This window comes from Pongo pygmaeus, chromosome X, assembly GCF_028885625.2.
Source record: "Pongo pygmaeus isolate AG05252 chromosome X, NHGRI_mPonPyg2-v2.0_pri, whole genome shotgun sequence".
Classification (NCBI taxonomy): domain Eukaryota; kingdom Metazoa; phylum Chordata; class Mammalia; order Primates; family Hominidae; genus Pongo; species Pongo pygmaeus.
The window spans coordinates 6,763,576-6,835,664 of NC_072396.2; the positions used below are offsets into that span (position 1 = coordinate 6,763,576).

The 72,089-nt window shown below is 39.9% G+C and overlaps 1 pseudogene; it reads right to left on the reverse strand.

The window, feature by feature from the left end:
* Positions 1 to 49,178: 49,178 nt before the first annotated feature.
* On the reverse strand, positions 49,179 to 49,788 carry LOC129025423 (small ribosomal subunit protein uS7-like; annotated as a pseudogene).
* Between the last annotated feature and the right edge of the window lie 22,301 nt (positions 49,789 to 72,089).

The following is a 72,089-nucleotide window of genomic DNA, read 5'->3' on the forward strand; positions in this document are numbered from 1 at the left end:
TTCAGACTTGCTCCACTTCATTGCAAAGAAATTGGTCATGCATCTTTTGCCACAGAGTTTAATGATTTATCATCTTCTGGTACTTTGTCAAGATGACAGCAGGCATCACGTCGTTTATTTTTCTCTGTGGAATCCATATGAGGTTGAGTGGATGGAGCACTCTGCAATCTACCTATGCAACCTACGTCCAACCTACTGCATTGAACGATATCTATTGCTTCAGACATAAGAATGATTTTTGCAAGATGAATTTGGGATTGTTTGTATTTGAGCTGGCAAACAATAGAGAAGTGTCTCTGATGGAACTTGCATTTGTGCAGGGAGAGGTAACACATGCGACTGAGTCAGTGATCATAAGAGCAAATAGGTGAAATTCCACAGTCCCTACTGGAAACCTGGCTACACATCTTTTATCCTCTAAAATCCTTCTGAGGATTAAGTGGTATTATGAACTGCCTATTGTTTTTCTCTAAATCCTGTCTTGTAGAAGGCAATGTCAATAAAATAGCACGCAGAACTGCTGGGCCATCCTTCACTGCCAGCTGATCCCACAAAGCATTTTATGAACATCTCAGACAAAAGATGGTTCTATCCTCATGGAATTAAATCAAATTAGTCCCCTCCTTAAAGCTCCCAATGGAGATAGCACTTACAATGATGGTTGAAATGACGGAACTCACCTAAATCAAATAAGGTAATGCATGTGAAATGATTCTGTAAGCTTGAACAGGTAAATTTCAGTTATTTGGATTATTTTTAATAGTATTATTACTACTAAAATTACTATTCATAAGGCAACTTAGACCATTCTTGATACTTTCTGACAGAGGGCAGTAAACTATGACCCATGGGTTAAATCTGACCTGCTGCCATGTTTCTGTGTTTGGTACAGTTTTTTTAATGACTGGTGTGTTAGGAATGGTTCATATGTTCATTGCATCACTACTCACAATAGCAATGACATGGAATCAACCTAAATGCCCATCAATGACAGACTGCGTGAAGAAAATGTGGTACAGATACACCATGAAATACTATACGGACATAAAAAAGAACGAGATCATGTTTTTTTGCAGGGACATGGATGGATCTTCTGGAGGCTATTATCCTTAGCAAACTAACAGAAGAACAGAAAACCAAATGCCACATGTTCTCACTTATAAGTGGAAGCTAAATGACGAGAACACCTGGATACCTAGAGGAGAACAACACACATTGGGGCCTATCAGAGGGTGGCGGGTGGGAGGAGGGAGAGGATTGGGAAAAATAACTAATGAGAATACCTGGGTGATGAAATAATCTGCACAGCAAACCCCCATGACACACATTTACCAATGAAACAAACCTGCACATGTATCCCTGAATTCGAAAGTTGAAAAAAACTTAATTGGTTGTATATGTACTTACATAATCCTCTCAGCATTGCTTCTTGGGTGTACAGAGTGAAAAGTCAAAAATTTTATCTGGCTCTTGGGGAACAACAACAACAAAAGGGTTGCAGAACTCTGCCTTACAACCATGGCTTTATAAATGTATATTTAAATTCAAAAAGAGCTTCAAAGGATCTTCTGAAGAACCCTGAAGAGAGGGTGATATTGCAGCCTCCGTGTCAAAGATAATTTTAAAATGAGTCTGAGCTTTTGTTCAGTAAAGACGATGCCACTGAAAGCTGGGCTTCCGGACCTGAGGGTTCAGACTTGTTCCACTTCATTGCAAAGAAACGAGTCATGCATCTTCTGCCATAGTGTTTAATGATTTATCATCTACTGGTACTTTGTCGAGATGACAGCAGGCATCGTGTAGTTTATTTTTCTCTATGGAATCCATATGAGGCTGAGTGGATGGAGCACTCTGCAAAAGAGACTTCCAAGTTTGTGAGTGGTCTCTGTTCTAGAATATGTTAAAAGCATTTTGTAACGTAAAGAATTTCACCTCTGTTCAGCTCGTTGATAATTTCCCTCTTAAATAATTACTAGCAAAATGTTTCAGTGACACAGAAGTTAGTGTTCTCAAGGAAACAATTTAAATCGTTCTTTAATGCTATTTACAGAGTCCTTATTAAGGTATCAGCCTAATGCCTTTCTAAAGAGGGTGGTGGGTAGTGGGCCAGTCTCTCAGGAACATTTTAGTTCTCCTGTGCTTGAAAGTGTAGCTTTGCATTACTCAAGGGATTGTGGAGAAATCTGCCTTACAGTTCAGAGAATGCAATTTTCAAAGACTCGCGTCTGTCTTTAAACATCTTCTGTCACTCTAAACTTCCCAGGAGGAGCATGCATGCACAATGGCACAATGACTTAAACAATACATACATTTCTAGGAAAAGAACACATTTGGAAACTTGCATTTATAGCTGCCAGATTAATGCATTTGGCCAGTTTCACATGAGACCTGTATGAAAATGGTATAGATGAACATCAATAATCCACTAAATTATGTTTTTTTCCTTTTTATATATCCACTTTTTTTTTTTTAACTAAATGTGAGTGGCATTTTGATGTGAACTGTTAATTGTTACTATCAAGGCTGTTTATTCCGGATACTGTGTATCAGACACTGTGTTACAAACATAGACACATGAATTGAATGCTCATAGGAACCTCATAATACTAGGAGCACAGTGTAATAAAAAAGATAAGAAGTCAACATGAAAAGATCAAATTCTGGTTTTGTTCCTATCAGCATTCTCATCTATAAATGAGACAACAAGAAAGGGATGATAGTGGCAATAAAAATATCACCTAGTTTGACCTTAGAGAAGTATTATAAGAATAAAAGGCAACAATGTCTGTGAAAGCTTTGAAGTCTGAGTGATGCAATGGCTCTGAAACAGACAGAAGAGGATGTTGCAACGTGTAGTCCTAGGTTAGCCAAGACAGTGCACAACAAAACCACTCTGGAAAGGTTTAATACATACAATTCTTCATTCAGAGATGAAGAGAAATATATGCTTCATATACAAAAAAACCCCAGCTCTCTGTCTGTTTCTTTCTGTCTCTTTATCTCTGTCTCTTATCTCTTTCTTTCTCTGTTTTTGTCTCTCTCTGTCTGTGTCTCTTGGTCCCTCCCCCCCATACAAAATGGTTCAGCAGAGTTAACATTATGCATGTTGTCACTTATTTGTGGGAGCTAAAAATTAAAACAATTGAATTCATGGGAATAGAGTGTAGAGTGATGATTACCAAAGGCTGGGAAGGGTAGTGGGGGTGGTGGTGAGAGGGGAAGTAGAGATGGTTAATGGGTACAAAAAATAGTAGAAAAAATGAATAAGATTTAGTGTTTGATAGCACAAGAGGGTGACTATAGTCAATAATAATTTAACTATTATTTAAAAATAACTAAAAGAGTACCGTTGGATTGTTTGTAACACAAAGGATAAGTGCTTGAGGAGATAGATACCAAAGTTTACATGATATGACATTGTATGCCTGTATCAAAATATCCTACATACTCCATAAATATATACACCTACTGTATACCCATAAAAATTAAAAAGAAAATACCTTAGCCACCCATATGAGTCAGGGTTCTCAGAAAAACAGAACCAATAGGATATGGGTGTGTATATATATGTAGTGTATATATACTGTGCGTGTGCATATATACCATTTGTATGTATATATACATATACACATGCATGTATGTATGCAAACATACAGTATATACACATTACATATATACACATAATACACACACCCACATGTGTATATATACACATATATAGATGAATGTATATGTGTATATATAATATGTGTATATGTGTATATATACATATACACATGTATATATACATATACACACATATACATGTGCATATACATATATGTATATGTAGATATACATACACACACAGATACATGTATTAAATTGTTGCAAAAGTAATTACTTTTAATGGCAAAAACCGCAATTACTTTTGCACCAACCTATATATGCAGAGAAAGAGGAAAGACAGAGAGGGAGAAAGGTTTATTTGATTGTGCCAGAGGCTGGCAACAATGTGCAAAGCAGGCTGGCTTGCTGGAGACTGGGAAAACAGTGGATGATGCAGTCCTGTGTCTAACTGCTGGAAACCCAGGCTGAATTTCTATGTTGGAGTCTGGAAGCTGAATTTCTCCTTCTTTGGCAAACATTGGTCTTTGTGCTTGAGGCCTTGGACTGACTGAATGGGGTCCACCCATATTACGGAGGACAATGTGCTTTACTAAAACTCAACTGATAGTAAATGTTCACCACATCTCAAAAGAAAAATCCCTTCCCTTGGCTGGACTTGGTGGCTCAAGCCTGTAATCCCAGCACTTTGAGAGGCTGAGTCAGGAGGATGACTTGAAGTCAGAGCAACATAGTGAGACCCACCTGAGCAATGTAGCAAGACTCATATCTATAAAATTTTTAATACTTTAGCCAGGCCTTGGGGCTTGTGCCTGTAGTCCTAGCTACTCAGGAGGCTGAGGCAGGAGGATTGCTTAAGCCCAGAAGGTTGAGGCTGGAGTGAGTTGTATTATTTGCACCACTGCACTCCAGCCTAGGTGACAGAGCAAGACCCTGTCTCTAAAACAAACGAACAAAAAAGTTCCTTCCCAACAACATCTAGACTAAGTGTTCGGACAAACAACTGGTCACCGGTTTCTAGCCAAGCAGACACATAAAACTAACCATCACACCAACTATAGTTGTAGTAAGTTTTAAAACTATATATTTTTTATTTCAATAGCTTTTGGGGTACAAGTAATTTTTGCCTACATGGATTAATTGTTTAGTGGTGAGGTCTGAGATTTTAGTGCACCTGTCACTTGAGTAGTGTACATTGTACCCAGTATGTAGTTATTTATCCCTCACCTCCCTCCCACCCTCCCAACTTCTGAGTCTCCAGTGTCTATTTTACCACTCCGTATGCCTTTGTGTATTCATAGTTTAGCTCCCACTTATAAGTGAGAACCTACGGTATTTGGTTTTCCATTCCTGAGTTACTTCACTTAAAATAATGGCTTCCAGCCCCATCACAAAGATATTATTTCATTCATTTTTATGGCTGAGTAGTATTCTATGCTGTATATATACCATATTTTCTTTATATACTCATTGGTTGATGGGCACTTAGGTTGATTCCATATCTTGCACTTGTGAATTCTCCGGCAATAAACATATGCGTGCAGGCGTCCTTTTCATATAATGGCTTCTTTTCCTTTGGGTAGATGCCCAGTAGTGGGATTGCTGGATCAAATGGTAGGTCTACTTTTAGTTCTCTGAGAAATCTCCATACTGTTTTCCATAGACGTTGTACTAATTTAGATTCCCACCAGCAGTGTACAAGCATTCACTTTTTGCCATATCCACACCAACATTCATTGATTTTTGACTGTTTATTAATGGCCCTTCTTGCAGGGTAAGTTGGTATCTCGTTGTGGCTTTAATTTGCATTTCTCCGATGATTAGTGATGTTGAGCATTTGTTGTTTGTTGGCATGTGGAGCATGTTTGTTGGCCATTTGTATATCTTCCTTTGAGAAATGTCTATTGATGGCGTTTGCCCACTTTTTGATGGGGTTATATGAATTTTCTTTGCTCATTTGTTTGGGTAACTTTAAGAATCCAAGTGTCCGTTTAATCTGCCAGCCACAGTCATATACTTATTGAAGCAGACACCTCTTCCTCCCATGAAGGGGGCTGGGCCTGTACCCTTCCCAATCAATCAGCTAAGAAAACCCTCTCAGAAGGGTACAGTAGGCTGTCTTACAGCCCACACTGTAGAGACAGGCCAGCCCTGTGGAATCACATTGGTTTTTGAAAGGCACAAATGAAAAGATATATTGAGAAGCTTTGGAACACAAGGTACGTTTTATACTCCCTTTGCAGGGTCGTATTCAGCCAGAGTCGGCCACACTACAGACATAGAAGATTTTCAGGGTTTTCGTGGAATTCTTGCTGGAAGTAACTGGTGCGTTGTTTTTGAAGCTTCCTTTGATCTTGAATTGGGTCTATCAGGTAAACACACTGACCTGTCTTCTTAGCAGCCAGTTGCTGGTGACCTTTCCACAGCTTGTGGCCATCCAGGAGTTCAGCAAAAGCCTGGCCTTTCCTCCTGCTCTGAACCCAGCTCTCTACCAGCCGCTTTGAACCCTTGCCTGGATGGTACCTACTTCTCTGCAGAGGCAAATCAACACAGTAGTGTCATGAATCTGTGCTAGTTTATTAGTTTTAGTTTTCTAGGACCGCTGTAACAAATTATTACAAACTGGGTGGTTTAACATAATAAAAACTATATCCTCTCCCAGTTCTGGAGAACAGGAGCCTGAGAACAAGGTATGGGCAGAGTGGCATGCCCTCCAGAGGCTCTAGGGGAGGAAGCTTCCTGCGTCTCCCAGGTCGTGGGGGCTTCAGGTATCCCTAGGCTTGTGACCATATCACTTGTCTCTGCCTCTGTCTCCACGTGGCACGTGGCATTTTCCTCTGTGTCCATGTCTCCTTTTCTGTGTCTTAGAAGGACACTGGCCATTGAATTAAGGCCACCGTATGTCAGAATAATCTCATCTCCAGATCTGACTTTAATTACAAATCTGCAAAGACTATTTTTCTAAATAATGTCATATTCCAAGTTCTGGGCTTTATGATGTGGATTTATCTTTCTAGAGGCAACTGTTCAATCCACTACAATTGTATCCAGTTCTTCCCAGAGATGCTAGAGGAGGACCCTTCCTGCCTCTCCCAGCTCCTGGGGCTCTAGGCTTCCCTGGGCTTGTGGCCACATCACTGCACTCTCTACTTCCATCTCCACGTGGCCTTCTCCTCTGTGTATGTGTCTTATCTTTTCTGTCTCTTAGAAGGAATTTAAGATTACAACTGCTGCTAGATTTCCCTTATTGCTCTGGGTAAGGAGTCCGTGGAGTCTCCTGTAGTATGAAAGGTTTCGTTTTACATTGCAGCCCCTTACAAGGAGGGCTTAGGCCAATGTTTGTGCTGACTTCCCTTCTACATCTCTGGATTCTGTCTCACCGGCTCCCTGTCATTTCCCCAAAGATGTCCTGTGCTTCCTCACCTCCACCCACCTCATCCCACTCTTCATCCCTGCAACATCTGTCCTTTTTTTTTTTTTGAGACAAGGTCTTGCTCTGTCGCCCAAGCTGGAGTGCAGTGGTGCGATCATAACTCACTGAGGCCTTGATCTGAGTCCAAGCGACCCTCCCCCCTCAGCCTCCCAAGCAGCTGGGACTATAGGCGCTTGGCGATTTTTTGTTATTTTTTTGTAGAGATGGGAGTCTCCCTATGTTGCATAGGCTGGTCTCAAACTCCTGGGCTCCAGTGATCCTCCCACCTCAGCCTCCCAAAGTGCTGGGATTACAGGCGTGAACCACCGCACCCAGCCGACACATTTAAAGAAATGTTTTGACAACTTACCAAATACCCACAGATTGGATCTAATCATTTAAAAAACACAAACTTGGTTGTAGACTTTCTGTCCTTCTGAGGCCCCATGACTATGTTGTCCCAAACTATTCTCACCAATCACAAAGGAACATTCTGTTTAGGGCTACTTTTAGCTTTGCTTAGACCATCCCTGTATTCAATTAATGTTTGAAACATCATACAGTGGGGGAAACAGCCACACTATGGAGTGCACAATGTTTGTTAAGAATTAAACAACTACTCACCCCTCGTTGCCCCAGTGACCTTTTCTTATCTAATCTTTTTCTTGGCACCAGTAAAGACAACAGGCTTTCTTCACATAATCGCTCCATGGCTTCTCAACAGAACATAAACCAACTGCCTTGCTGAGGCGGCCTAAGATGACCAGGTCTTCCTATCTTTTGTGCAGAGCTCTTGTCATGCACAGGAGTTTGGGGAGATGCCCCTCACCGCCCCACAAAAGGTTTCCTATGGCTTTAAAATAAGAGGTAGTTCAGGAATATTAACTGTTCACTTTACATTTAAGATATGATCTCCTGGAGATGTTGATGTGCCAGCTGGTCTTGTTGAGAGGCAGTTACTGATCTAGCAGGTGTTTATAGATTTTACACCTGTCTTGTTCTTTTTTTAAAAAAAAAAAACAACCTGCAACTAACTAACTTTATTTCGTATGCTAATGAGACAGATGTGAAAGAACACAAAATCAAAATGCTTCCCAGGATTCACAGCTCTATTTTTCCTTGGCTTTATGGTTTGGAAGGAAAGCTGATTGATATAGGCAGAGGCTCTCTATATAGGTCCTTAGCTCCCCTGTCCTGTTGTTTTGGAATGTGAGCAGCACACAGTCAGATCTACTGTATGAATAGGACACCCTGCGCCCTGAAATTCCATCAGCTTCACAGATCTCTCGTGGATTCTCTCAGAGTGATGACTCCCTTTCCCTTTCTCCAGTGTCTGAACACTACGTGGTAAGGGACTTTCCACACACAACATTACTCTCAGCAGACAGAAGGTGCTTTCCTGGAGAAGAAAGCGGCAGTATCTTCCAGAGGCAATTGGAGTTTTCAAATGTTGGTGGAGTTATGGGGCTGAAGGCTCCAACTTTACTGGGTAGAGTCTCACGCCTCACAGTGCCCTTGCCCTGGGGCCCACTGGCTGTGTGTGGGTGCTTGTCCTCAAAACTGTAGCTTTCCAGTGCCCATGGAGAGCCACTTTACCCAGCATCACAATTAGGTGCTCTGCCAGCTCTGTGGCATGGAGAGGAATTGTCTGGTAAGAATGGAATGTTTTCCACTCTCTCCATCAAGAACTCGAAAGGCTGATTGACAGGTGCAAATGCAAATCTGGTCATCTAGGCTGAATTACAAGATGCCTGGTGGAAGTTAAGAGACTTCAGGAGGAATTAAGAGGGATGGAATACCTGGAATTCCTTGGGGGCCAGGAGAGTTGAGCCATCCTCAGTGATGTGTGCATACTGCAAACCTCGTTTAAGCCAGGGCACTGGTATTGTGAGAAGCCCAGTTAGGAATTAGAGGGATTCCAGAATTAAGATCAATAAAGCAGTCTGACACCCTTTGGGGTGCCAGATATTATCACTTAGATTGAGGACAGGGGAAAGGGGGTACACTCAACTCAATTGCTTCCTATAAAATCTAACAGACATCAATGATTCCCAGAGGATGGGGAGCTACAGTGTCACCTCAGATCATTTTCCAAGGGAAGGATAGATGACCCCATAACTCATTATCTCTAAGAGAGAATGAGATTCCACATGCAAGATAGAAATCAAAACCCTTTTCACCACCTTCATTGACTCAGTTATGCAAATGGCCCTAGCTCATAGCCTCTAAGCCCAGAGCAGACAGTGCATCCTGGTTGCTGATCGCATACCTCATGATGGGTTGTAACTGTGTGCTTTATGGAGGGCTAGTGTAGGTATTTTCATTGCAAAGCATCTTGCATGGATGAGCAGACACAGAGTGGCATTTGCCGGAGCTGAACACCCCTGACTTCAGAGATCACGTTTGGCAAAGTGATTTGTTGCACTACTTGGCATTTGAAGCATCCCGAATAGCTTTGTTTTATGGGGTGGGGGGCGGGGGCAAGGTGAAGAGAGTGGAGCTTTCTGTCTCCCTACATAGCAGGAGGGTCCTTGTTTGGGCTTTAGGCCCTTTACCTTGTTTTCTGGGCAGAGGAATTCCCCCTAGGAATCCTTTGAAGGCCCTGCCAGTTTCAGAGCTCCCTCATTTTCATCTCTCCACTTCAATGAGCTCATTCACAAAGGCTTTCCCATAGCCCAGGATCTGATTTGGGCGGGCCTGCTTGGGTTTTGTGTGCCTCTGTGCCAGGAAGAGAACAGGCACAGGGCTCTGCTTGGCTATTGCCGGCATTCCTGGGCTAGTGCATCACGGGGTCTCATGGTGACAGCATTCCACTGGAAACACAGAGTCCCAGAACCCAATTTTGAAAGGAATCCTCTCTAAAAATCTTTCAGAAGGGAGAAAACAGTGATTTCAGAGAGTTAACAGTGCTCCTCAAAACAGCGTTTGTTGAGGAAATTAGTAGCGACTTGTATGACACCCTCTTTCTCCTGTGATTTCACTTTCCTAAACGTTGATTGCTCCGGGGTGTGGGGCTTTTTTCTTCTATACCCAAAGCCACCTAGTAGAAGGGTTAAGTGCATAGACTTTTTCCAGGCGGTCTCTGTGTTCATAAAGAGAAGTGGGGAAAGGGCTCTAGCATTTCAAATGTAAAGTAACCATTGTTAGGAAAATGACTTATTCATTCTTTCATTCATTTACACAAATGTAAGGTCTGGCTATGCTTAGCTACTCAGGGGAAATCAGAGGTAACTGGGTCCTCTAGGGATGTTTAGCAATATCTGGACACGTTTTTTATTTGTCCTCGTTGGAAGGTTGTTACTGGCATCTAGCAGGCAGAGGCCCAGTGATACTACAGGGCACATGACAGCTTCCCATCATAAGAAATATCTCCTTCCAAATGTCAATAGTGGTGTTACCAGAAAGGGGTCTCTATCCAGACCCCAAGAGAGGGTTCTTGGATCTCGCACAAAAAAGAATTTGAGGTGAGTCCATAGAGTAAAGTGAAAGCAAGTTGATTAAGAAAGTAAAAAAAAAAAAAAAAAAAAAAAGAATTGTTACTCCGTTGAGCTGCTCCGCCGAGGATACTTATTATCACTCCTTCATTATATGCCAAACAAGGAGTGGATCATTCATGAGTTTTCCAGGAAAGGGGTGGGCTATTCCCGGAGCTGAGGATTCCTCCCTTTCTCAGACCATGTAGTGTAACTTCTGGATGTTGCCATGGCATTTGTAAACTGTCATGGCGCTGGCGGGAGTGTCTTTTAGCATGCTAATACGTTATAATTAGCGTATAATGAGCAGTGAGGATGACCAGAGGTCACTTTTGTTGCCATCTTGGTTTTGGTGAGTTTTGGTGGGCTTCTTTACTGCAACCAGTTTTATCAGCAAGGTCTTTATGACCTGTATCTTCTGCCGTCCTCCTATCTTATCCTGTAACTAAGAATGCCTAACCTCCTGGAAATGCAGCCCAGCAGGTCTCAGCCTTATTTTCCCCAGCCCCTATTCAAGATGGTGGAGTTGCTCTGGTTCAAATGCCTCTGACAGTGGGATGGTTGAGAAACTTGGGGGTAGACCAAGGGCAAGGCAGCAATCTCAGCCTATGGAAAACATTTTAGCAGATGCCATTGTAATGTCTAAAGTCATTCAATTATAATGTCAAACTCACTGCAAAACATGCATTACCTAAATATCTCTTACAGTTAGCTTTCTTTCTCTCTCTCTATTTTGCTCTCTCTAATTCCACATTTTAAAATCATATATGTACTGACCAATACGATGTTTGGCTGATCATTGGAAAGGCAATTGGAGAAACTTAGCAGCCCTGTTGAAATCCTTGACATATGCCATCTCCATGCAAATTCAGTACAAGGCACAATAGTAAAGTGTGGCTATGATATCATCAACTTTGAGGGGCCTCATTTCCCCACCTAAATCCCTAGTCTCAAAGCCTGACTCCACTTTCTTCTGCCAGCCAAGAAGCTTGTCAAAGCCTGAGGGCATCATTGCTCTTCCCCCATTTCTAGCAGATGGCCGTGTTGTGATACATTTAATCCACTGACTGAATCAGTTACAGTAATACCAGTGGCTTCTGCAGATCAGCCTCGAATAACAGTAGCTCAATGAATATAAATGGCATCAGAAAAATACAAGTAACTGAAGAAATTACAGGGGTTTATGTCTGCTCTTTCTTCGTTCAGAGAATGTTATTCTGTGGGCATTACTGAAAAGGGAGCTTTTGTTAATGGCTGATCTTAGAAACCAGACTTCTTCTACATTGCGGCTCTACTAACTTCAACGTGAGACATCTAAGAACAAGTTGGGGATTTTTTCCATTGCAGCCAGCAAGGAACAGAAAAGAGCATGAAGGTTTGCTTGTCGTAAGTAGCACACAGCACACAGCCGCCCCACCCAACCCCACTGGTGAGAACTGGGCTCCACAAAGACCTCTGGCACATGGAAGGTTTGGAAGTGCATGTAGCCTTGTATGCCTGGGATGAAGAAGACATGGGTTTGCTGAGCCAGCGTCTGATCTGCAAGGTGCTTCATCATTTCTTCACCATGTGACCTCTGCAAGTGACTTAACCTGTCTGGACCTCAGAATGCTCTTCCACATAATGAGACCTGCATGAGAGTGACTGTCAGGTCACATCTGGCTCCAGATCTCATAATTCTTTCTGTCTTCACTTTCATCCAGGCCCTTTACAGTCAACCAAGGACCATGGAGAGTTCCTTTGGCTGATTTTTGTTTCTCATAATCTGACTGTCTTCAATAACCGTATGAGGAGTCTTCAGAGAAATGCAATCAACAGGATAAACTTATCTGATTGATAGATATGTCTATTTATCTATAAATTAAATATAAATAATATAGATATAAATAGATGGATACATATATAGGTGGATACAGAAATAGATATAGATACAGAGAGAGGAGATTTATTATGGGAATTGGCTCATGATATGGCAAGATATGGAGACCTAGCAAAGCTCACTGTGTAATTTAATCCAAGACTGAAGTCCAGAAAACCATAAGAGCTGATGGTGTAAATCCTGGAGCCCCAAAACCTGGGAAACAGGGCCTTGATTTTGCAGGGCAGGAAAAGGTGAATGTCTCAGCTCAAGAAGAGAGAGAATGCACCCTTCCTCTCTCTGCCTTTTTGTTCTCATTAGGCCATCAAGGGATTTGACAGTGCCAGCCCACATTGTTGAGTGATCTTCTTTACTCAGTCCACTGATTCAAATGCTAATCTCTTCTGGAAACACTCTGGCAGACGTACTCAGAAATAATGTTTTATCAGCTGTCTGGGCATCCCTTAGGCCAGTCAAGTTGACACATACAATTAATCATCAGAGTAGAGTTTCTAGTAATGCTTTTGGTTCTTCTAACTATTTTTGAGGCCACAAAGAGTGAGAAAGACCACTCTTTGGAAACTAGCCACAGCCAACCACGCCAGCCAATTCTAAAGCCATCATGCGGGGAGAGTGAGCCCTACAGTTCCCAGGTGTTGGGTCCCCATCCCACCACTGGAGGCCACCAATAAAGCAGGTGATGGAAGGTGGATTCAGGGGCATCAACTGGAGTGACATTTGACCGGGACCAAGTCAGTTGAGGATGCATCATGTAGATTTGTAGTAACTAAAACGTGGCTACATATGTAAGGTGAGGGAAGCATCTTCTTTCTACTCAAATTCTCTCGTCCTTCTGCAAAAAGCAGAGCTACTTGAACCACATGAGGCCCAGTTTGTCACCTCATTCTGACATAATTTTTTCTGGTTTATTATTACAAAATTTTAATGAGAAGAAGGCCTCTAAGGCAAATGCCCTAAGAGGAACATGGAACATCCATCTTTATTATTCTTTTGGCTCCATTTGACCAAACTCCCTTTGTCTACTTAGCATATTCTTATGGTTTCTTGGATGCAAGTATTCTCTTTTTTTCTCTCTCTCTTCTTTGATTTTTGTCTGTTTTTTTTCCAACCTATACAACTGCCACTGAACATAGTGATGCATTAAGCATAATAAATCTATAATTAACTGATACCATTTCCTCTTCCAAAATTAGTCTTCCACCTTTTACATCTATTTCCAAATTTCTTATTTCTGTCTGCATAACAAAATGCATCTCTACCTTTTCCAACATATTTCTGAATTAGCACTAGGCAGCATGCTTTCTTTAAGGCAAATAGACAAATTTAAAATTATATATTAGAAAACACTTCATGTTCTCTTCCTTTCTGTAAACCACCTGAGTTGAACCTGCTTTAATTCTTCTCTGCTTTGTATCACTTCCTTGCTATTGCTCCATATCAATAATTAACCTGTTGACCTGTCACTCAAGACTGTAGGAAATCTTGCTAATACATTTGCGTCTGCTTTTATCACCTTTCACCTCTCAATGCACACACTCTGCTGAACTGAGATTGTGTTCTGGTCTCACAGACAGACAATTTTCACACAACTCTGTGTTAATATTGCAGGGTTTTTGTTTTCGTTTTTTTGAGACAGAATCTTGCTCTGTCACTCAGGCTGCAGTGCAATGGTGTGGTCTCGGCTCACTGAAACCTCTGCCTCCTGGTGCAAGCAATTATCTTGCCTCAGCCTCCCGAGTAGTTGGGATTGCAGGTGAGCACCACACACCTGGCTAACTTTTTGTATTTTAGTAGAGACAGGGTTTCGCCATGTTGGCCAGGTTGGTCTCAAACTCCTGGCCTCAAGTGATCTTCCTTCCTTGGCCCCCCAAAGTGCTGGGGTTACAGGTGTGAGCCACCGCGCCCAGTCCAACTCTATGTTAATATTTTCACCGACACAATGACCTCCCCATTTCATTCTGTCCCCTCAGGTGCTACACAACTCTCAGGTCCAAGTAACAACTTTAACAACTGAGCTTCATCCATTGCTTTAGGGTGGGCTGTTTATTTTTTCAGTAAGTGTAAAGTTGGTTGGATTGTCTATTCTTAACATCGTAACTATAGTTCAATACAAGAAATCTTATACCCCTAATCGGAACTACCCTTCTAGAAAATCCATGTGTACACTGGCTTCAGGAAGCTCAATAACAATCAAAAGTCACATAGAAGTTCAATCGTCTGCAATTCTAGAGAACTCCAGTAGAGATACATAAGACTTGCACTAGTCAAGGCAATAGTGAATTAATTGTGGTCTTACATGTTCTGTGTCCTGAATCAAAGACATCAAAACCTGCTGAGAGAGTCATCAAGTTCCTTGTTACCGAGGGGGTCACATAAGTAAAAAGGCTCAGGTCACAAGATCAACACACATTATTGCAAAAAAACACACAACTAGACTTGAATAAAATGTACATATAACACCATCACTGTAGACTTCAAATGCCCAAAGTTGTTTTTAGTTTTCAAGATGGAGTCTTGCTCTGTTGCCCAGGCTGGAGTGCAGTGGTGCAATCTCAGCTCCCTGCAATCTCTGCCTCCCAGGTTCAAGCGATTCTCCTGCCTCAGCCTCCCAAGTAGCTGGAACTACAGGCACGCACCATCACGCCTGGCTAATTTTTGTATTTTTAGTAGAAACGGAGTTTCGCCATGTTAGCCAGGCTGGTCTTGAACTCCTTGACCTCAGGTGATCTGCTAGCCTTGGCCTCCCAAAGTGCTTGGATTACAGGCATAAGCCACCATGCCCAGCCCCAAAGTTGATTTTAGACTGTAATACAGAACATAGTAAATTTGGAATAAGTAAGTTCCTGCCACAATACGTCTACCCTAAGATGATATAAACTTATCACCATGGTTAGCAAAAGCTACAGTTAGGAAAGTCCCTTTGAAAATTGATGGAATATAAGCGTTTAGAGGAACAGAACTGCATAAATAACTACACATGATACTTTAAAGTTTATTTTTAGTTTTTATTTTTGTTTGTGACACAAAGGATAAATGTTTGAGGGGATGGAGACTCAATTTTCTATGATGTGCTTATGATGCATTGCATGCCTGTATATAGGATACCTTCTACTGAGATTACGTGCCCTTCAAAATTTTCATGCATAGATTTATTAAATCAATTGAGGGTATTTTATATAATGAGCATAGCAAATGCTTGATAAGCTTGTATTTACTAGAAAATTATCAGGCAGATATAATAAAGTAGATTATTTTAACAAATATGACCAATAATTTTTCTCAACAATTCTCAGTAATCAGACAAATGCCAGTAATTGGATTTACCTAAAAGTACTAACTTTGCTATTATTATTACTTGAATTACTTAGTATTAAGAACAGGATCCTGGGAAAATCATACTTTTTTTCTACAAATAATTATTAAAACATAGTAAATGAATTGTTACCAATCCCCTCAAACAAAGTAGGGTTAATTAAAAAGTTAACATCCAGTTTTCTAACACTAATAAAAGAATGAATGAATCAAAATTTAAAGGATGAGACTTGTTCAATAATACAGAATATTGTATTCTAAAAGTAAAGCAGAAAAATAAAATAAGTGGAAATAATTATGTTTTGGGGGCTACATTTTTGTTGTATCTTCACATTTTGAAGAGAAAATAAAACTACATTATCATTGTATAATATTAGTCAATTAACAATTCAGAATCTAAATAACAACAGTTTAGAAAGATTGATTAATACTACTGCTGTCTATTTATAATTACTCTGTAACACTTTTTAAAAAAATCTAAAGCAGCTAAGCTTCTTGTAACTCCCTTGGGCAATCTAAAGACAGATTAATTTTTCAATTACAAATATAAACCATCTGTGCCAGAAAAAAAAAGCCACTGTAGTTTATGCATGCTTCTTTATTTAGGGGTTTTAGTACTTCGATAATGCTAACATGTTTTTACCATGTCCAATTCAATTAAATCTTAAATGTTCTGAGATTATCTGTCTACCGAAATAAGACATGATGTCTTTAAATTATAAGATCAAAGATTCCCCTTAGTTTGTCAAATTGAGTATGGAAAAGAACATGCTATGCACCATTAACAACACTAAGCTAAACCTCAAAAGAGGTTAAATATGGTGAGATGGAAATTGAAAGGCTTAGTCTGGCTTTAGCATCTAATGGAGAGACAGCACAGCAAACACTCTCCGATACCAGCACCAATATTAAAGGGTTATTAATAGTAGCAATGAACAATGAATGTACACAGAGGTACCGATTAAGGAGTTCACACCGCTATGGTAGCCATGCAATAACCGCTCAATTAAAACTTGGGGAAACCTGTGTCTATTCCGTGCTTCTAACCCCATGTGCCATCTTGCAACTCTGAAATTTCGCAGACCTATTTCTTTACACAACAAAGAAGGGAGGTGCTGTGGAAGTGGGGACCCCACCATGAGCCTCTTGCTGGGAGTCATGGCAATCACTTGTTTCTTCCTAAAGGAGTTTGTGCACAGGAGCAGTGAGGGATTTGCAAGAAGGGAAGCTACATAGAGAAACAATAATAGGATCCTCATTGTCTTCTGTTCTCCTCCTTCCATACTCCTCTGTAACTGAGCTCAACAAGAATCCGCATATCCTCAGAAGAGTAGCCTTCACATTTGTGAAGTGGAACTCAAGTGCCTGGTGAAGCTAAAATCCAAATGAAAATTGACAGCTCTCTTACACATATGTATGGCTGCACCTCTTGGAAACATGTGCTGCAGTTTGTCTTGGATCCTGAAATGTGCTTTTTCTGCCCTTGGCTCTTGGGTCACCCTTTTCTCTGCATTTCACCCTCCTTCTCTGGAAAGTCTCACTTAGTTTCTTTTTCTTATTCTTTTTCTTCTTCTTCTTCTTCTTCTTCTTCTTCTTCTTCTTCTTCTCCTTCTCCTTCTCCTTCTCCTTCTCCTTCTCCTTCTCCTTCTCCTTCTCCTTCTCCTTCTCCTTCTCCTTCTTCTTCTTCTTCTTCTTCTTCCTCTTTCTTCCCTTCTTCTTCTTCTTCTTTTTTTGTTTTTGTTTTTTTTTGATGGAGCCTTGCTCTCTCACCCAGGCTGGAGTGCAGTGGTGTGATGTTGACTCACCGTAACCTCTGCCTTCCGGGTTCAAGTAATCCTCCCACCTCAGCCTCCCGAGTAGCTGGGATTACAAGTGTGCACCACCGTGCCCGGCTAATTTTTGTATTTTTAGTAGGGACGGGGTTTCACCGTGTTGCCCAGGCTGGTATTAAACTCCTGTCTTCAAGTGATCCACCCGCCTCGGCCTCCCAGAGTGCTGGGATTATAAGAGTGACTCACCCTGCCCAGCCGTCTTGCTTAGTTTCTTCATCTTCTGCTGTATCCTAAAATGTTGGTCCTCTTCCTTGTTCTGTAGCAGGCTCCTTTCACACTCTGCATACCTCCACCACCCAAAGGAATTTCAAGTTCCACTGGTTCCAAAATGTCCCCATTTGTATTCCAAATCTTATTTCTGAATTCTATGTCCACATATTCAATCACCTGGAGATCTTCACTGTCCCTTTTGTAATCTGTTCCCGAATCCAATTTCTCATTCACAACCAGCCTGAGAATCCTAAATTGCAGCTTATAAAAATCCAGGTTCCTGGAGCCTGGTTCTGCCCTAAGGAGAGAGAAAGGTTGGGGCAGAACTAGATCATTAGCTTTATTAAAAGATACTACAGAATCTTTGGTACCTAAAACTTACATTGTCTCAAGAACTAACTGGCTTCTCTTTTTAAACTTCTGCCTTCCACACTCTTTACTTCACCACAATGAATCCCTCATCTATATAAATTCATAAAGATGGAAATGGTCTTCATTTTTTTTCCTGCAAACATCTCTCAAATTCTTTAATTTTCTATACCAGTGACACTTTGTAGTCGAAGTTGGCAACATGTCTTGCCAATATAACTACAAAACTTTCTACCCAATTAATTGTGTACAGACTTGCTCCCTTCCAATTCTGTACACTGTTGCCAAGGATCTTACTAAATACACCTCATATTCCCCTACTGAAGTGTCTACTACGGTGTGCCATTAGTAGGGCAATCTCTAAACTGCTTCCATATAGACTCATGGGTTTACACAAGGTTGATAATCACTCTCCCCCTTGCAGTCTCTGCTCCAACCCAATTTCTAATTAACAGCCAGCCTTAGAATCCTAAATCACTGCTTGTAAATTCCAGCTGCCTGGAGCCCCATCCTGCCCTAAGGAGAGACAATGGTTGGGGCAGAACTAGAACACTGGCTTTATAACAAGCTCACTGGGAAATTAATATGCATCTTGAAATTTGAGAGCTACTGCTCGGCATAATAAATGCCTTCACTGCACCTCATTGCCCTGGGCTTTAATGGTATTTGGTGTTCCTAGTTCTGGCTTCCCACAACATATGTATTGATCAACTTCTATACATCCATTACTTTTTTGGGGTGGTCTTCCCTGACTCTAATTTAATGGAGTCTCTAAAGTGGCCACCTATACACTCAGGTTGCATTCTTGCAGTGTTTATTAAATTTCAGTATTTTGTTTATCTCTGTGTGGCTTGATGGTGGACTCCTTGTGGATAGTAGATCATTTTCTTGGCCAGCGCTGTACTGTATCCCACATACAGACAACAGGGCCTGGAAGACCCTTGGTTTTTGGTGAAAGGCTTAAATGACAAGTTCAGGCTCTTAAAAGATGAGGTAATTCAACAATATGGGGCTGAATGAGGAGAAATCTGCATATGAGCAAGACAGGAAAAATCTCCCTGCATTGCCAGAAAATTGCATGTCTACGAATGCCTCCCAACCAGATAGCACAGAATTTCAGACACAGGTAAGGCATACAGTTCCATCAGGCTGGATGCTAATGTAGAAAAATGCCAGAAATGGAATAAGAGAGTGTCCAGAATGTATAAATGTGATACACTCGAGTTGTGCTGATTCTAGTTGACAGACAGAATTAGGGACTGAAAAAGCAGGTATGAACCATTTCAAATACACTACACTCATGAAAGCTGTTAATAAGCCAGTTCTTTGTACATCAGTGCTTCCTAACTCCACAGCAACCAAGAGGAATTTGAGCTTTCTACTCCTATATCCATCTCCATTAGAATAGTGTAAGCTATTCTTTAAACATTAAAACCAGGCACCCACATCCTTCTTGCTCATAAATGTTCTGTCTTAGCCCATGCCTAAAGCATGCCAATTTCATCAATATTCACTTTAGACTGAGCCAGGTGAGGTCTATTCTTGCAGTTTCCCTGATAGAATTTCTGTGGAGTCCTTCTCAACATCTGTGACATCAGAATGGTGCTTTGGAATTCTCCTTTTGTTACTCTGAGTTGAACAGTCCTCAACTCTTGACCATCTGTGGCATCAATAGAACATAGACCAAACTGAGCCCTGATGAACTGAAGCCTGCACTTCAACAGGCCTGAAGCTAACAGCTATCCGACACGAACACAGATCTGGTCTTATACTGAAAGTGAATTTTAAAAATCTTCAATGATTTTCCTTCACTCTTTCTGATTTGTCGATTGCACAAGCTCAGCACTTTCTGCTTGCTCTACGATTCTGTCTTAGTCCCTAAGGGTTATTCCATCTTTCGATTTATTGTATAAGCCATGATACATTCATCATTTTCTCACCCCTTGGATTTCATTACCTACTTTTACTTCCATTGCAACCAGAACCTTCTTCAACTCTCATTTTCAACACTCTTGACATTTTTTTCTGCTTCCCAGACATAAGCAAGTTAGTTTTGTTCTGTATCATCTCAAAGGAACTCTGAGACAGGGGTCTGAAACTCAAGTGTGGCCAGGGTCCCAGAAAGGAAAATTGATGTGAAAAGCAAGATGGGTGAGAAAAACCCACAACAGAACAAGCACAGGGATGAATACCCCACAATTGGGCAGCAAGGAGAGAACAGGAATGTTGAGCTAGTGGAAGTTGCCTACTGGTTTCTAAGGCGATATGTCCTTTGGCATGCTGTAATATTATTTTTAACAAAAATGTAGACATGGAGCATGAAAATGAACTAAGAATGTAAAAGGAAGCTAGAGGAAACCCTTATCAAAAACCCAGAAATGCATGTACCAAACTAACTGTGAAATACAACCAAACCAAACCAAACCAAACCAAAACAAAACAAAACAAAACTGTTTGAATTATAAAATTTGAGAGTCATGAAACAAGATGAAGAAATTGACTTTGCCGTGCCAAATATATACTTTGTTTTCTGTGGTATTTAGGCAATTTTCACTAAGACATCTTTATTACATTTCACCGGTCTCTCTGACGAACTTTTGGACATTACTACTTTTTGAGATAAATTTTTGAATTTCTAAATTTCTTTATAAATATGTAGGGGCACCACAGTTTTGACGATCTCTATACTGGTGGTATAGATCTTTGTTTTGAGGATTAGAATAGCAATTTTATCCGTTCACTTAGTTAGGATTAAATTCTGGGCAATTTGTTCTTAGCAACCAGTCTCAAAAGTGTGATTATACAAGAGGCAGCCAGGCGTGGTGGGGCTCACCTGTGGTCCCAGTCTTTGGGAGGCTAACATGGAAAGATCACTTGAGCCCAGGAGTTTGAGTCTAGCCTGGGCAACACAGTGAGACCTCAACTCTTAAAAAAAAAAAGTATAAATTAAATATACAATGACATGAATAGGAGACTGACTATCAGAAGACACCATTTGGGAGCCAGCTGTACCACTCCTTCATGGGTAACCTTGATAAAGACCACATGAAACACTTACTGAGTGGTTATTATGCAAGGCTGTCTGCTAAACAGCCTCCTTTTATCAGCTCATTTAATTATCTTATCCATTGGGGGGTGGCAAAACTGTATTTTCTATCTTTTCTCACTTAATGGATGAAGAAACGAAGACTCAGATGGGTTAGCTGATTCACCTAGACAGAGTACTTGGTGCTGCTGGAATTAACTGTGAAGTCATGCTCTCAAATGCACCCATAAGCCACCTAACATTTTTTAGCTTATTCCCTCATCTTCTCTGTTAAACAAAAATCCACCTTCTTTCACAACATTTTTGGGATCAATTAATACTTATTAAAGTGGGCTAAACCTCAAACCACTCTGAGAGTAGGAAGCATTATATTTGTTATTTTAAATTTACAGGCAAAGTTTCCACCTGCATTGGAAAACACAGTCTCACCAAAGAGCCAGGACAAGACTTCTTTTCAGGGCCCTCTTCCTGGTTGATAATCCCACCCAGCAAAACCAAATGCAATGCTGACAAAACTTGACATCTGAACCGAGAGAATTTGGGGTACGTGCATACTCCCATTAATTAGAGCTGCTTGACGTAGAGTGATGTTTCCAAAAGCATTCTATTGGAACAATAGTTTCTCAGAATCATTGGAATTCAAAGGATCTATGGCAAAAAAAAAAAAAAGCTTAGAAAACATAGCATATAATAATTGTTTCAGCCGGGTTTGGTGGCTCACACCTGTAATCTCAGCACTTTGGGAGCCCGAGGCAGGCAGAATATTTGAGATCAGGAGTTCGAATCCAGGCTGGCCAACACGCTGAAATCCTGTCTCTACTAAAAATACAAAAATTAGCTGGGCATGGTGGTGTGCGCCTGTAATATCAGCTACTCAGGAGGCTGAGGCAAGAGAATTGCTTGAACCTGGGAGGCGGAGGTTGCAGTGAGCTGAGATCACACCACTACACTCTAGCCTGTGTGACAGAGACAGAGCAAGACTCTGTCTCAAAAAAAAAAAAAAAAAAATCCTTGTAGATTCATAACACACATAACACACAAATAATACACAAGATTATGCAAAGTGCTAAGGTTGTTGAAAACATAGGTGTTTAGCTATATATATTTTTTGGTTTACATAAAAGACATTTGTTTCTCTCATTTCTCACAGTTCTAGAGGCTGGAATTTCAAGATCAAGTTGTTAATAGGGTTGGTTTCTCCTGAGGCCTCTCTCCTTGGCTTGTAGTGTCATCTCCTCCCTGTGTCCTCATGTGGCTGACCCTCTGTGTGTGTCTGTGTCCTAATCTCCTCTTACTGTAAAAACACCAGTCACGTTGGATTAGAGTCCACCCCATGACATCATTTTACCATAATTACCTCATTAAAGGCCCTGTCTTCAAATGCATTCTGAGGTACTGTGGGTTTTGACTTCAGCATATGAATTTGTCAGGGTCCCAATTGAGCCCATAACACATCCCCATTAACATTCTGTAGGAATAATACTCCTAAGACAATGACTTTGAGACGCTGATCTTGAGGACTATCAAGACATCCCACAGTTACTCTAAAAGTGATCTGCAGAGATTTGAATGACCCGTAACTATCTGACCATGTAAAGCCATCAGTTTCTCTTAGAGGTAATTGCCAAAAAAAATTAACAGGCTCTAATAACCCTCCCTCATCAAGTTTGTGGTATTCTTCTTTAAAAAAGTTATTTCTGAAAAAATAAGCCCTTCAAGATGATCCTAAATGTTATTTAAGAATAGAATCTACCACCCAAATATTCACAACAATGCCAGTATTTTGTTTGGTATTCTATGATTGTAAAAGTCTTCGGCATATACTTGGTTCATTCAGTCAAACCTTGTGATTATAACTCAAAGGATCTCTGAGTCCTGGGTTCCCTGAAACTATCAGAGACAGAGACAGAGAGCTAGACAGAGAGAGACAGAGAGAGAGAGGGAGGGAAGATGCCCTGAGTTATGCTCTATGATTAAAGCAATTATTGGATTAACTATAAATCCAGCTGGATAAACTCTGAAAGAGGAAAATCCTTTTAACTTCCCTTTGCCTCTAATGAATCTGCATATCTTTTATTATTTTTTCCTTGAACTCATATTTATCTGCCAAGAATATGAGAACTGGCCACGCTTGCAATCGTTGAATGGAAACACCCCCTTCTGAAAATCCACGAGACTGATTCTCCACAAAAGCCTTCTGTGTGAGATAACAGCCAGTCAATCAGAAATTATTGGTGAAATAAAATTTGGTCATATGACTTGACTAGGCTACTTACTGGTGGGCTAGTGTCCTGTGTGAATTGGTAGGTGGTGGCATAGTTGGGAAACACAGCAGTTTCCCTTAGCAGAAATTGTAAGAATGTTTTTGAGAAGAAGAATCTTTTCTATTCACAAGTGGGATGAAAGCAAGTTGAAAAATCTCAACTTGTTTCTGCATTCGTGAGATTCATAAGAACCAACATAGAAGAGTCAGGGGATGGACAATAAGAGCTTGCATTCATTCACCTTAAGCAACCATGGGCATAGCTAAGTGTTGTCTGCCTCACTCGAGCGGGTTATTAAGAACCCAGCAAAATAGCAAAGTGATCCAAAGAGGTCAAAGGACCCAGCATTATACCTTAATCACCTACCTTCTTAATTGCTCTGAAAGAGTACTCTTGGCCGGGAACGGTGGCTCACATCTGTAATCCCAGCCCTTTGGGAGGCCAAGGTGGGCAGATCACGAGGTCAAGAGACAAGACCATCCTGGCCCACATGGTGAAACCCTGTCTCTACTAAAAATACAAAAATTAGCTGGCTGTGGTGGCACGCGCCTGTAGTCCCAGCTACTCGGGAGACTGAGGCAGGAGAATCGCTTGAACCCTGGAGGCAGAGGTTGCAGTGAGCTGAGATCGTGCCACTGCACTCCAGCCTGGTGACACAGTGAGACTCCTTCTCAAAAAAAGAGTACTCTTTCCGCAAGAATCTAAATTTTTACAACAGTTTCCTCTTGGTTTCCCAAAGAACAAGCTCATTGCCTTAGTGGTTTAGTGAAAAATCCAGACTACTTTTATTTTTAAATGTTACTTACTAGCACTATTCACAATAGCAAAGACATAGAACCCAAATGCCCATCAGTGATAGACTGGATAAAGAAAATGTGGTACATATACAGCATGGAATACTATGCAGCCATAAAAAGGAAGGAGATTATGTCCTTTGCAGAGAAACGGATGAAGCTGGAAGCCATCATCCTCAGCAAACTAACACAGAAACAGAAAACTAAACACTGCATGTTCTCACTCATAAGTGGGAGCTGAACAGTGAGAACACATGGACACAAGGAGGGAAACAACACACACTGGGGCCTTTAGGGAGGGTGGGGGAGAGAGAGCATTAGGGTAAATAGCTAATGCATGCCAGGCTTAATACCTAGGTGATGGGTTGATAGGTGCCGCAAACCACCGTGGCACATGTTTACTTATGAAGCAAACCTGCACTTTCTGCACTTGTATCCTGGAATTTAAAATAATTTTTTTTAAATGTTGCTTACTGACACATTGATACAAGAAGCTGTATTTATGAATCTGTATTCCTGATTTCTCTATAAGTTGAAACCAGAAAACAAGCCTCAAAGCCTTCCAACATCAGGAAAGCCAATTTATTTGTGTGCAATATAATCACCTACCATGTGAAATGCCTGGAATTCAGCATTATACTTTTCTGGAGGACATAATGATGATTGTATAATGCTACTGAAATTGTTGAATGTAGAACTCTCAAATCACTCAATAAGTCTCTACTATTTAAGCATTCATTTGAATCCATTGAATATGTATATCTTTTCTTTAGCACATTTGAGTTTATATGTAGGATTCATCGTGTGGAAAAATAGTTAAGCAAATAGTTTCTTGTTAATACCTGAAATAATAACTTCTTGCATGTCAATGGTTTGAAGCGGTGCAGAATATAGGAAAAAATATACACTAACTTCAATGTTATCAACTGGAGACAGACAAACTGCATCAGGTATGCATTGTTCGAATCAAAGAAGGCAAATGTTGTAATAAGTAGAGTGCAGTGTTGTGTATTGGAGATAGGGAAGACATTATCAGAATCTGTAGCCTCAGAAACGTCTTCTCAATCTTCTGTTGTCCAGTTTATTCCTCTTGTCTATGCCGTGAACTGGAGTCATGATAATTTATCCTCCTTCTTCTATGATTAGTAACTCTTCCTTTCAGCTTCAAAGTGCTCTCTCTTTCTCTTTGTTTCATACACATCCTTTATTATTTTGTATTCTCATGCATTCATTCACTCATCCATCTGTCCTGATTCCAATTATCCATCTGTTTACCTAAAATTTATTAAGCACTTTTTTTGAGCTAGGCATTTTATTAAGGACTGCACAGATAAAGAGAAAGTCATCCATTCAATAGCAGTGGCAATGTTGTAAGCAGTGGGAATTCTGCAGCAAAGCACAACAAAAAAAGCAAAATGAAAAACCGAATTCCTACACTTATGAGATTTACATTTGAGTGGGATGACTAGGGTGATGTTTTCGACCTCTCTAAAGTTCAAAATCAACTTGGAACTGAGTTTTAAAAGTCTAGGCTGGGCGCAGTGGCTCACGCCTGTAATCCCAGCACTTTGAGAGGCCGAGGCGGGCAGATCACGAGGTCAGGAGATGGAGACCATCCTGGCTAACACGGTGAAACCCCGTCTCTACTGAAAATACAAAAACTTGGCCGGGCGTGGTGGCGGGCGCCTGTAGCCCCAGCTACTCAGGACGCTGAGGCAGGAGAATGGCGTGAACCCGGCAGGCGGAGCTTGCAGTGAGACGGTATCGTGCCACTGCACTAAAGCCTGGGCGACAGAGCAAGACTCCGTCTCAAAAAAAAAAAAGTCTAAATGTCAATTTCTCTATCCTTCCCTTCCTTACTTTTTCATAATGAGTCTTGGTCTCACAGTTTTTAATTTTTGAGCATCTACATTTTATCAGCCATGGCTCAGTGTACACACGCCAGCTGGGCATATTAAGCAAAACCCCATGTTGTCATAATATATTCTCAAAATTTTGTATATGTATAGAAGAACCCTTTTAAGGAGTTCCTTTTATCAGGAATACCCTAGAGATACCGACATCTCGTTTCTACTAATATATGATATAAATTACTATTTCAAGTTCTACTTGACAGTATAATTTTCACATGGTAGAAAAAAGATTGAGAGCCCAAATAAATATGTTGGTGTCTTTTTAATCCAGCAGGTATTGCAGTAAATTTTTGTCTTCATGAAGAACAACACTATTACAAGCACATAGTTTAAAATATCTCACAACTTGGGGTAAATGTATTCTGGTATTTTGTTTCTTGATCATTTACAATTTGCATGAGCAAACCCTTTTGATTCTCCATTAAAAACTTCTTAAGAATTTTTGTTAAAAAAAAATGTTACCAAAGGTTCATTAAGTACTATGCCTTCATTCATAGATCTCAACTTATAAATTCTTTCGTTAGCCCTTTTAAAAGCCACTCAAGTACTTAAGATTTAACTTTGTAGGGTCAATTTACCTCCATTGGAAGAAAGCTGATGCACTCGTTTTATAGCTCAAAAAGGGAACAATGGATACTTGAATCTATAAGGCCAGCTTCCTTGCAATGGATTTATGTAAGATGCATTTTTTCCTATTGCCATCCTGCTGATCATGGCATGGTTCCTAATTAATGATACATGCTTTAGTAACTTACAAACTACAAAAATGTACCTGGATTTTTAAAACCTTTTAAAATCAATGAAGATTGTTGGTAGAAGCCTCTTTTCCTTTTTTTTTTCTTTGCTTTTTTTTTTTGTTTGTTTCTCTGCATTCTTGGCTTTGCTTTTCAGATTAAGAAATAATGCCATTTTCTAAGAGTACATTTGGATAAATATTAGGGTCACACTCTATGTATATAATCTCCTAGGCATCTCAAATAAAACACACTCCAAGTGTACCCTCCCCCACCAAAAAAGAAAACCCATCTCCTCTTCTCTCCTGCATTTCTTGTATCCGTGAACAGCACAAGAACTCCTGGGAACCACCCCACTCCTTTCTCTCCTTCACCACTGTGAATTTATCTAGGGCCCTGTCAGTTGCTGGAGTATCTGTTAAGCCAGTCCCTCTTCTTCTTTCTTCTGGGACCTCCCACGAAGGGCTTTCAGCATCGTGTGCTCACACTATTGGGGTAAATTCTGCACTGGCTTTCCTGGCTCTGAATTCATTCCTCAAATTTGTCCTAAAGTCTTTCTTCAATAATCCTAGCACTTTGGGAGGCCGAGGCGAGTGGATCACGAGGTCAAGAGATCAAGACCATCCTGGCCAACATGGTGAAACCCTGTCTCTACTAAAAATACAAAAATTAGCTTGGCGTGGTGGCACGCACCTGTAGTCCCAGCTAATCGGGAGGCTGAGGCAGGTGAATTGCTTGAACCCAGGAGGTGGAGGTTGCAGTGAGCCGAGATCGCTCCACTGGAGACAGAGTGAGACTCCATCTCAAAAAAAAAAAAAAAAAAGTTCATTTCTACACCCTCCTTAAAACTCTTTATTTGTGGCCAGGTGCAGTGGTTCACGCCTGTAATCCCAGCACTTTGGGAGGCCGAGGCGGGTGGATCACGAGGTCAGGAGATTGAGATCATCGTGGCTAACAGGGTGAAACCCTGTCTCTACTAAACATACAAAACGTTAGCCGGGTGTGGTGGCGGGCGCCTGTAGTCCCAGCTACTGGGGAGGCTGAGGCAAGAGAATGGTGTGAACCTGGGTGGCGGAGCTTGCAGTGAGCCGAGATCGCGCCACTGCACTCCAGCCTGGGCGACAGAGCGAGACTCTGTCTCGAATAAAAAACAAACAAACAAACAAACAAAAACAACTATTTGTTTTATATCTCTATTGAGTACCATCTTAACTCTGAAGCTTAGAATGCAAGGCTATTTTGGAATTCAGCAATCTCTATCTGGGCTTCCCCTCCCCCGCCCCCTCCCCTTCCTCCTCCTCCTTCTCCTCCTTCTTCTTCTTCTTCTTCCTTCTCCTTCTCCTTCTCCTTCTCCTTCTTCTTTTCTTCTTTTCTTCTTCTTCCAGGACAGTGGTCTCTTTATATTGCCCAGGCTGGTCACCAACTCCTGGCCTCAAGTAATCCTCCTGCCTCAGTCTCCCAAAGTACTGGAATTGCAGGCATGACCCATCATTCCCAGCTATGTTTGGCCCTTATTTTATCTTTACTCTCCTCTCCTTGCCTTTCCTCTCCTCTTTTCTTCTTTGTTCTCATCCTCCTCCTCCTCTTCCTTCCCCTCACCTCTTTTTTTTTATTTCTCCTCCTTTTTCATGTCTTCCTTCTTCTCCTCCTCTTTCTCCTCCTCCTTATTCATCTTTTTCTTCTCTCTCCTTCTCTTTCTTTCTCTTTCCCTGTCTCCTCTCTTACCCACTTTTTCTCAATTTCTGCATGATATGAAGTGTTCAACCATGTTCCACGCTATGCCATAATACTCTTTTGCTTTGCAAAGTCCATCTCTTCTCACCTGGAATGTCTTCCTATTTCTAGAAAACATAAGCTCCCTTTTTCTGGAACCCTTGCTTAACTATCTCAGGCAAACTTAGGTCTACCACAGTGAACAAAATCAAATCCCCTGTCCTGGGAAACGACATTTGTATGGGATTTCCCTGGTACTGTAGCTCATTTGAGTGCCTCAGTAATAAAACTCTACTAAGCTGAATTGAATTTTTTTTAAATGACTGCCCTCATTATGCTGGAAGACTCTTGAGGACACAAACAAAACTTTTGTGTTGATTCACCTGCGTATTTTGAACACAGCAGTCGTTGAATACATATCCGTTAGATAAATGAACAGATGGATTGCTGAGATGATCTTCCAAAGCAGGTTTTCAATGGGAACAGGGATCAGAATATCTGACCATTGGTTGAATTTAGACTGTTGTCTTGGCATCATTTGGCTGGAGAATAAAAGACGGCTTTTAGGTGCTTTTAGAAGACCAGTGAGTCAGGTTGATGGTCCAATAGGGGCAGTATCCAAATCATAGAGAGACTTTCCAACAAAGCTTCTGCAACCAAAAGATAAGACACTTTCTGAGTGACAAAGACCACCTGATTCTGCAAGTACTCTGCGCTGGGTAAAACATGCACCAGGAAGTAGAAAAAATAGGGGCAAGGGCAAGTGCAACCCAGCTAGAAGGCAATAGCTCTTCTGGAGGGGAAAACAGTCATGAATGAGTCATTAGACTAAGTGAGACCCCTAGCTCAAGCATCTACTAACTCAGTAAACTTAGATCGGGCATGTCACCTTTCTGATTCTTAGTTTTTTCATCTGTAAAATGAGAAGAACTCTGCCTAGGATTGTTTAGAAGACAAAATTAAAAAGCATGTAAAGTGCTTTGTAAGCTCTGATGACTCTACACCTAAAATCTTAGTTTGGGGACATTCAGCCAAAGCTGTAGGTTTGACTTATGTATGAGCCCCTTCTAACACTGCCATGAAGAAATACCTGAGACTGGGTAATTTATAAGGGAAAGAGGTTTAACCGACTCAGTTCCACATGGTTGGGAAGGCCTCAGGAAACTTACAATCATGGTGGAAGGGGAAGCAAACATGTCCTTTTTCACATGGTGGCAGGAGAGATAAATGAGTGCCCAGTGAAGCTGGAAGCCCCTTATAAAACCATCAGATCTTCTGAGAACTAACTCATTATCATGAGACCAGCATGGGGGAGCCACCCCATAATCTAATCACCTCCCACAAGTTCCGTCCCACAACATGTGGGGATTATGGGAACTACAATTCAAGATGAGATTTAGGTGGGGGCACAGCCAAACCATATCAACTTAGTACATTGACAGAGATGAATCTCTGCCGATGTACACCACAATTATTTTGTTTTAGTATATGGAAGATATATTATGTTTTGGTTATCTCAATGCTATGAGTATTGACTGTGACTTTTCACACAGTCATCATTTCAGAATGTCTTCAAGCAGTTTCAGGAACAGCAGACATTTAAAATCACTTACCCTTTTCCCAGTTGCTCAAGGTTTGACACCCACATTTATCATAATAGAACACAACATAGTTGCTATAGAGATTGATATGTTTTTCATGTTTCCATACAGTTAATGGCATTGCGTGTCTAAGAATGCACAAAATGCTACCCATGGAGTAAAGCAGATGTATTTTGGTCTTTTCTCCCACAATTCCAAATGCACCCTTTATGATCCTCTTCACAGGAGAGTGACAAGGGTTGGTTGTACACTAGGGCCAAGTCTTACTCTTTATTCTTACCTTCTATTTCACTAAGTGCAAAATAAAATCAATGAGGTACTAGTGGAAACCTCAAGTTAGACCACAGCCTGATTGCTGATTGCTTCTATTTAAACAATTTTAAGTAGAGATTTACTCTGACACATTAAAATGTAATAATTCTAAATTGGAGACACTCGAAGGTCACTATCAGAAATGAGGATTTGTGTTATATTTCTAGTAACAGAACTAGATTTGGATCTAGAAGAATTAGGTCTCACCTCTAACTTTCTGCCGGTCACTTAATCTCTCTCAGTTGACATTTCTCATCTTTAACATAGGAGGATTGGACTAAATCTACCTACAAGCTGTTCCTACTGTGAGATTTCCATTAAACCTGTATTTTGGACACTTTTAATTCAGAAAGCATTTGCTAAATAAAATTGAAGTGATAAAATTCCATTTGCTTCATAGTGCAAATTGCACTGAATGCATGGTCTAATATTGTTTGTTTGATAATTGGCTTTAAAATGCCTTCTTATAAACTGCATGGTGTATGTGTGTATGAATATTAACTTTATTTGCAGTCCAGTCTAGAGCCTTAGTATTTTAAGAACCTTAATCAGAAATCCAAACATATCCAAAAGTTTATATTCCAAATATCCTTTTTGGAATCAACAAGAGAGTTTCCTTATTTATCATCAGGTGTATTAGAAATAAGTTTTTTTGGTGGGTGACATGGACAGTGATTATATATATGGTAATATAGTGTGGCAGGCCGAATAATGCCTCTACCAAAGATGTTCATAGATGAATTCCCTGAAACTGTGAATATGCCACTTGCACAACAAAAGGCTATTCTGGTCCCAGATGGAATTAAAATAGGGAGATTTTTAAAATAGGGAGATCATCTTGGATTATCCAGGTGGGCCCAATGGAATCACAGAATCTTTAAAAGTGGAAGAGAAAGACAAATAGGTCAGAGTGATATGGCATGAAACCTGCTATTGCTGGCTTTGAAGATGGAAATTGGAGCCATGCCTCAAGAAATATAGGTAGTCTCTAGATGCTAGAAAGAACAAGGAAACATTTTCTCCCTTAGAACTTCCAGAAGGAAAGAAGCCCTGACAACACCTTGATACTAACGCATTGAGAGCCATGCTGGATTTCTTCAGAACATATGACAATAACTTTGTGTTGTCTTAAACCACTAAGTGTGTGATGCTCTGTTACACTGGCCATAAAGAACTAATACACATAACTTGTATGCGTCTGAGAATGTGGGCAGCTCAGCACCAAGTAGCTTCAGGCCAATGTTCATGTTCTATAATCCAGTGAGTCCCATGTAGCCCACACTTTGCCACCCTCTACACTTTCAGGGGAGACTTTTGTCCAAAGCAACCTTAAACATGTATAAATCTGACTTTGGAATATCATTCTTTCTATGTCAATGGGTATCTTTTGTGAAAAGCTCTTGTGTACGGAGACTATTCTTGAGGTTATCACAGCGTGTCTGTAGGCTAATAAATATTTGTTCTGTTGGTAGGGTTGATCTCCATGGTAAAGCATCCCCTAGAAAGCCAAGTTTTGGGGCTGGTCTTATATTGGGAGCCTCCTGATATGGTCCAAGGAACCTGGGAACTGATGAACAGCTAAATTGGCTTAGGTCAGGTGAGAAAGTTTAAAACAAAAGAAAGAAAAGTCATAGATTTGACTATAATTAATTCAATAATTATAAATGAGCATGTTTGTTCATTATAGTCAGCACTATGGACAAATATTGTAAGCATTTAATTTTTCAGTGAGCACTGCAGAAATTCATACTTTTCACTAATTTAGGCTGACCTTCTCCATCAGTTACCCTTACGTCATTAACATTATCTTGTCATTAATTTGCTATAATACAATCAGCCTAGAGTCAATTCTGAACATCATAGAATTAGCATAGACATTTAAGTCATTATTGAAAATCAAACTCTCTTTTTTGTTGAGTGCACATTAATTGGGATAAGCTACCCTGAGGTGAAAGGAAGGGGGTTAAATTTATCATTTAATTATAAAGCAGTCTTCTATTTTATCTTCTAGATTTAAACTCCTCCTCGACTGCAAGGGCTAGATGCACTTGCTTGCGTCTCTCCCAAAATGCCTGTCACAGGGCTTGATCAGCCACGAATGCATTTAAATTGCACTCATCAAAAGCACATGTAGATGTCTCTGAGATAATTAGGGTGAAAAAATCGAAAAAATAATTAGGCAGGCTATTTTTTGTGGGAGGTAACAGATGAATGGGGAGTTTTCTATGCTAGCGAATCAAAATGGGGCCGGGCGCGGTGGCTGACGCCTGTAATCCCAGCACTTTGGGAGGCCGAGGCGGGCGGATCACGAGGTCAGGAAATCGAGACCATCCTGGCTAACACGGCGAAACCCCGTCTCTACTAAAAATACAGAAAATTAGCCGGGCGCCTGTAGTCCCAGCTACTCGGGAGACTGAGGCAGGAGAATGGCATGGAGCCGGGAGGTGGAGCTTGCAGTGAGCCGAGATCGCGCCACGGCACTCCAGCCTGGGCGACAGAGCGAGACTCCCTCTCAAAAAAAAAAAAAAAAAAATCAAAATGAATAAGAAAGTCGCGTTCTGGGTCAGCATTCGTTCCATTCAAAGTAGCAATGAAGAAAAATTTGGAAAATTTGCCCATTGCGGAGCTTACAGTTTAGTGACACAGGTGTCCCTGAGATGTTTTTGTCCAGCGTGAAAATGTGGGAATTAGAAGTCCTTATACACTCAGTGTTCTGGTGAATCATCCTTGCTGCTCCTAGATTTGACTTATGTCTAATGTTAAACTCCCTTTCTATGTTTGCGCAGCCAAGATAATTTAATTTTAATGTTTTCAAAAGAAATGGCTTTGATTCTGAGAGGTAAAGAGAAATATACAAGCAAAAGGGTTTTTAAAATTATATGAAGCATTGAAATCTCAATTATTAGATTCAATTCTACGTAATGAGAATATTAGATATTGTAAATTTAATTATGTGAAATGAACATAGAAAAAACAAACTTAAAAGCAAACAAGCCAAGAAATGTTTAACATTCATTTCCAAAAATTATTGAATCATAGGTGAACTGCACTTTCTGCTTTTTTGATATTTTCAGTATCTTTTTATAGAGAGCTTACATTGTCAAAGAAAAAATAATAGTTTAAAAATTATTTTAAATTGGTAAACATATAATTTAAGTTATCCATTTCATTATATAAATAACTAATAGAACCTATGTTATTTGGTGAGATTTCACACATTTTCCACAACTTTTCATGACACATACAAAACTTTGATATTGATCTAAATATCAGTCTTTAATTTGAGAAATACATGTTTCCTCTCAAATACCTGTGGTTTACGATTTTACTAATCAGCAGGGTAATATGGTATTCTGGGAAATTGTATAGGACTTGCTGTTATGTTCACACATAAGATGAAATTCAGATAATCACAGATATTGAAAATAAACACTTTGCAAGTGCTTGGATGAGCTGAGTTCAGTTTAAAAAGAAAACTAGCACTTTGCCTAAACACATATAATTGTATGTACTTAAATCATTATATACTAATTTGGATTAAAAGAAGGTGTCATCACTTCAAATTCAATGTGAAGATCACAGCTTATTATAACAATTCACTGTCTCTGTGGGTCTTTTAGCTCTTGGCTTTCTCTCCCGAAGAAACTCGGGCAATGAGCTGGGCAATCTTACCTTGCAAACCACACATCACACACATCAAAATAACTGGTCTTAAAGGAAAAAGGAAGCTTGCACGTATTACATGTTCTCCCAAAATGTTTTCTAAAATAAATAGATGGAGCAATCTTTTCAATGATAAACATGATCATTATTCAGATATTTAAGATTCAGACATTTCTCTTTATAGAGTGACTTGCTCTGAAACGTACCCTGGGTCCTTCAATCACTCTCCAGAGACAGTGTCCAATGCAGAGAATAGATAATTGGCTCTCTCACTTCCTAACTGTGTGACATTTCATCTCTTGAGCTCTATAATTATGTTTCCCTATAAACAAAATGGAGGAGGAGATGTTTCATAAAGATGAATTTATTTACTGATGAAACACATATGCTTTTATTAGGTTGGTCCAAAAGTCATTGCGATTTTTGCCACTGAAAGTAAAGGCAAGAACTGCAATGGCTTTTGCACTAGGTGCCGTATCATGCTCAGGGATTATAAAGATGAGTATTGGCTCCTTCTGTTGTGCTCAGGCCTCACTTTTCGTTATCAAACCTACATATATAAATCAACTGTGTACTGAATGTGAGAGGTAGAGGCTTTGTGCAACAAGACTTGACCGCCTCCTGGCTTTGTGTAGATCTCACTAGAATATAAGTGGCTTCAGGGCAAGGATTTCTCTCTGTTTTGTGCTTATTTGTATCCACAACGACAGAAGTGCTTGGAGTACAGTTCAAGAAAAGTTTGCTGAATCAGCAAATGGCCAATGCTTTCCAGTGGGATTTTCTACAATCATAGAAATCAGTGTTGCCCAATATGGTAGCAGCTAGCCACATATGGCTATTGAGAGATTTTATTGTGGCAGATGTAAACAAGTGTATTAGTTCATTCTTACACTGCTATGAAGAAATACCCAAGACAGGGTAATTTATAAAGGAAAGAGGTTTAATTGACTCAGTTCTGCAAGGCTGGGGAGGCCTCAGGAAACTTTCAGTCATGGTGGAAGGGGAGGCAAATATGTCCTTCTTCACATGGCAGCAGTAAGGAGAAGAATGAGAGTGCAGTGAAGGGGAAGCCCCTTATAAAACCATCAGATCTCGTGAAAACTTACTATCACGAGAATAGCATGGAGGAAACTGCCCCCATGATTCAATTACCTCCCACTGGGCCCCTCCCACAACATGTGGGGATTATGGGAACTACAATTCAAGATGAGATTTGGGTGGGGACATAGCCAAACCATATCAACAAGTAAATAGTTTTTAAATTTAATTGAAGTAAACAAATTTCAATGGCCACAGGAAGCTGCTGTTTACCTTAATAGACAGCACAGGGCTCATGTTTTCATTTGGTGTTTTCTAAAAGGATGAAATACTAGTTTTATTTTTGGTGGCTAGCCTAGATGCACTTAATTTTCTCTTACAAACTCATAAAATAACAAAACTAGGAAAGGGAAGAAGACCCCAAGTTTGCTTTAATATTCTCCATTTATGGTGTATTTTTTATACAGAAATTTTGATTAGTGGTTTCCTTTGTGACTTATCTATACTTTCATTGTTAGAAAGACCTTCCCACTCCAAGATGATAAATTCTCCCATCCTTCCTTCTAGTATATTTAATACAAGCATAGCTTCATTGTTTATATTTAAATCATTGATCTATTTAGAATCTATCCATGAATACATTGTGGGACATGGATCTAGATTTTTCTTTTTCTTTTTCATCTTTTTTTAGAGACGGGGTCTTGTTCTGCTGCCCAGGAGGGAGTGGAGTGGTGTGATCATAGCTCACTGTAGCCTCAAACTCCTGGGGTCAAGTGATCCTCTTGCCTGAGCCTTCCGAACAGCTGGGACCACAGGTATATGCCTATCATGACCTAATAATTATTTTTATTTTTTCTAGAAGTGAGATCTTGCTTTGTTGCCCAGGTTGGTATTGACTTTCTGGCTTCAAAGGATCCTCCCTCCTAAGTCCCCCCCTTCCCAGATTTAAATTTTTCCATAAGGCTAACCAGGTGTTCCAATCTGTTTGTTGAAATTTATCTTTTCCCAAAGATTGACATGCCAGCTATTCATGTCCAGGATTCCTATATACATTTTACCTATTCTGGACTCTTTGGTCTGTTCCATTGGTTTGTCTCTATGTCTACTTACCAATGCCATGTTTGCTTTAATCATTGAGGATTTATAATATGCTACAAGACTATTTCAATGACTTTTAACCATCCTCTTCATTGTTTTTATTTTCCAAAGGCTTCCTAGTTATTCTTCTTTGTTCATTTTTCCAATATGGTCTTCCAATTAGTGGTTGTTTATTATATATGTGACCATCATTTGTTTTTATATATTATTTTATATCCCCTACTGAATTCCCAAATGGCAAACCAGGAGAAACATTGCAATTCATATCACAAGCAAAGGACTGAACTCCTTCCTCTAGGAGCAGCTCCTAGGAGGTGATTATTAAAAGATCAACAAGCAATAGATAGCAAATGGGCAAAGGATATGCATGGACAGTTCCTAGAAAAAAAAAAAAGAATTCGGCCAGGCACAGTGGCTCAAGCCTGTAATTCCAGCATTTGGGGAGGCAGAAGTGGGTTGATTGCTTGAGCCCAGGCATTCAAGACCAACCTGGGCAACACAGCAAAACCCCATCTCTACAAAAAATACCAAAATTAGCTGGGCATGATGGCTCATGCCTATAGTCCCAGGTACTCAGAAGGCTGAGGTGAGAGGATCGCTTTGAGACCAGGAGATGGAGGCTGCAGTGAGCTATGATGGCACCACTGCATTCCAACCTAAGCGTCAGAGTGAGACCCTTTCTCTCAGAAAAAAAAAAAAAAAAGGAATTCAAATGGCTTCTGAAAAAGGGAAGATATGCACGTTAAAATAATACAATTATTATGTAAGCAAATTACAAGTTCACTGAAATATTTTAAAATGTATTACATGAGGAGGAGAAAGAGGTAGGCAAGAAAAAGGAAGAGGTGGAAGAGGAGGAAGGAGGGGAGGAGAATGAGCAAATATTGGTTACAGCCAAATTATAACTCAGAGTACACTACTTCCTTCTTGTGTCTATTCAGGGAGAGGGCCGTCTTCATTTCCTTACCTGTATCCAGCTTCCCAGTGCAAAATAAACGCCTGTGATTAGGTTCAGGAAGCATACTCTGTGTGTATTTGCAAGAGCCTGGGTGCTGGTTTCTCAGATGCAAACACTGCAGTCCTTCTAGGAGGCAATTGCTGACAAGGTGAAGTCACTTTGAGATCACTTTTGCTGGCTGACTTACCGTATTCCGAGTCACTTGTTGGTGCTGTCTCTCTCTCTTTGATGGAAAAAGAGAAACCAGCCTGTTTTATGTGGAAAGTTTCCATGTGTCTTAGCAACTTCTCACTCTCAAGTTGACTGTGAGTCGTTTTCCTGTTTGTCTCATCTCTGCCAGTGCACGGAGCTCACAGGAGCAGCTGAGGCAAGGAGAATAATGAGAGAACAGACTGTCCAGAAAGAGACAATTTGGGAATATCTCACCATAAGGAGGGAAGCTAAGAGTTGGGAGAAAACTTAGGCTGATGGATACAAGGAGAACCCGACTTTGCCCACTAAGAGTTTTGAGAAAAACAAATAGCAGTAACAAATAATAATAATAATAATAGCAGATAAGTGGTGTGGGAAGCATGATCCTGATACCCTCAACATCCTTCTGTGGCTGACTGTGGCTTTGACTTGAAAGAGAAAGCACATTGAAGCATCATATGCCCAAGCCACAGGAGCAGGTTTATTCTAGACCTGCTGTTCAATATGGTGGCAAGTCAACACAGGAGTGCTTCAAATGGGGCAAGTCTAAATATAGATAGATTGCAAGTATCACATGCACACCTGATTTCAAAATATGTTAATAGGTAAAATATTTCCTTGATATTTTTAAATATTAATTACCTATGTTGAAATAATAATATTTTAGACATAAAGTTGACTGTTAAACAACATGGAGTTTAGGGGTACCCACCCCTGCGCCATTGAAAATATGCATATAACTTTGGACTCACTTAAAAATTAACAACTAATAGCCTACTATTAGCCTTATCAATAACATAAATAGTGGATTAACACATATATTGTATGTTATATGTATTATATACTGTATTCTTACAATAAAGTAAGCTAGAGAAAAGAAAATGTTGTTAAGAAAATCATAAGGAAGAGAAAATATATTTGCTATTCATTAAGTGGAAGTGGATCACCATAAAGGTCTTTATCCTCCTTGTCTTCATGTTGAGTAGGCTGAGGTGGAGAAGGAAGAGGAAAGGCTGGCCTTGCTGTCTCAAGGGTAGCAGAGGAAGAATAAACTCTATATGTAAGTGAACCCACACAATCAAGACCTGTGTTGTTCAAGGGACAATTTTATTGAGTTAAGGAAAATATGTTATTCAAGTCAATTTCACCTATCCTATCTACATTGTTTTAATGCATGCTACTAGAAAATTCAAAATGACACATGTGGTTTGCGCATATTTCTATTGGATTATGCTATTGTAAATTGTCCACATCAATAAACAGGCTGAGTGTGGTGGCTCACAACTGTAATCTCAGCACTTTGGGAGGCTGAGGCACGAGAATCTCATGAGCCCAGGATTTGGGGACCAGCCTGGATAGCACAGCGGGACTTCATCTGCACAAATGTATCTAAAAAAAATTAGTCAGGCACAGGGGTGTGCACCTGTAGCACTAGCTACATGGGAGGCTGAGGTGCGAGGATTGCTTGAGCCTGGGTATTCGAGGCCTCAGTGAGTTATGGACAACAGAGTGAGATCCTGTCTTTGAAAATAAAAAAAAATGAATACAAGAGCAAAGACCTGGAAAGAGCTGAGCTCTCTCTTTAGCTAAGTTTCTGTGGACTTTGCCTAGGCAGGTGACATGTGCATCACATGATGCAGGACATGGCTTGCACCTCCTCGGGCCCTCATTAACCCATCCCTAACTCTATCCCCTGAGCATTGCGTCTCCATCTCTTACCTCCTTCTTAACCCCCTTTCTTTGTTTTCTCATAATGTAAACATTGTCCTGCGTTCATTAGATGTAAACCTTACAAAAATCACTTGCTGTTTTTTTTTCCCTTTCCATACAAAACAGTCCCCTTTCTCCTTGATATTGTGTCTGGGACATACTTTCATCCACTACAGCATTGTTCCATCTTAGAGTGGGAAAAGTCATGTTCCAACATCACTCCTCCCTTCTCTATTCAGAAGACTTAATCCCAACACAGACTCTCCCCTCTCCAAAAACATATTCCTTAGAAAGACCTTCTGGCCATGGAGAGAACTATAGGACCGTAGAAGCGAGGAAACATTGCCAGCTTTTTCCCTTTGTTATGGAAGGTCCCAGTTCAACAAGGTCTTCTTTCCCCAAATAAAATTACACCTGAAACACAGAAGCCAGTTATTTAATACTTTGGTAGACTTGTCATGGAACCACGACAATAAGACTTAAATATGTATATATGTATATATAAATATGCATATATGTATATATGTATATATACATATGTATATATGTGTATATATATTAGATCTAGTAAACTTAGAAGTGATTCAAAACAATGGTTTTTAACATTTCCACTTATCTGCCCTTCCATTTAAAGCTCTACCTCACCAGACCAGATCTTGCATAAATGCACATCTTTTAAACAGTACCTTCAAAGAAATTTATTTTGCACACTCACCAATGAGAGTGTTTTAATCAGTTGAAATGTAGGTCATAACTTAAACTTCCTATCTAGAAAATGCCTGTTTGATGTAGAAAGTTATTTTGAGATGTTGATTGCTAAACACCAGTCTTTAAAATATAATTAACTTGGCCGGGTGCAGTGGCTCACACCTGTAATCATAGCATTTTGGGAGGCCAAGGTGGGTGGATTGCCTGAGCTCAGGAGTTTGAGATCAGCTTGGGCAACATGGTGAAACCCAGTCTCTACTTAAAATACAAAAATTAGCTGGGTGTGGTGGCAGGTATCTGTAATCCCAGCTACTGGGGAGGCTGAGACACAAGAATTTCTTGAACCTAGGAGGTGGAGGTTGCAGTGAGCTGAGATTGTGCCACTTCACTCCAGCATGGGCAACAGAGCAAGACTCTGTCTCCAAAAAACAAACAGACAAACAAACAAACAAAACATAATTAACTTGCACAAATGATAGATCCCTGAGAAAGAGGCTACTTGCAAAGGGCATCCGAAGGGTATCAGAGTGCAGATTCTAAAACTTTGTAAATCACAGTTGAGATTATCAACGTGATTGTCCCCTCCTTGCTAAGGAAAGGTTAGGAGGACACAGTATGTCTTACTTTAGGATTCCCTCTGGGGTAGGCTGAATAATGGCCCCCAAAGTTCTCCATGTCCTAATCCCCAGAACCTGTAAATATGTGACCTTGCGTGGCAAAATGAACTTTGCAGATGTGGTTAGGTTAAGGACATTGAGATGGCGAGATTGTCCTGGATTATGCAGATGGGTTGTTATAAAAGGGATGCAGTGGGGTCAGAGGCAGAGAAAAAGATGAGACAGCAACAACAACAATGACAACAGATGCTAGAGTGACACAGGGCCATGAGCTAGAGGATGTGAACACCTTCTAGAAGCTAGAGAAAGCAAAGAGCTGACTGCTTCCTAGAGCCTCCATAAGAAATCAGCCTGTTGGGGGGAATGCAATTTAGTTCAGCCAGCAGTTCAGAGACTTCTTCAAGAACTTACATCAGAATTACCATTCAACCCAGCAAACCCATTACCAGGTATCTACCCAAAGGAAAATAAATCATTCTACCAAAAAGACACATGCACTTGCATGTTCAGCACAGCAGTATTCACAATAGCAAAGACATGGAATCCACCTATGTGCCCATCAATGATGGAGTGCATAAAGAAAATGTGGTACATATACATCATGAAGTACTATGCAGTCATATAAAAAGAACAAAATTATGTCCTTTGCAGCAACATGGATGCAGCTGAAGGCCATTATGCTAAGTGAACTAATTCAGAAACAGAAAAACAAATACCATGTTGATACTGTTTGGCTGTGTCTCCAACCAAATCTCATCCTGAATTGTAGCTCCCATAATCCCCACATATCATGGGAAGGACCCTGTGGGAAGTAACTGAATTATGGGGGTGGGTTTTTTCTTGTGCTGTTCTCATGACTGTGAGTAAGTCTCATGAGATCTGTGCAGTTGCCCTGCACAGATCTCATGAGCGTGCAGTTCCCCTGCACAATATCTCTTGCCTACCGCCATGTAAGATGTGCCTTTGCTCCTCCTTTACCTTCCACCATGGTTGTGAGGCCTCCCAGCCATGTGGAACTGTGAGTCCATTAAACCTCTTTTTCTTTATAAATTACCCAGTCGCAGGTATTTCTTTATATCAGTATGCAAATGGACCAATACACATGTTCTCATTTATAAGTGGGAGCTAAACAACAGATACACATGGACATAAAGATTGGGACAATAGACACTGGGGTTTTGAATGGTGGGAGGAAGAGGAGGCAAGTTTTGAAGAACTTCCTGTTGGGTACAATATTCACTACCTGAGCAATGGGATCATTAGAAGCCCAAACCTCAGCATCACACAATATACCCTAGTAACAAACCTGCACATGTGTTCCCTAAAACCAAAATAAAAGTTGAAATTAAAAAAAAATCAGCCATGCCAACAGTTTGATTTTAGGACTTCTGACCTCCTATTCTATAAGAGAATAAGTTTGTCTTATTTTAAGTCACTGTGTTTGTAATAATTTTTATACCAGCAAAAGAAAACGAATATACCTTCCCACATCCAGAACCTTTGTTAACTCTTCATTTTCCCTCATCTGATAGACTCTCACCTTTTCTTATTTTCCCCTTCTGTAAGGACGGTTGGCTGAAGCTAGCTTGTACTGGTTCATGGAAACCAACTGAGGTCATCTCCTCCCATCTCCAAATTCAATAACAACATTTTGCAACTCGGATTCAGACATGATAGGAATATTTACATCATGGAAATTGGAAAATGCTCCAAATTAGCACCTCAAGACACTCCTTCATGAGACTTCAATTTTCTTTAAAATTCACCAATCCTTCCCACTTTCTTGGATAATAGGTTTGGAAAAAATCAGGAAATTTTGCCTTGGAGTCCTTGCCCTAGGTTCAATGATTTTTATTATAATGTAGATATATCTGGTTGAATATTGGCTTGATATAACACCTAAAATGTACTTAATAGTAACAGGTGTATGTAAAATATTTTGAAGCATTGACATAAACTAGAATTAGAGTAATCTTAGGAAGTATTTACAGGTAGAATAGATGGGAAGAACAGAATATAAAGTAGACGTTAAGAAATAAGGCAGACTTGGTTGTAGAACAATTGACAGTCTATATGTGCAGAAAGATAGAAGCGAATACAAGGAAGATAACTGTTTAAAGCGATTTGGAAAGAAGAATTAGTACTAGATGATAGCAGATCTTTCCACTTCAGTATAAGCCTTCTATATGTATTGAATATAGGAATAACACATACAAACCACATAGTACCTTGTCAGTATAATTCAAAATAACTGATTTTACATGCATGAAAACGAAATGTCACTACTTATACAAATCTATGCCATGATGTTGACATTCAAGACTGCAGGAAAACTGGAGTCATTGAAGGATATCTTTGCACCAAATCTGATCGGGGTAGGTAATTTTTTGCCTCGAAGTCTTCCCTTGTGTGCATCTTGAATACCTCTTCTCTCTCTTCTGTAGTGATTGATGTATCCTCTTTGGGACTTGGTGTATCTTTACACTTTTCCATCTTGCCAATTTTACACATTGGCAGTGAGAATTTCTGCTGTTTGCGTCTTCAGCAGAATCTCAGTCCTTTTGTACTTCCACACAAGGCTATTTTTACTTTCAGTCTTATTCTTAATCACTCCTGCTGTGTCAGAAACGCAGGCAATATAGGGCTAGTAAATCCTCAGTAACTGCCTCTCCAGAGGACTTGGGGTGGAGGTTTGATTTGCAGTGTTTGTCAATTTCTACGGTGTAGATACTCCCACTGAGACTGATTTCAAGTGATCAGTGTGATGTCGTTGAATGTGTAGTTGGGAGGAGATGAACTCATTTGACCAGTTCCCCCCAAAATTTGGTGTTGAATGTAAAGCAGCTCTGAGCACCATTGACTGAAGTCAAACCACATAGACAAAGCCTGTTCGTGAAGTCAACTAAAACAATTCAACAACAACAAATAAACAAATTACCCCATGAAAAATTGGGCAAAAGGGCATGAGTAGACATTTTTTAAAAGAAGACATACAAAAGCCAATGAGTCTATGAAAAATCTTCATCATTGCAAATCATCAGAGACCACAATCATCACCATTGTGGTCCAAGTCCAAGTCCAGTTGTGGTCCAAGTCAAAACCACAATGAGATATCATCTTTTGCCAGTCAGAATGGCTGTAATTAAAAACTCAGAAAATAGCAGATGTTGGAGAGGATGTGAAGAAAAGGGAATGCTTATACACATTGGTGGGAATGTAAATTAGTTGGTGGGAATGTAAATTAGTAGAACCTCAATGGAAATCTGTGGAGATTTCTCAAATAACTAAAAATAGAACTACCATTGATTTAACAATGCCACTACTGGGTATCTACCCAAACGAAAAGAAATTGTTGTATAAAAAAGATACCTGCACTTGTACATTTATTGCAGCACAACTCACAATAGGAAAGATATAATATCAACCCAGGTTCCCATCAATGGTGGACTGGATAAAGAAAATGTGGTATAATACACTATGCAATATTACGCAGCCATAAAAAGAAGAAAATCATGTCTTTTGCAGCAACATGGATGGAACTGGAGGCCATTATATTAAGTGAAGTAACTCAGAAAGGAAAATGAAATGCTGCATATTCTCACTCACAAGTGGAAGCTAAATAATGTACACATGGACAAAGAGAGTGGAATAATGGAAATTGGAGGCTTATGAAGGGATTAAGGGGTGAGAAATTTCTTAATAGGTATAAAGTACACTATTTAGTTGATGGCTACACTAAAAGCCAGGCTTCATTACTGTGCAAGATATCTATGTAACAGAACTGCACATGTACCCCCTAAATACATACTTTAAAAAAGAAAGAATAACTATCTTTATAAAAAGGGAAATCTAGGAAGCTTCCATAATCCATATTGTAACTCCAGTAAAGTTATAACTGTGAGGTCCTGCATTGGGTGTCCCAATACAAAATCTGTAAAAAAAAAAAAATAAAATAAAATGAAGTTGTCAGAGCACAGAATTCTGCATGTGGGAAAGATACTAGGTTTCAAATCTGGGAGTGTACACCCACCAGCATTGATTCTCATGAGATTTACAGCTTTCCTCATGCCAAGAAGTCATTGGCACTTGCAATCATACAAATGAGGAGAATGAAAGGATTGTGGAAATACCAACAGCCTTATAGCAGTCTACTAAATATAGAGCTCTGCAGAGGCAAAAGAGAGATAACTCATGCATTAGAGTAAATCCAACTAAACTTTATTTGAACTGATCAGAGTATCCATGGGAAACAACAGGGTTGAAGAACATGCAGCTTTTCTCCTTTAGGGAAAAATTTGGCCTCAGATGAGCATTTATGTTTGTTGTAAAAAGCGGGGAAAAGTTAATATGCATGTATTAAAGAATAGACATTTTTGTAATACCACACCCCAGCTAGAATAGTGCTGTTCAGTGAAAGTTCGTATTTCCCAAAACACAGCCGTGAAGCCAGAAAAGCCAATATCTCAGTAAGATGCTTCTATCTGGAAAAAAAAAAAAATCTGCCAAAGGCTAAAGAAACTATCCTAAGATGATATGTTTTATGCAATATTTTATTTTTGAAGGATTAGCTAACCTACCTCTTTCTCTTACTGATTTCTTAGATAGAAACATTGGCTTTAAGGGAACAGCCATGTAACAGATTCCAGGGAGCACTTGTCTAGTTGGCTTTAATTTCTAGAAGATCACACCCATCCATGACAATATGCTTTGTATTTCTGAGGAAGGAATTTCCTCATGGAACTAAAAGTGTACAGCAGGAAATGGATAGAAAGTCAGAGGACATTCAGTGTTGCAAAAGGACTTGGTCCTGCTCTCTGATTCTGGGGAAAAAACAAAAACAAACAAACAAACAAAAAAACAACTTAGGGAGATGACATGGCCCTAGAGAGGTTTGGCTGCAAGGTGTGCCCAGGTGAAGAGGCCATGGGTGGCCTCTCGTTTCCTGACATTCAACACAAATCAGAACTGGAAACCACAGCAGGACAAAGCAAATCTCATCTCCTTACATGGACCAAAGTCAAAGTCCAGATTCATTGCTACAGGAGCTGAAGACCAGAAAGTACCACTGCTTCTCTGTGGAAGATTTTGCATTTTACAAGTACCCCAGGGAAAACTGTGTGCTGTGGTTGGTTTGCTAAATGAACTGGGATGATATTTTCTCCATTTCACTTTAACTAGAAAATTAGAGTTTAAAAAGTATAGTTGTATTTCTTAGATGCCAGTGTTTAAACACTGAGCTTCACACTAATGACATTCAGAGATGGCCATCAAATAGGTGACCTAAGAAACCCTGGATGGAAGCTCATGCATAATTGTGTTTTACACTAATTTGCATGGAAATTTTGATTAATGCAACCAAAAAGTTAAGTCCACAATCTAGATTCAATATTAAGGTAATCACATCCAAAGGAGAGAGACAGTATTAAAGGGAAACAGGTGGAATAAAAACTAAATTAACGAACAAGGAAGCTGATGGAAAGTTACATCACTTGCCAGAGAAGACGGGGTCTATACTCTATATAAAAAGTCAACCTCAAGCAAAGCTGTGCTCCAAGGGAATTGTGTCTTAGGTAGTATCCCCATTATTCTCTACTTGGTACTTTTTTTCTCTTTTACTGGTAAAAAATGATTTCTCATTTAAGAGCATCCAAAAACCCACTTTTGTCTATGAGCCATGCAGGATTCCAGCTCCAGGGCATCCAGGCTTGGCTGGTTTCCAGTCTGGGGCCTGCTTTTGATCTTTCGACACATTTTCTTAGCATTCTAAACGCTTCTACGTCAACACCCATATAAACAGATTCAAGACAGCATCTTTCTTGTTGGTTTTAATTTCTAGACCAAACTCATTAAAGACAATACATTTGGTATTTCTGAGAAGGGGATTTCCTCAGGGGGCTAAAAGTGTGTGGTGGAAACTCAATAGAGGGGCAGAGGACGTTCAAGAAGATACTGTCAATTAATTTCTGCACCTGTTCTTAGGGTTCTAAACCTTTCTCAGCCTTGTGCCCCAAATGCCCAAGAATAACTGGTTTAAAGCACTGATTCAATCTTTCCTGCAACACAGTTAATGGGTGATAACGATGACTGTGACTAATTTAAAGAAAATATTGACTTGCAAACAGACACCTCAAATGCTTTAAACTATGATTTCTTAACTCCAGTACCAGTGACATTGGTTGTGGATGATTCTTGCGAAGAGAAGGCACAGTCCTGTTTATCATAGAATATTTATCAGCTTCTCTAGCTTCTACCCACTAGATTCCAGTAGGATTCACCACCTTCCCAGGCTGCAACCACGAAAAATGGTCTCTAACTCTGCTAAATGTCATCTTGAGAGCAAAATTGCTCCCATGGATAGCCATGGATTTATTTAATTTCAAAACTACTGACAGTAGGCAGGGTTGAAATCAGGGTCATGCTGAATAAGAGAAAAGATGGTCACTACAAAAAGAAAACCAAGCAAAAACAAAAGTTACCAGCATAGATACACCTAAGGCCATTTTTTTTCTATGAATTTTGGCAAGGTATGTTAGCACTGCATTTTTGGGACCAGTAGCCAAGGGAACTTCTTAAGAAATGCAGACCTCAAAAGAACCCTGCCAGTAACACATCTGATATGGTTTGGCTGTGTCCCCACCCAAATCTCACCTTGAATTGTCATAATCCCCACGTGTCAAGGGTGGGGCCAGGTGGACATAATTGAATTATGGAGGCGGTTCCCCCATACTGTTCTCCTGATAGTGAATGAGTGCTCAGGAGCTATGATGGTTTTATAAGCATCTGGCATTTCCCCTGCTGGTACATTTTCTCTTGCCTGCCGTGATCTAAGATGAAATTCTGCCTTCCTCCCTGACTGTGAGGCCTCCCCAGCCACGTGGAACTGTAAGTCCATTAAACTGCTTGCTTTTGTAAATTGCCCAGTCTCAGGTATATCTTTATCAGCAGCGTGAAAACAGATTAATACAACATCAATGGGGATGGACATTACAAAGACCCCCACTGCATTGAACAGACTCTCTATGAGGCTCAGGTATGTTTTCAGGTGAGTTAAAAACCCCTTATGAAAAATGTCACCATAATAAATGATGCCTTCATTTTGTTTAAAACGTTAGTGAAAAATTTATTTATTTATCAAAGTTAGTTGCTTGGATAAATAAATTTCTATTTGAAGACATTAAAAGAAACAACAACAACAAAACCTAGTTAGCATAGTTAACTTAGTAAGAGCTGGGGAAATAATACCTTTAAAAAGTTAATGTTTGGGCGAGGCACGGTGGCTCACACCTGTAATCCCAGCATTTTGGTAGGCCGAGGCGGACAGATCACTTGAGGTCAGGAGTTCGAGACCAGCCTGGCCAACATGGCGAAACTGCGTCTCTACTAAAAATACAAAAATTAGCCAGTTGTGGTGGCTCACACCTGTAATCTCAGCCACTGGGGAGGCTGAGGCATGAGAATTGCTTGAACCCAGGAGGCAGAGGTTGTAGAGAGCCAAGATTGTACCACTGCACTCCAGCCTGAGCAATAGAGTCAGACTCTGTCTCAAAATTTTAAAAAAATTAATATGTGGAGTTGGGAACAATGGATTCTGAAGGTAGATCACATTCTGTCTTGAATGCAGTAGGTAGACATATTTTTTTAACTGTGGAGATGTTTTATTTCCTTCCCACGCTTTTAACATTCTTTGTATTCTGTACTAAAGATCAAGAGCTAAACATTCCAATTTTATGTTTCTCCCATGGGGTACTTTTAAATTAAGTTGGTCTCTGGCTATTATATTTATTTTAATCTTTTGAGTTTGTTTTTCCCAACAATAAAGCCTGCAGTTTACTAATGTACTGTCAGATGATGTTGAATATGCAGGAGACAGAGCCATTATCTGTCTCAGTAAACAGATTTTTCTCAAACCAAAAGCTAGAGATTAGGTCAATAAGCTTTTATGGAAACTTGTTAGATTTTTCTTAGGAAATCATAAAGATTTTTCTTTCTAGCTCATTTTCAAATTATATGAAATGATCAGAATTAAAAATAAAAAATTTTAGAACTAATATTTTATAAAATTAGGATCATAAAACCAAGATTCAAATTGATTTTTAAAAATGTATATACCCAGTGTCTTAGGTCAAGTTTTCTAGAAGAGCCTGGAGAAGGGTTCTTGTGCATTAGATTTTTTTAGTAATAATAATACTAATATGTATTAAAGCGTTCGTATGTGCTAGACATAATGCTAAACAACTCACATGAATTATTTCGTTTAATTTTCAAAATAATCATATGAAGCAGGTTTTATTATATATTTTTTCAGATTTAGGGGATATATCTGCTTGTTTGTTATATGAGTATGTTGCATACTGGTGGGGATTCAGCTTCTAGCATACCCATTACCCAAATAGTGAACATTGTACCCAACAGGTAATTTTCCAAGCCTCATGCCCCTCTGTCTTCCATTTTGGAGTCTCCAGTGTTTATTATCTCCATTTTTATGCCCATGTGTGTCCACTGTTTAGCTCTCACTTATAAGTGAGAACATACAGTATTTGGTTTTCTGCTTCTGAGTTAATGGACTTAGGACAGTGGCTTCCAGCTTCATCCATATTGCAGTTAAAGACTTGATTTTATTTTATTTTTTTATGGCTGTGTAGTTCTTTCTTTCTTTCTTTCATTATTATTTTTTTTTGGCTGCCCCAAAGGGCAGACAGGTTTATTGGTCAGCAGCCGGGAAAATCAATGGTTGGACTTGGCCACATGCTGCAGCTCTTCCTTCTTCTTGATGGCATAGGAGTTGGAGAAGCCCTAGGCGGCAATGATGAGCTTATCTGCCAGGCACTCAGCAATGGTCTTGATGTTCCGGAAGGGAGCCTCACAAGTGCCTGTTCACAGCAGCCAGATGGCCTGATTCACATGGTGCAGTGGAGACACGTCCACAGCCTGTCGTCTCACAGTCCTGGCTCGCCCAATGCGTGTGGAGCCCTCCCAGGGACCACTGTTGATGATGCACCAGGGCTTGCAGAGGGTTCTTGCCTGTGAGCAGGTGTATGATCTCGAAGGCATACTTGACAAGGCGCACAGTCGTGAGCTTCTTGCAGTTGTTGCGGCCATGCATCATCAGGGAGTTAGTGAGGGGCTCCATAACTGGGCACTGAGCTTTGTGGAAGCGTTTGGGGGCATACCACCCTGCAATGTGAGGCAGGTACTTGGCATACTTCTCCGTCACTGCAATGTAATCCTGCAGGGAAATGTCATTGATCTGCACATCATCGGTGCTCCACTTCCCAAAAAGCTTGATGTCAAGGGTCTGTGCCACCGCTGGTGCTGCTGTCTCCCACTCGGTCATCCTGAGAGCATAGCCTGAGAGTCTCTGTCGCTCAGCGTGGACCACGCGCCGCCTTGGCACAGAAAGGCAGAGCGGCTGTGTAGTTTTCTATTATGTATATGCACCACATTTTCTTTACCCAGTAAATCATCAATGGACATGATTTTCTGAAGGAGACGTCTCAGGAGAAGGGCAGGACAGCAGGCTAGGGACAGGAGAGCAGAGAGCTAGACTGGATATGGTCCCACCTGGAGCTGTATTTCAACTTGCACTTCAAATTTAGTCCCATCTTGAGGCAAAATAGCTGACCTATGTTTCCAGGGCATGCAAAATCGCTGCATCCAGATGATGTCCGTGAAGGATTGTAATAGTAATGAAAAGTGGTTATGACGTGTGTTAAGTGAATCAGAGACTAGACAGGAATCTACCACAAACACAGTCTTAACCATGCACTAAAGTCTACTTAACCAAGACTAAAGAGAGTTATACAAAAGCATTATTCGTGGTTATCTCTGGAAGATGCAAGATCTCTAGAAGATGAAAGGTGGTCATTTTCTTTAATTTTAAAAATAAATTTCCAAAGTTTTTACAGTGGACTTAGTGTAGTGAACAAGAACACGTTCACTACACTAGAACAAGAACACCTAATATGTGTTCAAAATCTTGTTTAGCAACCCAAGTAAGGTATGACTGAACAATTTACTTTCCATCCTTTAAAAGGGGGTTGATAAATTTTGACGCATGACCAAATCCAACTGACCATCTGTTTTGTAAATAAAGTTTTATTGGAACTCCTCACCTATGACTGCTTTTGTACAATAGCAGAACGGAATAGTTTCCACTCTGATAGGTTTAAAAGAGAGCATGTGGGTGAAAAAATCACTCAACTCTTACAATACTATTGTCACTTCCACAACTCACTTTATTTTCCATCAGAAGCACAACTAGTCCTTGCAGGCTCTTATTACAAAGAAAGAAAATTAGACTCAGTAATTAAAGTGAATTGCCTAAGTCCCCATAACTATCTCAAAGCATGTGGAACCAGACATATGTGTGATTCTCAATACACAACCTTTACAATCAATTCGTTGCTTCCAAGAAATCAGTAACTATCTATTTTCAGGTAAATCCCAGGTTTCCAGAGTGGAACTAGGGAGTAGAAAAGGTTGCATATAAAGGTTCATTAGGTTTTAGCAGTATTACGTTTTTCATACAGGGCTAGTTTGCTCAAGTACTTTTGATCATTTGTGGACAATGCAGTTCAGGTAAATCCTACCGGGGATTATGTAAATTTAATGTTTGAATGCATTCTTTTGCATATTGGAAGCTCATATAACTTTTTGTGTAGCGTATTAGTGCAGGAATTCTTTTACTAGAAGTAAGAACGTAAAGCTTACCAGAATTCATTATTTTCATTCCTCAAGATGAGAAATATTGTGCTTTTGTATTCTATTACATAATTCTGTGCTTTGGAGCAAAGACAATCTGTAACAGACATTTTATTCCACCTGTTTTTGCTATATTTACTGTAGTCCTATAGATGTAGGTTAGAGAAAAAAGTTAAAGTAGATGAATAAAATATACTTTCCCTGTCTTTTTTTGGGGGGGAATCCTTAAGAATGAAATGTAAGTAGTTTTGTAAGTGTATGAAAGGCAACCTCTCAGTGCTGTTTCTCTGTGTTCTTTCAAATAGCTGTTATATTCTCAAATATCTCAGCATGAATGATAGAACTCAGGAATGGTAAATATGATGGCTTAGGCTGCACCAGAAGGACAGAGCAGGGTCGTGATCCATTCTGAAATGCATGGCAGGTGATATTTAGAAACAGGCTATCTGGGGCCAGGTACAGTGACTCACACCTGTAATTCTAGCATTTTGGGAGGCCAAGGCAGGAAGATTGCTTGAGCCCTGGAGTTCAAGACTAGCCTGGGCAACAGGCTACTTGCCCAGGCTAATCTTGAACTCCAGGACTCAAGCAATCTTTTGTAACAAGACCTCGTGTCTACAAAAAAAAAAAAAATTTTAAAGAAACCAGCCAGACATGGTGGTCTACACCTTCAGTCCTAGCTACTCAGGAAACTGGGGCAGGAGGATCCCTCGAGCCAGGGATTTTGAGGCTGCAGTGAGCTGTCATTAGACCATTGCACTCCAGCTTGGGTGGCAGAGAGAGACCCTGTCTTTAGAAAAAAAAAACTGTTTTAAAATTAAGAAATAGAAATAAGCTCTTTGCAAATAGTAAATGAGTTTCTTCCATATGTAAGGTGCCCTGCTAAGAAATGTGTAAATGAGACACAGTCTCCGTATTATGAGCTGAATATTTTTTGTAGAAGAAATACATGTTTTAGGCGAATACTTATAGTACAGGGAACAGGCAATGTAGTCAATGCGTTCAACAATAAATGATTAATTATTTCCTATTTACCAGGTGTTTTACTGGAAAGACAAACGGAGTACTCTTCACTCTCTGCTGCTTCATATTACAAATAATCTGCCTTAAGAGCATTGCTGAAGTAGAAAAATTAACCAAAACACAATTGAATGATTTTTTTCACTGGTGATGGGAAGAAGATCAGGGGTTGGATCGACCAACCAGTTCCCAGTATCATATTGGATTCTACTTTATCCTGCAGCTCTTGAAGTTAGAGGTGAGGAGAAAACTGAAGACCACAAGCCACACCAACGACTTGGGTGAATGAGCTACCACAGACCACTGTCCACACATTCAGAATATCTTGCAAGATTCCATTCCTGTCTCCACCTTTCACTGGGTGAGTGATGGATATAGAAAGCCAGGCTAATGATGGTAAAGATGTGTACCTGCCACAGGATAGTCCTGTGTTTGGGGTGGTGCCCATGGTTGAGCTAGGACAGTAGGCAGCCTCTTCTTTGCATTGGTCATTTCATCCCTATAAATAGTTTTGCTTGGGGTACCTGAATTCAACTGTGCCAGGTCATTTAAGGCTAACAGTGAGGCAGGATATTTCCCTGATCCCTTCATGGGTGGGAACTGGAGTGCATGGGTGCTGGCAGGGGTGAACTCCACTCATTCACTGCTCCACCACTTGTGGGAGGGGGAGTGCAGGTGAGGGGGTGCAGGAGCCAGGGTGAGTGCTTTTGGGTACTAGCAACAGTGAACTCCATGCTGGCCCCATGGCTGCCTCTAGGGTAGGGTGCCTGTGACTCCTAAAGCCCTAGAGGAAGTGTTACAGTGGCCTTTTAGCTTTGCAATCTGCAGACGGCTTAAGTGTTAACAGCTCAGTGGAGGGTCAGTGTGACAGCCTTTTGTACTGACACTCATGGCACCCAAGTTCTTGTCCAGTGTCCAGGAGGAATGAGGTTGCACTAACGAACTGAAGATGGTAAATGCAGGGGATTTTTTTATTGCTGGTGAAAGTGGCTCTCAGTAGGAAAGGGAGCTGAAAAGGGGATGGAGCACAAAGGTAAGCTTCCCCTGGAGTCAAGCTGTCCCTCTGAAGTCAAGCTGCTTCTCTCCAATGTCCAACTGTAGTCTCTGACATCCAGCTGCTTCTCCTCTCTGCTGGCTGAGCCTGGGGTTTTTATGGGCACAGGATGGGAAGGTGGGGTGGGCCATGGGTGTTTTTGGAGAAGGCAAAATTCGAGGGGGAAAAGAACGGTGTAAGTCCTCTCTTTGGGCCATGGTTCCAGGCTTTTCGGTTTGAGGGTGGGGACTTCACTGGGGACCCTCCCTTTTCTGCCCAGAATTTCCCTGCCTTCTATTTCTATCAACAGTATAGGAATGAGTCATACTACTTGGACTGTGGTTCTCCAACAAGTTCTACACCAGGGTTAAGAGTTAAGATAGATGAAAATGTTAAAGGTGAGAGAAAGGCTGTCTAGCCTGGGCTGAGCTGAATCATGCAGATTTAGTAAAGCCTTAATCCCCCAGGCTTCAGGCTTCATTCTTAAGGCTCTGAACCTGAGTTGGAAGAAAGACTCTTCCCTCAACATGAGGTCATCATTCCCAAAAGAAAGCCTAGGACATTGTGATTGACTGAACCTAACACTCTAAGAATTAGTGGCTACCAGTTTGCTCATTCTTGTAGTCTTGTTACCCTAAGCCGAAAGAAAAGTGTCTCAACAATGAAAAGAAGAGGACCTTATTTTCAGGAACTTAATGGTCCAATAGGACCATAAGGACAGCACAACATGCATTTCATAGAAGCTTGGAGAAAAGTATTCTGTACTCTGACTACAGAAAATTAGTAAAGTCTATTGAGATAAGAATTTTGATCAGGTCCCCAAGATGATGCATGAGCTCAGTAACTAGATTGTGGGAAACAAGGTTTCCAGGAGAAGGTCACATTGAAGGTCAAAGATCCAGGGCATTTTATAGCTTATTCTCTAAGCCCTAAGATGTATTGTTCATCTGAAACATATAATATATGATATAAAGTAATGGAATCTAAGTCTAGTAGGATAACTGGATGACAGCTCTGCTAACGAGTGCAGAGGAAGTCTTGCTGGTCTTTATTTTTGGGAATCCTTAAGAATGAAATGCAGTTCTGTAAGAACATGAAAGGCAATCTCTTAGCACTGTTTCTATGTGTTCTTTCAAACAGCTGTTATCCCCCTCAATGAGGTTAAGGAAAACAACACGAAAAAAGGGAAAATGTAGCATAGTTCTTGAAAATGGCCTGTAGGCTGGGCATGGTGGCTCATGCCTGTAAATCCCAGCATTTTGGGAGGCTGAGGTTGGTGGATTGCTTGAGCCCAGGAATTTGAGACCAGCCTGGGCAACATAGTGCAATCCTGTATCTACAAAAAAAAATTAGCTGATTATGGGGGTGCATGCCAGTAGTCCTGGGTACTTGAGAGTCTGAGGTGGGAGTATAATCTGATCCTGGGAGGTCAGAGCTGCAGTGAGCCATGATGGTGACACTGGACTTCAGCCTGGGCAACGCAGCGAGACTCTCTCTCAAAAAAAATGGCCTGTAACTAAAATTCGCATTATAAAATTGTTGAGTATTTTGGAGCTCACCCATAAGTGGATTTAGTAAGGAAAATAAATATCAGTAGTGGTTTTACAATTTTTGGTGCTATGGACCCAGTTAATGTATTTCATGGATAGTTTAATGTTCCTTCAAGAGAAAACCCCACATACACACAGGAGACACATCATAGGGACTCCAATTACATTATGGACCCAGGTTAAAAATCTAATTTTATTGTTTAAGATGAGAAAAGTAATTTCTTCTGGGGTGGTTCAATGGGAAAGAGTTGAAGAGGAAGCAAAAATGTAATATGCCTTTCTTAATGTGGGTCTCAGCAGAGTGGGCTACCCAGAAATGATTGTATTCTATGCAGAGTGAGGCCAGTGTATGCCAGTGTCCTCTGTGGAACTCATATGTGAAATCCTGTGCTGTACGTTTTCATGTGTGTCATCTCCTTTCAATCCCAGCACACTATCTAACATAGTTTCCACCACACTCACTCTAAGGATGAAGATACCACACTTGAGTAACTTTCCTGAAGATCACAGAGCTAGCTAACAGTGGAGATAGGATTCAAACTTTACTATCTACAAGCAGGATTTTTTTCACTGGACTGCTTTAACTCATCTTCTCCTCTTCTGATACTTTAAGAAAGGAGTGACAAAACTGTAGACGTAAGCCCACTTAAAGAAGCCCCAAAATTAGTGTTGCTCAGACAAGCACACGGGGTAAACTCAAGTTGTGATGGCTGCAAGCACCAAGTGTTCCTTATAGATAAAGGAAATATGTCTTGTTTAACTAGCTTGGGAGACTTTTTCAATGTAGCCATGAAATACAAAGCAAAAGGTCGAATTTACAGGTATATTTACAGATATGTAAATTTACAGATATTACAGATATCTGAGTTGCCTAATACAGAATATAAGAGAATGATGTACATCAGATAATTATCCAATGAGAAAAGTGTCTTCCTATGCTTGTATTCGGAATTGTGCCCTGAAATAATGCATAGAAATAGTTATCAGTTTCTGATGGCTGTGTGCGATCAGTCTCCAGTGGGGTTTCTCAGTCCATCAAACTCTTGATTTCTCAGTTTAGCTGTGATCCCTTCTTCATCCAATAAGTGCAGCATACATTTGCAGAATGCTGGTGGTTTCTACCAGTCCACACTTTAGAAAATAATACTGCCAGCAAGACAATGAGTCATCTTATCCCCTTGAGTCTTTGACCACGGTGAGCATTTCAACTAAAATTAATTCAATAAATAATTATTGCACAGCTACAATGTGCTGAGCTGTGTTCTGGATACTGTGGAATACACAAAGATGGTTAGACACAGATAGATCCTTAAGATGGTTATAGAAGGGGGAAACCAAGTTTAAGAAATGCACCCAAATGATTGTCACAAAAGCAAGGTGATGTATCAGTTAGGAGCCAACCAGGAACAGAGGGAATTGTACCACTGATTGTACCATAGAGGGAAATGGATAGAAGGGATTTATAACACAAGTGCTGTCAACGTGAACAGAATGAGAGAATTCAGAGCCTAGTAACAGTGGAAAGCTGACACCAACCCTATACTGGATGGTCAAACGGAGAAGGCGATGTTAATAAACTCAATGGAAGCTGCAATAGTGAAGAGCAGGATTTTGAGCCATGCATGGAGAAGGTACATTATAAGAGGGCTGAGAAATATTCTGGATTTCCCCTTTTTCCCATCAGTGAATCTCCTGCTGGTGCATTCTAGCAGGAAGCCTGGTGACATGAATCTTTGAAAATAGTGTCTGCATGGCTTAGGCTCCCTATGATGCAAAACAGAGCTGGAGAATGGGGAGGAGGGGATCTGGGGTGAGGCACTCCAAGGCGTGCAAAGACACTAAGTGATAAACTAATCCAACATTATGGAGATTCAAAGAGTCCAGTAGTTTAGACAAAATTGAGAGAAAGGATTCCAGGATCCTAGATTGTGGAGAGCTTTGTGTACTTGAGAAGGTCAATTTAGAAATGTTTCATATGTTTTTTTTTTTTTTAAGGAAATTAAAAGTATCTAGAAATATGCTTCATTTTTCTCCTTTACTCCCTGTTCAGGAAATAGGAGAGCAAACATCTTGCGCATGTGTCTTCAGGATAATTTTCAATCAGAGATACACTTACCATCTGAAATGTTTATCCGCTACTTGCTTTCCCTGCTTTTGTCTTTAGCCTTAGGTCGTTGTCATGTGTTGTTCTTCCTGATACAGGAAAACAATAACAAAGATAAAGCAGGCAAATGAGCTTCCTGGCTGGTTTCATCTGACTTTTACTCAAGGCTTCTCTCCCAAGATGTCCAGTTACTTAGGCTCTAGGCTGAATCTGCATAGTGGCATTTTGGTCTCTATAATTTTTCCAGCTGGGAGAGATCTATTTTAAGTAACAGTCATAATAATCTGGCTTGGTTTTATGGTCAATTTTCCCTATCTGAGCAACTCAGAAGGTTTCAGATGATTTCCATCAAGTGAAAAACTTCTTGAGAAGAAAAATGTGTATGAACTCTGGATCAGGGTTTGTCAACTTTTTTCTGGAAAGGGCTGGATAGCAAGTGTTTTTGGCTTTGTGGGACATGTAGTTTCTGCCACAACTACTCCACTATGCTGTTGTAGTGTGAATGTGCCATAGATGATAACATGAACAAATGGACCTGGCTGTGTTCCAATAAAACTTTATTTACAGAAAAGCAGGTGGAGGGTCACAGCTTGACCACAACTGCTCTAGATTCTAGACATTAATAATTAAGTGCACATATACAGATATATCTGCCTGCAAATATCCATGGTCAAATTTTATTCTAATAAAAAGGCTTTTGTGTTCTTCTTCTTTATTTATTTATTTATTTATTTTTAACAAAGCATAGTCTGTGTTGGCTTTTGATAAAATCAATAGTGTGAAAAGAAGATCTTTTCCCTGGCAACCCTTTAAGGTTAAAATTCCAATGGGGCATTCTTTAGTTGATTTTGCTTGATTATAATGTGAATTCTTTATTCTTTATTTTATTTTTATTTATTTATTTATTTTTTGAGATGCAGTCTCAGTCTGTCGCCCAGGCTGGAGTGCAGTGGTGCTATCTCTGCTCACTGCAACCTCTGCCTCCCTGGTTCAAGTGATTCTCCTGCCTCAGCTCCCCAAGTAGCTGGGATTACAGGCATGTGCCACCACACCCGGCTAATTGTTTGTATTTTCAGTAGAGAGGGGGTTTCGCCATGTTGACCAGGTTAATCTCGAACTCCTGACCTCAGGTGATCTGTCTGTTTCAGCCTCCCAAAATGCTAGGATTACAGGCGTGAGCCACTGCACCCAGTCTCTTCATTCTTTATTTTAAACACATACGCTTTATTATGACACTAGTATGTAATAATAATGGATATTACTATTCCTACTTTACAAATTGAAAAGCTAAGGCTCAGAGGAAATAAGTGATTAACTTAAAGACCTATTGTTATTAAGGGAGGGAATTGAAAGTTAGACTCAGATCCGCAGACCAAATGTTTCCACATCTACTATGAAAATACTATTAAGGGTTGGGCACAGTGGCTCTTGCCTGTAATACCAGCAGTTTGGGAGGCAGAGGTGGCAAAATCAATTGAGCCCAGTAGTTTGAGACCAGCCTGGGCGACATAGCAAGACCTTGTCTCTACAAAAAATAAAAAATTAGCTGTATACGGTGGTGTGTACCTGCAGTCCCAGCTACTTGAGAGGCTAAGGCAGGAGGATCACTTGACCCCAGGAAGTTGAGGCTGTAGTGAGGTATGATCATGCCACTGCACTCCAGCTTGGGCAACAGGGCAGGCCCCTGTCTAAAAAAAAAAGAAAGAAAGAAAAATAAAAATACTAATAAGGCTACATTTGTTTGTGAAGCATATTATGCATTTGATGCATTTGGTAAGAAAAGCAATTTATTTATTTACTTATCATTATTATTATTATTGTTGTTATTATTATTATTTTGAGACACTGTCTCACTCTATTGCCCAGGTTGGAGTGCAGTGGTGCCACCTCGGCTCACTGCAACCTCTGCCTCCCATATTCAAGTGATCCTCCCACCTCAGCCTCCCAAGTAGCTGGGACTACAGGCATGCATCACCGTACCCGGCTAATTTTTGTATTTTTAGTAGAGATGGGGATTCACCATGTTGGCCAGGCTGGTCTCAAACTCCTGACCTCAAGTAATCTGTGTGCCTCGGCTTCCCAAAGTGCTGGGATTACAGATGTGAGCCACTGCACCTGGCTAAGAAAAGCAATGTAAGATCCCCTAACTTCATTTAAAAGAATAATGAAAGAGTATAGGGAAGCAGACGCCGTTCTGTTTACAAGGGTGATATCTAATAAGACTCTTTCCTTTCCATTTGTCCCTTCTCCTCAGTCAGGTTTCCTATCATAGGAGCTGTCTTTAACATAAACAGCAGGGCCCCAAATGCCGGGAAGGATACCTAGGAAAGTGATCATTCATGCTGTTTCCACTTTGGAAAAAATTTAGTAGACACTTGAACTCTGGCAGCGCCGCTTTGATACCCCATCGGCACCAACTCAATTACCTGCCATTTCTGCGGAAGGATTATTTGTTCACAAACGCCAGTGGAGTGGGCTGTGCTTCCAGATCCAATACTCAATTCAATGAACTGAAATTAACTGCCTCTCTCCAGCTGGAGGAAAAACAAGCCTCCCCGGCCATTTCCACAATGGTAAAGTGAATTAATTTATTCGCACACACTCAGGATAACCTGACAGTTTCTCTACCAGCCCAGGAATTCCTTGGCACAAAAATGAGATTCCTTCCCCTCCCTTGACTGGTTTTTGCTTAAAAGAAAAATGTAGCCTAAGGGCAAATGGTGGGTGGGTACGGGATCTATCTAGGGAAGAGACTGAAACAGGAATCATCTCAAGCATTGTAAGAGTCACTGAGTAACTGGAGGTCTGGTTATGGAAGAAGAGAGATGATATATTTTTGGCTTGAAATGATTTAAGACTTCTGTTAAAGGAAATTGTGAAAAGATATTGTAAATGCCCTAATCTGTTCTTCCATAAGAACCTGAGTCTCACAATTGATAAAGGAGATGGCAGATTGACATTTTGTTTTGTGCAATTTGAAAATTGATGAGGCGTAATTTACTGGGTTGATGTTTAATCAATTCTTAAAATCAACTGATGCAACGACGTATAATTACTGAGCTCCTTCTAGCTACATAGCACTGTACAAAACACAAAGGTGGGTGCAATTTATACCCTTAAGGAGGTGGAACAAGAACAATGTTTTGTACACAATAGCTTCCTTACAAATATTACTTGACTTTTATCTGTAACAATCTTACGTGGTTGGTAGAGTAACCCACTTTTTTACTTTTGTGCTAAAGTATTCCCTATTAATGCCATGGGAATAACAAAAACGATATTGTAAAGTCTAAATCTTAGAATCCACAAATGAAAACTTTTTATTTCAGATAGTGGAGTAGACTATTTGATGAAAAAGGCTTAGCAAGACACATATGGAGCCTGAAATTTAAAGAAAATCAGTATGAATCTATTGAAACACTTCCAAAGTGTAAACTAACTAATTTTGGAATTAAAAGGCTTACAGAAAGAAAAAGAATTTACTTTTTTAAGAGCAAAATATGGGCTTTTTCCTTAGGACACGATTCTATCTCAGAATGTTAACTCCATCCTCCATCAGCACCCTGTTATAGTTAATATAACATGAAGACTTGCAGCTTAGAGATCAAACATTAATTCTGACCTTGTGACTTTAAAAAAAAATTGTGTTCCTCATGAAAAGATAAAGGTACTTCAAACTGCTTTGGCTATTCAATTCTTAAATGAAGGTGACCTCCAACAAGGAATGAAAAATACCAGTACCATAGTTACATTGGAAAATCAATAACATAGAAAAAGGAATTAAAGACATGATAGCCTGAAGAATAGGTAAGATTTAATAAGGATGGTTGAGCCTGTGGTGGTCAACCTTTCTACATTGTGATTGGGAGGAAATCATAAAGGAAAAAACAGACGTAAAGCATGACATTCTGCAGGCTGTGGCACTAGAAAAGAGCTTTAGAAATAATGTATTTTCTTTTAAAATAATTCAGCCAATGCTATCTTCAGTCTAGAGGATATTTTAATGTGTGACTTAAATGAATGCTTAGTGACCTCTCTGAGTCAAGAATTGGTCATGAAAATAAACACACAATGATAAGTATTTAGAAGGAATAAATCACATCACACACATTTTTATAAGTTTAAAGTTGCAGGAATTTTGGCATTTTTAGTATGCATTTAGGGGCATGTCTAGACAACATGCAATGTGAAACACTTCTATTTTTCCATCAAAAATGGGAACACTGAGCTATAGAAATTATCTTTGTAATTATTTAAATTTAACATAGCTGCTTTAGTAATAAAGCCGCAATATAGATTGTTAACAAAAAAGATTTTATTTAGCTGCTACGTAGTTAGGTTTTCTGAGGGTGTCTTTCTTTACTATTTGAACATTGTGAACGAACCACAGGATTTTGCATGTCCAATATTTGAGTTTCTGATGGATGTGTGGACATGTTATCAAGTATATTAATATATCATTGTTCACATGAGGATAGCAAGATCTGAATTTTTCATGTTTGATTGATGAAAACCAGCATGCTCTCTTTTCAACATAACATGCAACCCTCCAGTAGTACTATAGATTGTAAACTGTCTTAGGATAGATGCTGAAGAATTTGAAAAAGGAAGGGCATATATTGAATCTATCTTTCCAGCCATGTCCTGGGCTAGCCATTGTTTATTTGTTATGAAATCCTTTACAGCAATCTTCAAAAAAAGGTGCCTGGATTTCAGTTTGATCTAAAAGGACAGTTCAGTTCTGCCTTGTATTTTGAGTTTTGGAAACTTCTTAGAGTTGTGTCCAAGTGACATTTAGGTCTTAAAGAAAATCATACCAATTTAGTACAGTAAGAGTCACCTGGAGACCTTGAGATTTCTAATACTGAGCTACAAGTTGAGTGTGTCTTTAGATCACCACAACCATGTCCATGCTCTTTTCTCTCTTTGTAGATTTTGACTAGAAAATATTGAAACCTGATTCAGAGTCAGTCAATTTTTAACCAAGACTGGGTCAGTGTGTTATTTAATAAAATTATTCTGGTATTCCTTTTCTTTTCTTTTTTATGGATGACATAAAGATATAAAAAAGTAATTGTTTCAGAATCTAATTTCCCCAGCATCTCTTTCCAATGTTAGCCTCATACATACACAGTTGTGTATATACACATATGCACACATGCATACACACATATACACATGTGTATATGCAAATTTGTATACACACATGTATAAACCCAAATATATGTACACATGTTATACACACATGTATAAACACAAATATATGTACACACATGAATAAACACATATATGTAGACATATGTACACATATATACACATGTATGCACATATATGTATACACACATATATACACATGTGAATACACGTATACATTATAATATATCTTAAATTAAAGAATCCTTTAGAACAAATGCAGAAACGAACATTATCTGACTCTGGATATAATTTGCTCTAGATCACCTAAGTCATGTTCTTACCAAAGAGCTTCACCTGAATGTAATCATGAGGAAGCAATAAGACAAATACTGGATTGAATACAAATTCAGTATTTTATGAAACAACTAGCATGGACTCTTAAAAATGTCAATTCTATGAAACAATGAACCAAAAATGTGGAGAAGCAATTCTAGATTTGCAAAAGCCTATTACAAATAAATGCAAAGCATGTTCATTAACGGATGCCTGAATTTAAATATGGGGAAAAGAGATTTTTGTGGCAAGGGGCACTTTTTAATATGGTATGGTACAATAGATAATATTATTGTGTGAACCTTAAATATCTTCAATGTGATAATTATATTATGGTTACACAGAAGTATGTCTCTGTTCTTAGGTGATACACGCTAAAGTGTCAGTAAAGTGTCATTACTTTCCAGTAATTCAGAAGGTTGTGACTATATATATATGCATTATATTTATGCATTCTATATTAATTTATATATGTGTATTGTATATGTATTTGTGGATACATATATAATATCGACTAGAGAGTGCATAAGCAAAAATAGTAGAGAGAGAAAGCAAATGTGAGAAAATGGTAAAATAATAATTAGTAAATCTTAATGAAGGGCATAGAGGTATTTATTGTATTACTATTTCAACTTTTCTGCTGATTTGACATTTTTCAAAATAAAAACATGGGAAGGGGATCAAATGCAAATCCAATTCTCACAGAGAGTTATGGAGTAATGGAAAGTTATGAAGTACTTCCTATAGCACTGCTTCGCTGCCCAGCTAGGATTTGGTTGCACCATATTGTCTATATATTATAATACAATTCCAGGTGTTTTCAGACATAGAAACTGATTCTTTTTTTTAAATCCTCACTAATGACTTTTTCTAGTCTCCGACAGTGGCTTTCATTCTGGGAAATAACCAAATGCATTCAAAGCCAACCCCTGTGAATATGGTGAGTTATCAAAATGGCAGCATGGCACAGTAGGGAGCGAATAGAAAGAAAGAGAGTTGGAAAATTTGACAAAGGCTGTGAGCTCAGATATAGCTCAGAGACTCATGATCATGGGACAGGGAGCAAGTAACCGAATCTCCCTGCCTCAGTTTTCTTATGTGCCTGGTAATGGGCTAACACAACACATGTAAAAGTGCTGTGCATTAGTGAAGGTCAACATAAAACATAAATGATGGGACTTATAAATGTGATACAGGAACCAGACATAACAAATACCAGAAAACGGGGAAGTACTGTCATTGTTAAAAGTCAGATATTCTTGAAACAAGAAGATGGATGGTTTTTGGTATGTCGTATGTTTTTTTTTTTTTTAATTTGATTTTCCTAATTGGCAAATTCATGGGGTCCATAGTGATGTTACCATACAAATAATGTATAGTGATGAGATCAAGGTCATTAGCTTCCCAAACATACCCAGCTTCCCAAACATTTATCATTTCTTTGTGTTGGAAATGTTCAATATTCTCATTCCAGCTATTTGAAATGATATCATATATTATCGTTAACTACAGTCATCCTACAATGCTATAGAACACTAGAAGTTATTCCTCCTAAAGAACTTCAAAAATAGTAGTAACATGACATTCACAAATAACACTTGGATGTATAGTTTGGGTCCATTTGTTTAAAAGTGGTGCATTAAGTAATACATCATGTATCTATGTAGAATTACATTTTTTATGTACATAAGCACTTATATATACAGAAATTAAAGAATCAAGTGATTTCTTAGAAGTTGCTAAAAAGTGAGAAGTTCATGAAGTGGAATGAAATGAAATAAGAGCAAATACTAATTCATTATATGTAGAATAAATGTACACTTTTCAGTGGATAGGTTTGGTCAGATGATGGTACTTTCAACAGAAAACAAATACAAGGAAAAGATTTGGGGAATTGGCAGGCTAAATAACTAAGAACTGCAGAAAGGGTCATCCTTTAGGAAATAATACAATTTTTGTGTTCTTTAATGAGTTGCTTCTCCAAGGATTATTTTTTCCCATAATCATCATTAACACCTCTATTATTGAGTCACAGGAATCTTTTTTTTATTTTAATTTTATTTTATTATTATTATACTTTAAGTTTTAGGGTACATGTGCACAACGTGCAGGTTAGTTACATATGTATACATGTGCCATGTTGGTGTGCTGCACCAGGTAACTCGTCAATTAACATTAGGTATATATCCAAATGCTATCCCTACCCCTCCCCCCACCCCACAACAGTCCCCGGTGTGTAATATTCCCCTTCCTGTGTCCATGTGTTCTCATTGTTCAATTCCCACCTATGAGTGAGAACATGCGGTGTTTGGTTTTTTGTCCTTGCGAGTTTGCTGAGAATGATGGTTTCCAGCTTCATCCATGTCCCTACAAAGGACATGAACTCATCATCTTTTATGGCTGCATAGGAATCTTATAAATTAACTTTTATTTTTTAAAGTAGGAGGAGGGAAAACTTGGCCACAATTTTTCTGACTTCTAGTTCATTTTCTTCTTGTTAAAATCATCATCCCACTTTTGCCTGATGCCCACCAATATCTATGAAATAGTAGTAGTATATTTTATTAACTTTCCTCTTCTGTAATATTTTTCTTTCACCCAAACTCTGACTCCTGTATGCAACATTCTCCATATTCTGCCCTTGGAGTCTGATTCTGTTTTAACTGCCCATATCCAAAGAGTTCAATTGTTCCCATGGTTGTGATGTTACCTTTGTTTAGTAAGAATGCATGCACCAGTATGAAGAGATGACTAATGGAAATCTGACTTCACACTCTAGCATGCAAGCCCTTCATCCCTCACACCCTTCTGAGTTTACTTGGGTATTGCCTGTGGGAACGATGGTAGTAAAATCAGGCATGGCTGGTTCACATCAGAAGGAGAAATTTGTCCTGTATAAAAATGCCCTGTGAAAGCTGCAAACAGCCCAGATGTCCACTGACTCATAAACGGATATAAAAATGTGCTATATACGTACAATGGTATAGTATTTGGCCATAAAAAGGAGTGAAAGAATGAATACAAGCTACAATATGGACAGACCCTGATGACGGTATGCTAAGGGAAAGTCCATCATAAAAAAAGATAAATATTGTATGATTTCATTCACGAAATGTCTAGCATAGACAAATCCATATAGACATAGAATGAGATTAGTAGTTGCCTAAGGTTGTGGGGATGGATGGAGGAACTTAGGAGGGGATGACCAACGGACAGGGCACAGTTTCTTTTTCAGAGTGATAAAAATGTTCTAAAGCTGATTGTAGTGATGGTTACACAAGTCTGTGAATATCCTCAAAACCATGTGATTGTACATTTCAGGGGGTGAATTGTGGGATTTATGAATTTTATTTTAATAAAGTTATTACCTTACCAAAAAAATTGTTGAAGGCAGCCTTTGAGACAATGTTCTGCCAGGCAAACACTGGCCATCGGAATGGGTGACATTCCTTAGTCCCCGATTTCTTTTTTTAGCCAAAGACTTTGCGTGCTAACACCTGCAAGACATAGACCTGCAAGGCTTCTAAAAGATGTTTATGGCTTGGCGTAAATGCCCACTGCTCTATGGGGACAAAGGGTAACGCCCGCTCTAACTAACATACCAAGCAGGGCTCAACATTCCGCTTTATTGTTTTGGATAACTATACGCAAGAACCAGAAGCGTTGCTACTCAGGGAAAGATACATAACTCCAAGATTGAGTGTCTCTCTTGGTTCTTCACCGGCTGCAAAAGTGAATCCATTTGCATATGATCAACATATAAAATAGTAAATACAGTATTTGATCAAGACATTGATTTTTTAGTTTACATTTATGACTGTTTCTTAATAAAGCCAATCAGTAAAAAACAATACAGTTTCTTTAACAAATGTGTCATTTAGAAGCAATTTTATGGTGGATTCATTCTTTCTTCAACTTTCGTTTTCACATATTTGTATCAAATGCTTTCAGGACACCTGAAATACCTCCCTTAAACAAGAGTTCTCAGGAATAAGTTGGAACAACACTGTTCTAATTGACTCATTGACCCTTTAACTTGCAGTAACTTAATTTCAGTTTCCTTGTCTTTAAAATGTGCCTGCTTCTAGTGGGCTGACCTAGTTTTTCAAATTCATTCTTCAATTTGTATGCATGTGTGTATATATATGCACATATATACATACATATGTTGTCCTTTCAGTGTTAAGAAGACAAGAAATGGATGTAAGAGCTAGAAATAATGTATCCTCTATTGTCAAAACCACCTGCTAAGGATGGAGATTGGGAAAGAGAAGACCTGGCTGGCTCCAAACCCCAAGTAAATTTTCAGGTGCAAAATTTTGGCAGAAGCTGTGGAAAGTTAATTATATGTATAAGAAAACAACATTTTTGAGAACTTGCTGATCAATCCTGGTGTTGAGAAATGATGGAAAGGGAAGAGGAGAGAGAAATAATTGAGAAACATGAAACTAGGAAATCCTTGGGGTTTGGGTACACTAAGGATTTGTTTTTTTCTTAAATAGTCACGAGCAGGTTTTCTTTCCAACTTTTATTTTAGATTCTGGGGGTACACATGCAGGTTTGTTACTTGGGAATATTGCATGATGTAAAGCAGGTTTTGAACTTGTTAATTGCCTTCTCTGTGATTGTCCACCTATCTAACCTCTCCAAGTCAAATCTTAGTAGAACCACAGATTGCTTGCAAGAGTGAGGTGTCATAGCCAACTTTGGAAGTGACCCTCAATGATCCCCACCTCCTGATCTTCATGCCATTGTATATTGAGTGTGGGCTAGATTGGCTTCTACTGAATAGAAGTGTGGGATAGGACACCTATTCTGAGGTTAAATTATAAAATAGCAAATGCCATGACTTCCATCTCACCACTGCATCCTTTCTTGCCCTCTCACTTAGTCATTCGGGTGAAGCCAGCCACCATGTAGCACTACACAAACTGGCAAGGAATAAGGGTGATCGCCAGCTAACACCAGTGAGCATTTGAGGCCTGCAGTCCTCCAGCCTGCAAGAAAATGAATCCTCCCAACCACCCCGTAAGTGAGCCTGAAAGATTTCCAGTGGAGATTTGAGATGACTATAGAGCTGGCTGATACATCTAAGAGATTCTGAACCAGAAGACCCAGCTAAGCTGTGCCTGGACTCCTGAACTACATAAATAGTGAGATAATTAATGCTGTTGTTTTAAGCTGCTGAATTTGGGGATAATTAGGTTATGTAGCAATAGGTGGCTGGGTGCGGTGGCTCACACCTGTAATCCCAGCACTTTGGGAGGCCAAGGTGGGTGGATCACTTGAGCCCAGGAGTTGGAGACCAGCCTGAGCAACACAGTAACATCCCAACTCTGCAAAAAAATACAAAAATTAGTCTGGCATGGTGGCATGCAGCTGTAGTCCCAGCTACTCGGGAGGCTGAGGTGGGAGGATTGATTAAGCCCAGGAGGTTGAGGCTGCAGTGAGCCCTGATTGTGCCAGCCTAGGTGACAGAGTAAGACCCTGTCTCAAAAAAAAAAAAAAAAAAAAAATTCTCCAGCACCACAAGAACACAATGAACAAGGAAGATGTCCTCTAGAGAAGCCAATGAGGTAGGGGGCTGAGTTTCTTTTTAAAGTTTAAACTGTACAAGATATGCTTATTTTTTAGTATCCATTTTCTTTCTTCTATGGAAAGAAGAAAGAAAGAAAAAGAAAGAAAGAGGAAAGAAAGAAAGAAAGGGAGAAAGAAAGAAAGAAAGAGAAAGAAAAGAAAGAAAGAAAGGGAGAGAGAAAGAAAGAACTCTCCTTGATCGATAACTGTTAACTGCAATTTTAAAAATTTAATCTGTAAGGAAGGTAGCCTGTAGCCATGAAGTATATAATAACAGAAAATCTTGTAAAACACACAATGTTTTGTTTTGTTTCATTTTGTTGCTGTAGGTAATTGGACTTTTCTTCATTTTAGCTGCAGAATTTTGCTACAGGAAATTAGATGTTCTCACTTAGAATGGACTCACCTATCACGCTTAATTTCACCACCATGGATTACCTAACCCCTAAGTCTCTCTTCACACACACAGACACAGACACACACAGGCACACACACACACTTACTTATGTACCATACTGAAGCAGGAGATTTTCCCTGACCCCTTCACGGGTGAGAACTGGAGTGTACAGGTGCCAGCAGGGGCAAACTCCACTCACTAGTACCTGCTGTGCTCAACCCCTCAAGGAAGGGAGCACACAGGTGAGCGAGTGCAGAAGCTGGGGTGCTTTTGGGCATGTTTTTGGGTGCCAGTAGGAACAAACTCCATGCTGGCCCTGCAGCACCATCTGGGGGGCTGCCCATGACCCCTGAAGCCCCAGAAGGAATGTTACAGTCAGTGCTGCTTTAGTTTTGCCATCCATGGGTGGCTTGAGTGTTAATGGCACAGTGGAGGGTCAGTATGACAGCCTTTTGCAACCACACTTATGGCACCCGAGTTCTTGTCCGGCATCCGGGAGGAATGAGGTCGCACGAACACATTGGAGATGGTAAGTGTGGAGGATGGGAGATTGGAGATTTTATTGCCCGTTGAGGTGACTCTCAGTGGGAGTGGGAGCTGAGAAAGGAGACAGAGCAGGAAGGTAATCTTTGGAAGCTACACCATCAAGCCATCCCTCTAAATTCAAGCTGTTGCTCTTCAATGTCCAACAGTAGCCTCTGATGTCCGGCTGCTTCTCCTCTTCTTCTCTCTGTTGGTGGAGCCTGGGGTTTTTATGGGCACAGGTTGGGGGATGCGGCAGGCCATGGGTGGTTTTGGAAAAGGCAACATTCAAGCAGGAAAACAGGAATGTAGGTTCTCACTTTGGGCCTCAGTTCTAGGCTTGAGGGTGGGGCCTTCACTGGGGACCCGCCCTCTTCTGCCCAGAATTTCCCTCCCTCCTGTCTCTATCAATACCATATCTCTCTTGTTGGTCAGCGTGTTTCAAAATCTCAGAACTCTGCCTTCCCCATGCGGATAACTTGAAATACAACACAATACAAATTCTCATTCTTTCCTTGATTGTAAAGAAGGTCGTATATGGGTAACCAACCCTTTCTAATTTTTCTTTTTTTTCTGCACCAAGCCTTCCCTTTTCCACCAAATTCAGTCAGTCTTTCTCATTGTAGTGGAAGGAGCTGAGGTCGGGAGGGCCCAGGTTCTAATTGTACTCTATCACTAGGAATGGCCAGGTCACTTCCAATCCTCTTTATAAGAATGATGAGTGAGTTTAAATTTCTTTCAATTTATGATCCTAACTACTATCTATTCTTTCAATGCAAGTTTTCTCACATATGAGTTTTTTTCTCCCTTTTAATCTTATGTCCATTAATCCAGTTGTCTTCCTTTAATTTAATTTCTAAGTAGCCTCCTCAATGATCTTGCTCTCAGTGATCTTGCTCTCAATTCTGCCCCATACTCTACCTCTTACATTTTAGGACCACACCAAATAATTATTTTAAACCATGGGTTTGACTAATCACTTGTTAGTTGAAAGACATTCCTCAGTTTCCTGTTTTTCATCCTCCAGGGACCTTTCCAATCCTGCTTCAACTATATTTTCAGCCCTTGCATCCCCACTGTCTGGCTTACAATATCTTAAAGTATCTGGAGCTTTTCTTCAGTCTCATGCTATTTTCCCTGTCAGCAATATTGTTTCCATTTCTGTTTGGGAGTAAAAATCCCACCTGAGCAAATGTTTAACATAAAGTAATATAACATATATTTAACACAGCATAAAATTTTCACATAACATATACTTTAACCTAATTTTTTTTTGAAACAGGGTCTTGCCCAGGCTACAGTGCAGTGGCACAGTCACAGTTCACTGCAGGCTTTACCTTCGGAGCTCTAGCAACCCTCCTGTCTCAACCTCCTGAGTAGCTGGGAGTACAGGCACCTACCAGAAGCCTGGCTAGTTTTCATTTTCCAATTTTTTGTAAAGAGAAAGTCTCCCTACATTGCCCAGGCTACTCTTGAACTCCTAGGTTTAAGTGATCATCCTGCCTCAGCCTTGCGAAGTGCTGAGCTTACGGGCTTGAGTCACAATGCCCGGGTAACCTAACATTTTTTAACCTAACAAAGTTAACCTGACAAATTTGTATGTGTGCAATACAATGTTGTTGACTCTAGGTACAAGGTGGTATAGCAGATCTCTACAACTTATTCATATTGCTTAACTAAAGCTTCATGCCCATTCATTATTTGGTTGTCTTTTAAATTGACCTTCTGTAAAGGTAAATTTACATCCCATTGTATGGGAAAGCCCCATGGTCATGGCCCTGATGGTTTACTTATATGATTTGCATCCTCTTTCTTGGTGCACCGGGGATTCACTCCATCCATACCTGTCAATATGATATTGCTAAACATAGAATGCTGTCTCAGAGCTGAGTAAGTGGTAAGGCTGACATAATTTTGGTGGAGTTGCAATGGAACAGTGTAGGTATATGTCTAGTAGAGTGTTCAGTGAGGTTTAATTCTTATGACATTCCTCATGGTACAAAATGAGGTCAAACATCAAAACAATGGATTTCCATGGTGTTTTCCCCCAGTGTTCAGCTACTATTTGAAACCACTTTTATTTTATGTTGCCAGGGATTTCTGGAAGACGGGATTTTCTTTTTCTATGTCAACGTAACAAATCAATATGAATTTAGTGCCATAAAATAACATCCATTTATGAGCTCACAGTTTCTGTGGATTGGACCTGCTAGCATAGTATGGCTCAGCTGGTTCTCTCCTTTGAGTCACAAGAAGAAAATAAAACTGGAGGCAGGGCTGTCTTCCTCTCTGGGAGCTTGAGCAGAGAATTGTTTCCAAAATCATCCTGGTGGTTTGGGAGAAGGCAGTTGTAGAATGGAGCTCTCTGTTTATTGACAAGCTGTTCTCAGCTTTCAGGGATCCTTGCTATTTCCTTGTTTATGGCTCCCTTTGAAGCCAGCAATGATGGGTCAAGTCCTGTTCATGCTCGGAATCTCTCTGCCTCATTCTTACTCTGCCTCCCTCTTCTACACATCTCTCTAGGGCCTCATGGACTTTTAAGGACTCATGTGATGACACTGGACTACCTGCATACTCCGGGATATTCTAGTTTAAGGTCTGCCAATGAGTAACCTTAACTCCATCTGCAAGGTCCCTTCACGGCAGATTTTGGAGTCGTGTTTGAGTGAATAACCAGGGGAAAGACTCTTGGGAGGACGTCTTTGAAGTGTATCACCAAGATGGAGAGCAGTTAGCCCCATGTCCAGGGAAATCTCTAAAGCCAAAATCAAACCAACAATGGAATGATAGCAGAAGCCAGAGGCAAGATGGGGGGAAATCAATGTTAGGTGTTAAACCATGTGATCCTCAGATTCAGATTCTTCCTGTAATTCAGATTCAGATTCAGAAGAACTGTAGACCCCTCTCCTTTGAGGTAGAGAGTAAATGCAGCAAACAGCTTGAGACACTAGCTGTACCTACTCTGTGTTCTGCTCTACTCTTCTTTAGCAGTATTGAAACTCATGCCATGCTACGCATTTACCTCTGTGAAAGATAATATAACCTCAAGACCCCAAACTCAGCATACCAAAGGGAAAAGTGAAGCTTGGAAGCTGAGTCATGCAAAAACTGCCTTTCTTTTGTTCCCAAACTGATAGCTGCAATTTCACAGCCCTGTGTCATTGCCTCATCCATAAGCCAGGTTCCCACAACTATAGAAGGCCATGTATCTCCCCAGATGGCCTCTCTCACAAATTGCTCACAAGGAAATTCCTTGTGAGCC